The 51,128-nt window shown below is 30.1% G+C and overlaps 5 protein-coding genes and 1 pseudogene across 6 annotated transcripts; 3 read left to right on the forward strand and 3 right to left on the reverse strand.

Moving 5' to 3' along the window:
• Positions 1 to 4,767: 4,767 nt before the first annotated feature.
• On the reverse strand, positions 4,768 to 5,832 carry LOC107638139 (protein DMP8). Its single transcript, XM_016341308.3, has one exon. The coding sequence runs from the start codon at positions 5,652 to 5,654 to the stop codon at positions 4,791 to 4,793; it is 864 nt and encodes a 287-aa protein (XP_016196794.2). The 5' UTR covers positions 5,655 to 5,832; the 3' UTR covers positions 4,768 to 4,790.
• A 3,439-nt stretch (positions 5,833 to 9,271) lies between these two features.
• Positions 9,272 to 10,001, reverse strand: LOC107637296 (protein DMP9 pseudogene; annotated as a pseudogene).
• A 1,147-nt stretch (positions 10,002 to 11,148) lies between these two features.
• Positions 11,149 to 15,294, forward strand: LOC107635340 (granule-bound starch synthase 2, chloroplastic/amyloplastic). Its single transcript, XM_016338802.3, has 8 exons — positions 11,149 to 11,762; positions 12,003 to 12,423; positions 12,734 to 12,798; positions 12,940 to 13,017; positions 13,119 to 13,229; positions 13,306 to 13,350; positions 13,808 to 13,981; positions 14,060 to 15,294. The coding sequence occupies exons 1-8, from the start codon at positions 11,439 to 11,441 to the stop codon at positions 15,014 to 15,016; spliced, it is 2,175 nt and encodes a 724-aa protein (XP_016194288.1). The 5' UTR covers positions 11,149 to 11,438; the 3' UTR covers positions 15,017 to 15,294.
• Positions 15,295 to 15,458: 164 nt separating this feature from the next.
• Positions 15,459 to 19,473, reverse strand: AAR3 (defective in cullin neddylation protein (DUF298)). 2 transcript variants are annotated; one of them, XM_016338804.3, is made up of 9 exons: positions 19,301 to 19,473; positions 18,845 to 18,977; positions 18,024 to 18,075; positions 17,539 to 17,614; positions 17,351 to 17,433; positions 16,786 to 16,882; positions 16,483 to 16,528; positions 16,112 to 16,203; positions 15,459 to 16,034 (listed from the first exon to the last, which is right to left on the reverse strand). In XM_016338804.3, exons 1-9 carry the CDS (start codon positions 19,347 to 19,349, stop codon positions 15,715 to 15,717), a joined length of 948 nt encoding a protein of 315 aa, XP_016194290.1. In that variant the 5' UTR covers positions 19,350 to 19,473; the 3' UTR covers positions 15,459 to 15,714. The 2 variants fall into 2 exon arrangements, with proteins under 2 accessions (XP_016194290.1, XP_016194289.1); XM_016338803.3 differs by having other exon boundaries at positions 16,112 to 16,218; positions 19,301 to 19,466.
• A 5,791-nt stretch (positions 19,474 to 25,264) lies between these two features.
• On the forward strand, positions 25,265 to 28,714 carry CDF2 (cycling DOF factor 2). Its single transcript, XM_016338805.3, has 2 exons — positions 25,265 to 25,791; positions 26,945 to 28,714. Exons 1-2 carry the CDS (start codon positions 25,591 to 25,593, stop codon positions 28,250 to 28,252), a joined length of 1,509 nt encoding a protein of 502 aa, XP_016194291.1. The 5' UTR covers positions 25,265 to 25,590; the 3' UTR covers positions 28,253 to 28,714.
• An 8,357-nt stretch (positions 28,715 to 37,071) lies between these two features.
• LOC107638140 (uncharacterized) lies at positions 37,072 to 38,228 on the forward strand. Its single transcript, XM_016341309.3, has 3 exons — positions 37,072 to 37,319; positions 37,475 to 37,536; positions 37,887 to 38,228. Exons 1-3 carry the CDS (start codon positions 37,262 to 37,264, stop codon positions 38,055 to 38,057), a joined length of 291 nt encoding a protein of 96 aa, XP_016196795.1. The 5' UTR covers positions 37,072 to 37,261; the 3' UTR covers positions 38,058 to 38,228.
• The last annotated feature ends 12,900 nt before the right edge of the window (positions 38,229 to 51,128 follow it).

Consider the following 51,128-nt stretch of genomic DNA (forward strand, 5'->3'; position numbering starts at 1 on the left):
TAAAGTGTAAGCAATGAACTAGGGCACACATTCACTTCACGCAATACGCAAGCCTCATTGCCTTACAAGCCCTCATTGCCACAGTGCTATGCACCCTCAAAGCTCAGTCCCTTCTCAGCCCTTTCCCTCAGGCCCTGACGGCGCCGCCACCAGCCTTTCCGTCGCAGTCCTCTTTGTGCCTCTCACCATTCGTTGCACTCTTCCCGTTTCAACCCTCTCTCTGTCTCTCAGCAGCCACCATGACAGCGCCCGTCATCGCTCCCCAGCCTCAGAGTCACGACGGTGGTGCAATGTCTCTCGGCTCCCAGTGACAACATCCCTCGACGACGACGACAATTGCAAACGGCGACGGAACTTGTCTGACCCTCAAGGCCTGAATGACGACGACGACGACTGCTTCTGCCGTTGGTCGTCTTCTTCTTCTCTTCTCTAGTCCCTGCTCAAGTTCAAGTAAATAATTTTTGTTTTGAATTTCTGATTAGGGATTTGATTGTTGGGATTTTTTATTAGGGATTTGACTATTGAAATTAATGATTGGAGATTTTGATTATTGGAATTTATGATCAGGGTTTTGATTATTGGAATTTCTTATAAGAAATTTTGATTATTGAAATTTATGATTAGGTTCTGATTATTGAATTTGTTTATTAAAAATTTTAATTATTATTCTGACTAGGTGTTTATTATTCTTTCTTTTTCAGTATTTGATTATTGTTCTGATTAGGTGTTTATTATTCTAATCAGAATTTTGATTATTGTTTGGCTCTTGATTATTGAAACTTCTGATTAGGTGCAACTTTGTTCTTTCTGTTTCAGTATTTTGTTCTGATTTTATTCTAATATTTCGATTTCAACCGTCACTTTTGAATCATGCTTTAGCACTGATGGATGTGTGCTTGATGTCTTCCGCAGCTCTTTGTCATCATTAATGGCTGAAACTTTGATATGCACTTAAAGTTGGTTGTGCCTTTCTAAACAAGGAGTTGAAAAACAAGAGTTTGATCAATTTGATAGCAGTCAGAAGAGTATTGAAGGTACATTTATAATATTTTTATTATTTGTGACTTAATTATTTGAAATAATAATCTCTTATATGAAAATGAGTAATTTTTTATGTTTTGTAGCTAGGTTTTACTAATGCATCTATATTACAAGGAACAAGTTGACAATATTAATTGCAATTGATAGATGATGACTATTCTTCTTTGGTTAATGTTTTGTATTATAAAAATTATAAGTTAAAGTTCTATGTTTAGGAAGTACAAGATTTTAGACTAATGCATAATATTTTGTATTATTTGTATATAACTTGGTGCTATTAGACAATATTAGTATTGATTGTAGTTATACTTTAATTTTGGAGAATGATTGGCTCTTGTTATATTTTTTAAGTGAATTTTACCATGTGAATTATGAAATAATGGTTGGAGATTTTCACATGCTAAAAGTTCAATTTTTATTTGGTTTTCACTCAATTCGAAGGTGTGTAAGTTTTATCGAGTCTAGGATTGGGTTAGAGTCTAAAAAATAGACTCAGTATATATTTCAGGTCGAATCTAGATTAGGACAAACCCAATATGACCCGACATAACATTGAAAGATACTGTTTACAAACAATATACTTTGATATAAATGCAATCATATACTTAATTAACGTTTTATTTTATTTTTATTAATTTTTATTTATGTTAAAATTATCTTTAAATGTTAATTTTATCCAAAATATTAAAGATAAAATTAAAAATATTCAGCAATAACTTTGATATAAGAAAAATTCTTGAGAGCCAATAATTTTTAGTATTTTTAGTAATTATTTGATTAGTATAAATACTAAATTATCTTTAATAAATAAATTTTATTAATTTATGTGTGCAATCTCTAAAAAATGTAGGTGTAACTGTATTAATTTATGTGTATAAAATTCTAATAAATATACGTGCAAATTATATGTATCTACTATGCAAAATCCTTATAAATATGAATGCAAATTATTGCTAACTAAGTACTATTAAAAAATAATAATATTTATTGGTCATATAACATTGCTCTTGATATAAATAAAAAATATTAGAAATAAAATTAAATATTAAAAATATTTAAAAAAATTACAAATATTAAAAATAGAATTATACTTTATCATTACAAAAAAAATATGTCTATCAATAGCCTAATAGGTATATATGCCGCTTCTAATAGCTAGTCCTTCTAGGTGTGAATCAGCTTATATGTAGTAAATAAAATAAATAAAATAAACAATCTATATATGTTAAGTTATGAAAGAGCACAATGAAATTCTTTTATGATGCAAGAAAAAATTATGTATGTGAATAAATGATCATTGCTTCATGTTAATTAAAATGCCTGTTGTGAATGATTCTGCATGGGAATATAGTTTCTTTAATTAGCTTCTTGTACAGTTTTAATTAATATATAAGAGAGTATATTATATAAAAATTAAAGCAAACACAAATATTTTATAATGATAAAATAATAGTTGAGACTTGAGTCCCTTTAATAATAGTCTAGTCTTTTGTACTTCTCTTTGCTATAAGTCTTTATGTCTATCTCTTTTGAAAAGACATATATATAGTCAGGTTGAAAAATCATACGAAATAATAATGGTCTAATGTCTAATCCCAAATTGGTGGTAAACGTGTCATAAATGTATACTTAACTATCTGGATTTAGAAATTAATTTCTTATTAATTGTTTTCCCCTACACGTATATGTATAGTTATGGCATCACTGAGTCAAACACGGTAACAAATGACATTGGCGGTTGAATTTTCAAATGATCATATGACAATTGAAGTCAGTATTTGACTACAATCATTTCTCATCTAGCCCTTTTTTCATTGTTTCGGAGTTTGGTTAATTAATTAGTGGCTTAATTAAATGTTTTATTTGCAGAATAAAGTAATAGGATTGAGTCTCCAATAAGAGTTGTATGTCTACTCCGCACTTCTCTGATAGTGTACTACGTGCATAAAACGTTTATGTAACTTGGAGTTTTCCTTTTTTTTTTTTTTTTTAAGTAGTCTTCAAAACTTAGAAGTACTTGTATAATTATCATATAGTATATTTAAAACGTGTTTTATAAATTTCTTTTATTCAATCTTTAACTGTATTGGGTTCTTGCAAGTATTAGAAATTCAAATCTTAATTTGTGTATGTAATAATCTATCAATCAACGACAAATTTTTAAATAAAATTCAGACTACAATAAATTAGTCTTTAGTCGTCAATACTATATTAGAATTGAAAATGATGAATCTTATTCAATTCTAAAAACTAGTTTATAAGGCAAAAAATGTCTTGTACAGTATAAACTATCTAAAAATAATTTTATTTAAAAGTTTTATTTAAAAGATGTGATACTTATAATATCTAATTTTAAAAGAACGTCATAGCAATGATATTTTTTATTATTATTGTAAACAGAAAATGTTATAAATCAAACTCATCTTGATTAATTAAGGTCAAGGTCCTTATTACCAAAAATTAAACCCTACTGGTGAAGATTGCCATCTCTTATATCTCTCCACAAGAGTCGCATATATAGCATTTGGTCATTATCTTATCCTATCTACTCTTAGTTCTCCAATCTCCACACACTAAATCCTTTGTCTCTACTTCAAACAAGTTACATCATGCGTGGGACAGATATAAATTTATTAGGATTTTTTTTTTACTTTTTTATTTTCTACTTACATAGAATTCCTAGTACTATAAGTGATAAATAGTAATGTACGTACGTAGTACTAAATGCCTGGTGGGTGGACACCTACTTAAGTTTTGCTACGGTGACCTCTAATTCAGTAATTAACTAAAATCTTGTTTTAAATTTTTGAATTGGATTCATTAGCCATTAGGTGTTTGTCCCACTTTTAGTTACGTATCTAACACATATTATAAATTTAACATCTTGTTATTATTTTTGACATATACATAGTAAAATTAAACAATATCTAAAAATATATATGTATATTATTTATGCAATTTTAATTCAGTTTTGCATCAGAGGCGTCAAGTAATGATACATAGCCCTATGAGTTAAAGAAAGTTATATATTTTTTTATATTAATTATGTTAAATGTATACTAAAATCGATCACTAATATAAAATATATATTGAAATATAAAATATATATTAAAAATAAATTAAACTAAATAATATTTATACATAAATATATGTAATATAATACATAATAACTAATTTTTGTGATTAATTTTAATATATAAATAACATTTTTATTTTTATACAACAAAAATAAGAGTAGTACCTAGCTACGCAATATGATTATTGACCTAATAGTAATTCAGTTTTCCTATATTTACTTAGCTAATTACTCAGCTTTATTCATTATTGAATAAAGCATGAGAGCTAAAGAAACTAATCCTTAAATTTTCTTCAATGATAAACAAGAATGAATTTGTTAAATCATTTAACTGTTTTTAACTATTAACTTCAAATGAAAACAATTATACATGAATTTTTATCAAAAAATAATTTGAATAAATTATCATTTGTATCCATGAAAGATACAAACGCTGACAAATGTATATATAAGAATAAAACGACAATTGTATCTACGGAAGATAGTTTCTGTGTGCCAAGAATACCCTAACGGACCAATTGTATAACCAACATCCGGGTACTCTTGGCACACAGAAGCCTCTATGATTATAATTGTCGTTTTATTCTTATATGCGTACATTTATTAGCATCTATATCTTTTATGTATATAAATAGTAATTTATTCATCTTAAAAAATATTTCTTCAACGATAACTACACGTTTTTTTCCGCCGTTGCGGTGGTATTAGTATTGGTGTTGGTGGTGGCAGTGACGGCGCCAGTAGAGGTAGCATTAGCATTCTTTGGCAAGGATGGGACAAATCCGCGTCTATGGACAGGAAACAAAAGAAACAAACTTGAGCAAAGAAATCCAACAACAAGAACCAAGGTTCTCATCACTTGCTCCATATCATCCACATGTTTGGGAAACAAGCAATCGATGACTCTCTGATCGGAGAAAGCCATCGCCAAGAACACCACCATTGACAACACGGCGTGCAAGACGTCGGCAAACCCTAGCTTGTACCTCCTACCGCCGATATAGCCGCGGTGGTTGTGCACCCACAAACCCTTGGTGGTCACGAATCCGTAGTAGACCTTTGTCTTGTTGTTTCCCTTGCTATCTTTCGCAGGTTGCTCGACGCTGTCGGTGAAGCAGGAGAAGAAGCAGAAGAAGGAACAGAAGACTAAAGCGAAGATCATCATGGTTACACTAAGTGATGAACATTGCCCGGATTTGTAGATGGTTGGTATGAGTGCCCCAAAAACTAGGTTAGTCCCTGTTGGTAAGAAGTTCCCAAGATTTGAGGCGGTTTTGAAGGTTGTTTGGATGCCCTTTCCAAGGGTAGTGTCGTTTGTGTCCTCTAATGTAGGGTCTTCATCATCACCATTAGAATTAGGGCTATTAGGGTTACTAGTGGGATTACTGGGATTGGAGTTACCATTAGCAATGGGTTTTTTGGGGCTATTATTGTTGTTTTCTTGTGGCTTTGAAGTGGGTTCAGAATCAGAGGGTTTTGATGTTGGTGAATTTGAACCACTTTCTAGATCTGGTTGCAGCTGTTTATCACTATCCATTAATGTTATTATGGATATGGATTTATTATTCTAAGAAAGTATGTGATGATGATGAGAGATTAACAACTAAGTAATAAGGGTTAGTTCTTGAAATTATTGAACAATGATGGAGCGTGTAGGGTTTCCTATATATATGGAAATTATAGGAAGGGTGAGAAGAAAACTTTGAGATTGGGCAATGTATTAACAAAGAAATGGGAAGTGAAGGGGCTTTTATAGAAGTATTATAGTTTGAATATAATTTTTGTAGTCAAAATAGCTAGCTAGCCATAATTAAGAAGCAGATATATTAGATATATTGAGGAAGAATATAATTATTAAATAATGATTGGTTAGTTTTAACTGTATTAGTTATAATAATGAGTTTAATATATATATAAATTAATTTAGATTTTAATTTTAATTTTAATGTACCGAGAATATAAAAAAATTTATACAGATATTTAATTAAATAATAAATTTTAAAAATTAGTTTTTTTGTAATAATAATATATAATTAATTGTCTGTATAAAATTTTTTTATTCTGTATGAAAATTAATAAATTTATTAATTTATTTGGATATATATATATATATATATATATATATATATATTTTTTATTTATATATATTATCTATTTGTACCTGATATAGTTATATATGCTACTGATTAGTTTAACTAAGAAAATAAATAAATTTATTATACCTTAATGTTACTTAATATTCATTGATATATCTTATATAACACAGTTCTATCATGATATATCACTAAAAATGTAACTTATTAGTTTTTTATTTCAAAAATGTTATTTGTACACTAAAATTAGCTACTAAAATCAGTTACCAATATATTTATATATAAATACATGTGTGGTTTAATTTATTTTCAATGTGTATTTGTATTTTAATATGTATTTTATACTGGTGACTGAGTTTGATGGCTGATTTTAGTGTACACGTAACATAACTCTTTTTTTTATGGTATCTCACAACCCAACAAGTTAAGGATTAATTCGTCACGGTACTGATGAACTCCATTTAAAGGTTTGTCGCTCGCCAATAATTGCTACACAACGCGGAATTCGAGCTCTCTCACATTTGTTTAAGCAAACTACTAAATTAACTGTACCAACCCAATATGGTTGAATATAACTTATTAGTTAAATTCCAATTGTTATCATTAATGCCATCATATCTATAATCTAAATTAAGGCTGCGAAAATCTCTTCTCAACTTGAGTGGCTGTTTGAAATATTCCATCCTTATTGAGCATATGTATATTGCTGTGAAATGTTCCATCATTATCCATGGAGGCAGTTGAGTATTTATTGAGTGAGAAAATATAATATATATATATATATATATATATATATATATATATATATATATATATATATATATATATATATATATCAATTGAATTGTAATATAAGCTTATTAATTAATAATTTATATATGTCTTTAATTCAAAGTATCAATTTGTTTGAACTAAAATAACCTGGTATTATATGAATACAGTGTCTACCAATTACTTAGCTTGTTCCTGCTATCTTATACTATTTGTGAACACTTCTAATGAAATGTTGAATATCTCTACATATAATTATTCAGAAGTCAATAATATATAACACCAAAATTCATATATAATTAACTCCATGCCAGTACAAAATTAAACGTTGTGGTCCACATGCAACCATACAAATTTGAAGTTGGATAGTATTTAATGCCATTAAGACTGATGACTAGAGTCTTTCTTCGATATTTCAGAGGAAGAAAAATCTTTTGAATTGAAACAAATCCATATGCATGGCAATTTGTTTGAGCTGATGAATAACCGTTAGAATAATCAAAATATTTTACTTATTAATTCCAAAATTTAATGAAGATGCTTATTCAAAACACGAAATTAGCTAGTCAGACTCCAATGCGAGATTGAATGAAAAAACATGTTAAATTTCAGTTTAATTTTAAGATGTACTCTGTAAAGAGAGCAAAGAAGAGTAATAGAATGAAGGAAAAAATAATAATAATTAAAAAATAAATCCTCACTCCAATATGGACTTAGAAATTTTCTTTTGAACTAGTCAATATGTAAGGCTATGCCGTGGCACCTTGCACTCAACTTGTTTATTAGTGACACAATTGTACTTATTTCAAAAATTCATACTGCATGAAAATAATAAAGAAAAATAGAAAGATATATAAATCAACATCATTACTTGATAATCATGCAATTGACCGAATGTTGATACTTGATATTCCAGTTCTTTGTAGTTTTCAAGTACTCTATACGAAGCTTTCATTTTATTTATTTCACTAAAAAGCTTCCATTATTTTTTATGAATTTTAGATAATGAATTTTTTTAAAACTAATATTTGGGTTGAGTTTGGCTCATTTTGGGGCAGAGCTATTGAACTTGGTTTAGAGAAGGACCCAAGTTAAGATTATTAAGGGGATCAACAGTAACAATTAAAATTTACTTTTTCCTGTTTAATTATATATTAAGCATATATTATATACAACATTATACACACATATTGTTTAATACTTTTATTCTTTAGCGTTTCTTCCCATAATTCTTTAGAGCTTTGTATCCTTCAGAGCTTCCATTATTACCACTATTCTTATTAGAACTAATTACTTAAGTTTCTAATATGCCAATGTTTCAATTTTGTATAAATAAACTCTTTTATTTTGTGAGGGATCTTCTTTATGTTTTGAGAGATATGTAATAAAAATTAAATTAACTAATTATTAGATAGTTAAAAAAATCATTCTAGATCAAATTTAATCTCACACCATTTTTTTCCAGAAAAAAGACTTAATAAGAACTTATTAATAAAGCCTATATATTTTATCAATAACTATGCTATGTGTATATTAAAAATTATTTGCTAAATCAATTATCAATTAATTTAAAATATATGTTAAAATATAAAATATATATTAAAAATGAATTAAACAATATATGTTTTTATTTACAAATACATTGTGACAAATTTTTAGTTTGCATAGGTTATTTTTGTTTTACCAATTATATTACATGTATATCAAAAACCAACATTGCATATAAAAATATGTATTTAGCAATTTATAAAACAAAATTATTAAATAAATTTAATTATTCATTTATTACAAGTTTGATTACAGTGGTTATCAATTATTTAGTTGAAAAAATTGTAAATTAATATGTATAATTATACACATATTAACTAACTTGGTTAGTAGTTTAAAAGCTTAAATAAAACCAATTGCTGGTCTGCACTAAATTAACAAATTCATTCTAAGTAGTATACTAGTATTTAATGATTACACATCTTGATATATACATTGATATATAACATAACACAGACACATTGAATCTATAAGGCCATAAGGGTTGAAAGTTGCATAATGTTTCTGAATTATGATTAAGCAAAGGACATTCTCGTTCTAAATTAAATATTTATTAGGGATCAAATATCAATCCGCGAAATAAATTCAAAAACCAACCATAAAAAAAAAGAGCAATATTATTCTTGTTCTGTAGCCCTTAATTCATAACAAAAATATTAACATGAGTATGATGTAGATAAAATTAAAGAAATAACTACCAAATCCCAAACAAATTATTACTAACACAATAACAAGTTTCATATTACGCAGACATGCATCCAATTCCACGTCTGAAATTGGGAAACACAAGAAACAAACCGCTACAAATTACTCCCACCATTAACGGAAAACTCTCCATGACTTGATCCATGTCCTTTTCATGCCCGGGGAACAAGCAATTAGTAACCCTATGATCCGAGAAAGCAATTGCCACGAACACTAACACGGACATGAAAGCGTGCACAAAATCCGTGAAGGAAACCTTGTATTTCTCATCCTTTGGCACTTGAACCGGAATCCCCGGTTTGAACACGGACAGTCCTTTCGGAGTCACGAAACCATAATAAATGGTTCCGTCAGGGCCGGGAAAACTGTCTGTGAAGTGAAAGAAGAAGCATGAGAGTGAACATATGGTTAGGAGCACGTGGGTCATCATGCTGTGCACGTGACTGCATTGTCCGTTCTTGTAGATTGATGGAAGGACCATCTCGAATGTCAGGAGTGTTCCCGTTGGGAGGAAGTTTCCGAGTAATGAAGTCTTGTTGAGTGTCTTCTGGACACCCTTTGCCATGATGGCACGGCGATTCTTCCGGACAGCCTCTGGAGGCATCACCGGAAGAGTGATTGGGCCGGAAGAATTGCGTGTATCATCATGGGACGGTGCTGGAGTTGCATTGTAAACTTTGATTCCAACTTCCTGTTGGGTTGGTTCCATTTTTTGTGAGAATTAAGAATAGAGAAAGGAATTCTAAATTAAGAAGAGTTTAAATACAGTGGAATTTACAAATTGAGTTTAAAACAATTGGGCGGTTATTGGCGGTTATTTAAGTATATCATCTTTATTACTTGTTTATAGTTATTGATTTCTTCTCATCACTTGTAAGAAGGAAATAATGATTTATGAGAGTAGAGTGCTTTGTTAATTGTTGATTAGGCACATTAACCATTCAAACGTAAGGACAATGCAGCAAACTAAATAGAACGAGGTGATGATGATCAGGGATGATACGCGCTTGCTCTATAGTAATAAGAAAAATTGCTCATGCCACTAAGAAAGAAAGAAAGAAATAAAAAACAAAACCACAAAGATTATAGGTTTGATTGGGAACATGTGGTAATAAGTTAGGTTCTAGGAAATACTACAAAATTTTACATGCCAGAAACGTGATTTTGTCATTAATGAAAAAGACATGATTTCTTTGGATTTTCCAATCTACTACGCGGAAATTTTGCATCTACTTGACCATCGACATCTAAACCACTTAAAGTAATCTACTTGTGAAGAATTTATATTCAAATTTTGTTATTGCTACTGTTTAAAATCAATAACTAAAAAGAATTTAATTTTAATATCCTATGTGTAAAATGTTTTACACATTCGATCTATTACATTCGGTTTTTTAAATGATCATCTATGTGATCAATATAAAAGTAGTTATTTTTGTTGATATAGTATTACGTAATTAAATACACAGATAAAATTGCTTTGACATGTATCAAAATTAAATTCATATATTATTACCTAAAGAATAGAAATTTGATTTATGTTATCAACATCAGAATGAACTACTTTAATAATATGTAACCCTAATAAGATGGCCAATGTCAAACTAACCTTAAAAGAAGTTTCTTTTGGTTGAAATAGTATTATAGATGGTTGGTAAAATAAAATATAAAAAATTTAAAATGTATAAAATCATTCAAGATGATTCTATGAAGTAACTTTTTACAATTCAGACAACCGTGGAAGATAGAAGAACTTTTGTTCATTCAGTTCTACCAATGAATGGTGAATCACTGAATCTTTCATGCTGGTCCCCCTTTCTCATATCAATGAATTTCACGTTTGAAATTCTCTCTCTGCAATTTCTGGCTAAGATTCTCAATCACAACTCCAAAAATATTTGCTTCAACTCTTCTGTTCTAAAATGGTCAGCGATTTCCAACCTCAAACTTCATGAATGTTCCCATTCTCTTGGGTCCACTTTCCATATTCCACAATCCAATTAACCACTAGATTTTCATGCTTATTCTTCTTTTTATATATATTGGTTGATTCCTCCTCTGTTCCTTCACTTCCATGACAAAATTACAAAAGTCCTCATCTTTTGCAAAATCCCTATCTGGGTTTTTCCCATCACTCAGTTATAGTATTGTGCATGCACCATTTTCTCTCAAAAAGTTGTGTTGATTGATTACTTTTCTTTCTGATGATGGCATCATCAACATCATTGGGATCTTTGCCATTTGTATTGGAAACTAATGTTGAGTCTCTGGTGCTTCTTGACACAAGAAGCAGCTACCATTCTCCCCGGTTTCCGGTTTGTGGCATAAAGGGTTCATGTTTTGGGCATTCTGAAAGGTTGGGGTTGTGTTGGTGCAAGAGGGTGTTATGGAGGAGTAAGAAAGTAAGACCAATAGCTTGCAAGAGTTTTGGGAAAGATGAGTATGAAGATGGATCAAAGGATGTGGTGCATGCCACGATTGAAAAGAGGAAGAAGGTTCTTGCTTTGCAAAGGGACCTACTTCAACAGGTATATTCTGCTTTATCCTAAAGTAGTGTTGTATTTGGTATTTACTCTATCCGTTTCAAAATATCTGTCACTTTGAAAACCCAGTACACTCAGAATTCAATGTATCTAGATATATTTAGTATGGATGTACCAAGAGTACTATATATGCTTGTTTGTTCATCTAGAAGGCTAGTGTAACTATGCTTATGTTGTGCTTCATAGCAAATGTTTACATGGTCAATCTCAACTCATCAATTGCAGATTTCAGAAAGAAAGAAACTAATTTCTTCCATAGACAGTGACAATATTAGTAAACCAGAAGGGGGCAGTATTTCTTATGAACATGGCACCAATGGCAGAAGCCATTCTTTTGAGAACCAAAATGGTAACATTCTAGGCATTTATGGAGGCTTTGATGAATCTAACCAGGATGTTAGAGTCCCGCCTCCTGAACCGGCTTCGTTGAGGCTGGATTCACTACCAGCCTTCTTTACAAATGGAACTGAGAACTCAAGTCTGAAGGTTAAGAATCAGGATGGTGTTATTGAATCAAGTTTGGAGAATATAACTGATGAATCTAATGAGATTGGGAGTGAAGGTGAAATACCGCAACCTTTGGCTGGGACCAATGTGATGAATGTTATAGTAGTTGCAGCAGAATGTGCTCCCTGGTCAAAAACAGGTAACTAAACCTACCCACCTTATACCAATTTTGGTGACTTTTAATAAAAATATGTCTAAGGTGGAAACTCAGATAAAGTCGACTTCACGTGAAGTTGATACCTGAGAGCCGTTAGATGATTTGACTGATTTGACTAAATTTTCATCTAACGACTCTCAGGTATCAACTTTCATGTGAAGTCGACTTCACCTGAGTTTTCACCATTTTTTAAATATAAAATGTTCTATATGTTATATTGATAACTGCCTCAAGACCGAAAATAAAAAGATACGAAGGACATAAACTTATAGACTTTTATGTGAGTTAACAGGTGGACTTGGAGATGTTGTTGGTTCATTACCAAAGGCTTTAGCTAAGCGTGGACATAGGGTCATGGTAACATGTTATTCCCTTATTGAACTTTACTGAATAATTGAATATAACAAACTATTAGAAGAAAACTTAATCTTTGAATTTGTACCTTGCCCATTGCATAATATACCATGTTCTTCTTCTTCTTCTCTGTTTTCCTCTCAGGTTGTTGCGCCTCGGTATGGTAACTATATCGAACCCCAAGATACAGGAGTACGAAAAACATACAGAGTGGATGGTCATGTATGCAGCATCTGCTTTGTTCCTATTGATTGTTCTCTTTCAATGTGTTACATTGCTTCTACTTTGAGGGTGTTGTAACCTTCCAATTTTTCACTCTACAGGATATGGAAGTAAGATATTTCCAGGCTTACATTGATGGTGTAGACTTTGTTTTCATCGAAAGTCCAATGTTTCACAATCTGGAGCATAACATATATGCAGGAAGCAGATTGGTAATAATATATTTTTTCTTGACAGTCACTGTCAAGTATTTTACACATTTAACTCACCTTGTCTTTCATCTCACAGGATATTCTAAAGCGCATGATACTGTTTTGCAAGGCAGCTGTTGAGGTACATAAACTAAATGACTTCGTCACTTGGTCAATGTTTATTTATGGGATAATTCTAACAAATTGAAGTCTTCTAGCACATTAGAATACTGTATTATGATAATGTTTTGGTCTTTTAACTAGAGATTAGGATTTAATTAAGAGAAGGGGAAAGAAAAATTATTTCTAAGGCAGATCCCTAACCCTTCATGTGACCTTGGTCAGACTAGAGAATATTAGTCGAATTTCTGATAATGAGATTCAGGATGCTAGTGATTTGATAGAGATTTTGTTTCTTCTTTAAAATGAAGAAAAGAATACTAGATTGTGGTCTACAATCTGTTACAGCTTGAAATCATGTGTGTGAAAAGAAGATAAAATAGAAAATGACTAGTATTGATTTTGTTCTTGAAGTCTTCACTATAGCTCTGATGCATTTCTTTGAATATGAATAATAAATCAAACTGAAAAATTCACAGGTTCCGTGGCATGTTCCATGTGGTGGTGTTTGCTATGGAGATGGAAACTTGGCTTTCATAGCAAACGATTGGCATACTTCATTGCTGCCAGTGTATCTTAAGGCATACTATCGTGACCAGGGTTTGATGAAGTACACAAGATCAGTTCTCGTTATTCATAACATAGCTCACCAGGTTCAATCTCCATCTATATATGTCTATGTTAAGAAGATGTTTGACACATTAACACTAACACACTTTCTTTCCTTGTAGGGTCGGGGTCCTGTTGATGATTTCTTCTATGTTGATTTAGCTGAACACTACATAGACCTTTTTAAACTATATGACCCCATTGGAGGTGACCACTTCAACATTTTTGCAGCCGGTTTAAAGAGCGCAGACCGTGTTGTCACGGTTAGCCATGGGTATTCATGGGAGCTTAAAACTTCTGAAGGTGGTTGGGGTTTGCATGGGATCATCAATGACAATGGATGGAAACTGAGGGGAATCGTGAATGGAATTGATAACAAAGATTGGAACCCTAAGTTTGATGTTCACTTGAAATCGGATGGCTACACCAACTACTCCCTCGAGACACTGCATACTGGAAAGCCTCAATGTAAAGCCGCATTGCAAAAGGAGCTCGGTTTGCCTGTTCGCGAGGACATTCCGGTAATCGGTTTTATCGGAAGGTTGGATCCGCAGAAAGGCGTTGATCTCATAGCCGAAGCGGTTCCTTGGATGATGGGTCAGGATGTGCAACTAATCATGTTGGGATCTGGAAGACCGGATTTGGAACAAATGCTCCGGAATTTCGAGAATCAACACAATGACAAGATCCGCAGTTGGGTTGGTTTTTCCGTGAAGACTGCTCATAGAATAACTGCAGGAGCAGACATATTGCTCATGCCATCAAGATTTGAGCCATGTGGATTGAACCAACTCTATGCCATGGCTTATGGAACAGTTCCTGTTGTGCATGCTGTTGGAGGATTGAGGGACACAGTGAAGCCTTTTGATCCCTTCAATGAAACAGGACTTGGATGGACATTTGGAAGTGCAGAATCAGGCAAGTTGATACATGCATTAGGGAATTGCTTATTGACCTATAGAGAGTATAAGGAAAGCTGGGAAGGGCTTCAACGGCGAGGGATGACACAAGATCTTAGTTGGGATAACGCAGCCCAGCAGTATGAGGAGGTGCTTCTTGCTGCCAAGTACCAGTGGTAACTTTCTGGCATCTCTACTCTACCAGAAAGTTCTGATCAAAACGAAGATTATCCAAGTTGAATGGCTATCGTGTCTTAAATTGTTGGTTTTGGGAAGGAAAATGAGGAATTGTGTATACGATACAGTCAAAGTCATGATGGAATGGGTTAAGGTAAAAGTTTTAGTGTTCTAAGGATTTTATAACAGTAACACAACAATTTCATGCACTGTTTAAGTATCATACTAGTGTTTACAAGCTCAATTTAACTTGTGTGATAGCAAGCAAAGTTGATTTTCAAGGTACTATGTTAAGTTCTATACAAGTTCCCAAAAGCACTTATCTCTATTATATCACAAATATCAGTATTAATATCTAATTGCAATAATCCTAGCACTCTGTCTAGCCTAAAGCACATTACAAAATGTTAACAACTGCAATATCATTGGAAAATTAAGTCTGGTAAAATCAAAATCATCATAATCAGTTTACTGATTTATATTTATCATCAATATTCAATACATGAAACAATATAGAGAAATAAAACACAAGACATTTTATTGATTTTACCAAAGGCAATGGATCATCAATTAACACTCGCCAGCACAACTTACTAAGCCACACAACTACAGGAACAACCTTAAGTTAAATATTTCTATCCCGTGCAAACAACAGATAGCAATTAGCAAAAGATAAATTTATATACCTTTATAATGGTGCTTCATCTAAAAGAAGCCCTCCTTTCCCTACCAAACTGCACATAAGAACTAGCCGAAAATAGTCCTGCAAATCCCTTCGATAGACAACCTTCAACAGCACACGGGGACTTAGATGAGCACAAGGGACTGTTTTGTCTACTCGTTTCCATACAGTCCTCTGTTGTATTCCCTGGCCGATTGTCCTCCCAATCCACTGTATCATGAGCTCTACTTCTTTTACAGTTTGAAGAAACCAAGTCCTCAGACATATTTGAATACTCCATATTACTTTTCCCTGTGTCCTCAGGTAATTTCCGCTTCAGGCTGGAAATACTTCTTAGTTCTGACAGATTTATACACCAGTGAATGAGACTCCTATTACACATATAAGAGAATGACTGTAACTATAAATAAGCTCACCAGGAAGTGTGTCCTTGAAAACACATGGCTTGGATTCTGGATCACCACAGTTACAACGAAAGCTGGAATTATCATAGCATGATCCTGATATACTGCAGGGTAATATACTAAACAATGTTGGTTAGGAGATGCCGATATATATAACAATATACAATGCCTCTCTCTACTTTTAGAAATCAGAATTACAACTAGAAACTTTAATCGGTAGTAAGTATAAAAAATAAAAGGAGGGTATTAGAGAAGTAAATGGTATCATATATCAGAAAAATAAAAATGTAAAGGGTATCAGTTCATTCGAGGGGATATCTTAGAGAATCATCAAAATTCTCAAAAGATTTAAGATGCTTTGTTTGGATGTAAAGAAATCTAACCTGTACATATGCTCAACAAAATCATCTATTAAAACAGGCCAAGCACCTGCAAGAGGAGAAAAGGAAAATGATCATTGCATCAGAATCCAAGCATGATTGCTAATCCCCCACAATAAAATTCCTCTAGATGCAACTATCCAGATAAACTCCCATGCAGCATGAGAGAAGCAGAAACAAAATGTTTAAGTAGATAATTAGATACTGTTGTAACTAGGACTTAAAATTACATGACATGGGGACATGTATATGCATATTTATATTGGCATCTCTAGCTATTGTAACTAGCACACAATGAGATAGTACCTTCAGGATCATACCCGTCCAGATTATCGCGTGTACACCAGCTAAAAGCTAGAACCTGCTGCCAAGTATCCTCGGAGATGTTGTACCGTTGATTTTTCTAAATAAAATGTAATATATCAGCATCCAACAAAAGAAAAAATAACACAAAACTACTTCTTAATCAGGTCCAATCAATTTAACTCAGTAAACATGCCCAGGCTTTCATTTAAAATGGCCAAAAGTATGACAAACCCTGAGCCAAAGCCTATTTTCCCAAATCTACAACCAATTACAGATCATAAAATTGATCATTTTTAACAACACATCCTCATAGCTAACTGGTTGAGTTTTACGAAAGATTTTCCTATTTCAAGAACAGATGCAGTAAAGTTGCAGCCACATCATGCACTTTGGCCAAACTTAAATACAAGAGCCTTGCTTAATGCAACCATTAGCCAATAAGTATTTACAGTTTACACTACAGAATCATTTCACCAACACACCTTCTAAACTGAATCCTAACACTTCCCTCTGTCACTAAAGAAAGCACCACATAAGCTTCACAGTCGTCTAATAATTAGGGTACCTTAACAAAGTCACACCATTGATGAATCAGTGGAAAGCGCCCAGCAAGAACTAATTTCCAAGCAGTTACTGCCCTGCTTACAGCTGCAGAATATCAAAAAGAGAAGAATGTAAGGATTTTGCATACTGATTCACCACCATATGCAATTAATACAAGATTATGTCAAAGGAAATGACCGGGTTACTTACAAATATTCTTTTGACCATTCTCGCGACACATGAAGAAAACAAAATCATAGAACCGAGTGAATTCTGAAAAGTCTGCCTGGCGAGAGGAACAAATGAAGCACATGTTCCAATTGCAAGTATCAGATTAAAGATTAAAAATACAAGAAAACAAACAGAATTTGAGCGCTAGAATGCTTTGCATCAGGCTATATATCTGTTCCCCCCCCCCCCCTTCTGTCTCTCCCTATAACAAAATTACTTGAATTTCTATTATTTGCAGAAGTATCAGCACTGGATCCAGTCCAGTAATCGTAATAATATATTCTTTGGTGTCTTACGTATGTGCATCCTGCTACTATGTTTCTTAGAACATAAAATTCTTTTTTCCCCTTTAATTGGAAAAGAAATTGCTAAACCTATTTATGTAGTTGTAGACACAAAAGTATCATTGGATAAAAGAATACCAAATTGCATAACTGAATAATGTCAAAGAAATCAAAACTCACCACCAACTCCAACCGTGACATGAGGATTGAAAGTTCATCAAAAATTGTTGCCCTGAAAATTTTGGCACATTAAGAAAGTTAAAGATAGAAAAAGAGAGATGTCCACTTGTTGCAACTCTTGTGATTTTAGCTATACTTGGATTTCACTAACCTATACATGGTAAAGCAGTGACATCAATATTCACATGACATTTGATAAGCTGGAATGGAAAAACAACCATGCTCACTTGGAAGTAAAACTAAAATGCGGATTCAAAACCGCACAAGATCCATAGACAACAGCCATGATTAAATTAAAGCCTTCATTAATTTCATTATAATATAAACGGCAAATTCTAGAATTGTGAGCCTAGTTTTGCTTCAAATAGCTAGAATTGTCCGAGCTTATCACATGCCTAACTGATGTAGAACTTAACACGCCCTCTTCGCACGGAGAGTTTGGCATTTGGAGCGTAAAGTTTGCAGAAGCAGACATTTGCAAGTAATCCAACATAAAGCAAACAATAAGTTTTGTTACCAATTTAGAATTATGGACCTGACTCAACTCTAAAAGCAAGTTCACAGGAGAAGGCTATTTGGCCATATTCCTAGACGATATCGATATGGAACTTGTTAATTACAAAAGCAATCATCAAAAAAGGAAACATAAAAGCATATAAATTCACTCAATTGTTTAGAGCTTCACACATTTATCTGATGTTATCAATCCAAATATCATCATCACCTACACAACTGAATGAGCACTTCCAGGTTCCAACACCAATTAACATGAAAGCAATTCTCATAAGCTGCACACAAAAAAAAAAAAAAAAGATACTCACCCTGTACTAACTCTGGACTCAACCAACTTGGAGAGCTGTGTCAATGCCTCCCTTGAAAGCTTAGCTTTCTGAATGTCACTGTCCTGCCTGTACCCTTCATCTCCAACAACAAATCCATGTCCTGATTTTATATCTGTACACCATAACCAACATAAAAATAAAAACAATAATCAATCAGATAAATAACAGATTAAAAAGATTAAATCTTGTTTGCCTACAGAAAAACATAGCTTAATTCTCAAATTTCAGTTTTTTCCTTCCCATTTTCCAAGATAACCAAAATGAAAATAATAACAACAACTAACAATAACAATAACAACAAGAAGAAGCTCAGCAAAAAAAAAAAAAAAAAAAAACAGTTGCGTATCGTAGCTAAGAAGCACCACATCAATATACGGGGATAAAAAAAGTGAATCAAAATAAAGTGATAAGAAGAAGAGGAACAAAGAAAATTACCGGAGAATCTTCTATAAATCTCAAATATATCGATCCGAGATGCATCCATCGATAAACTTGCACTCGGAAGCTCTTCGAGCAAGCAGCAGAATGGGTGCGCAGCGCAGATGAGAGAGGAAAAAAACTCAGCAACAAAGGAAACAAAATTAAAAAACGCAGCTTCTTTTTTTCTTTTCGCTTTTTGGTCTAATTATGTTGGGTTGGCTACAAAAAACAAACAAACCCATGGACCAACCCGGTCCATTTTACTGGGGAAAGAGGGGAGAAAGTGAGAAACAGAGCTTGACCAAAAAAAAAAGTGAGAAACAGAGTGAAAATCCAATCCGGTTCATAAGACATCACCCTAATTTATGTCCTTCAAATTTATAAACCGTGTTATGTCCTACAGGAATGCACAACTCATTTATTAGTGATAGACTTTTAAATAGAATTCAAATTTATGACAGATTAATTTTTGACTTGTTGAGTTAATACCGTAAAAAATAAAAATAAAATTTGAATTGGTTTTTTAAAAAAATATTTATTTTTTATTTTTGTAAACAATATTTTTTAATAAACAAAAATTATTTTATATTTAGATAAGTTTTTAAACAAAAATTTAAGTATTAAAAATATCTTTTGTTTTTTTCTTTTTTTAAACAAAGTATTGTTAACTTTTAAAAAAATTATTTTTTAATAAAAATATTTTAAAAAAAATTTAAATAAATTTTAAATTAAATAAAAATACTTTATTTTTTTAAAAATATTTTTTCATTAAAAAAATCAATCCAAGCTAATACTTACACCTTATTAAAATGAGTTAAAGACTAATTTATCTTTTTTACCATCATCTTTACTCATATCTTTCTCTCTTAAATCGCTTTTTTGTAACACATCTAGCTGAAGGATTACCATGTATTCATAACATGCAGCGAAAGAAAATAAGGTAATTTTAAAGATCTATTTTGTATTTAAATTTTATTCTAGAAATAATACATAGATAAAATCTAAATACCTTTAGACATTTTAGTAAAAATCACTTTCTTTTTCGATGCGTATCCACACTGAGACCAATCTTTGCTATCAACTCCTTGACCAATGGACATCTGATCTAAATTGAGAAACCTCTTGCAACTCTTTGTACGCTATAAAATTCTTCTCCAAGAATCAGTCTCACATACGCTTATGTGTGTAGAGGTAAAGGAATAAAACTCTTATATTTTATTCTTATAATTTCTTTACTCTTGGCATATATATATATATATATAGTATGAGATTTGTTACTGATTTTAAATTTGAATCTCAATTCAAATTTAAATCATATCTTGTTATTTTAGATCTGAATCTTTTAAATTTATGAATCATATCATAACTCAATTGGAAACAGTTAGGATTTCATCCAAATTTAGAATTCAATTTTAAAAATAGAATAACTAATTATTCTCAAATCTCATTTACTATTCTCAATCATCGTACTATTATTATATTCTTGATACTAGCAAAGAATATAATAATAGAAAAAGTCTAGGGGCCAGCAACTTTTGTATTTTGTGGCTATCACTTAACCATCAAAAGAAAAGTGAGTGATCTCCCACCATTGGATATAATCTCACACCATTAAAAATACTATTGATGGTTAATTGATAGTTACAAAACACAAAAGTTGCTGGCTCCCTAACACTCCTCATAATAATATTCCATTTGAATAAATATAATTATTTATTTGATCAAATCAAAATAATAATTAAATAATTATACAGCAAAGATTAGAACACTTGTTAGTGTGTGACCCCATAGGTTCAATACTAAGCGGATAGTAAATTAGTCATACTAAATTTACTAATCAAGGTTGGTGTCTAGCAACACTCCTCAACGACCCGATAGTATGAACTATGAAGTAATATATTTTTACTAAGAACCTCAGAAGAACAAAATATAATTCCTTCCATCTTCCCAGCTCTTGGTTAACCCTTAGAGTATGATTTAATTGTCAAACTCTAACTTGTTACCATTATTATAATGAATTGTGAATGACCTAAGAAACTAATTTCTTCATTCATTCAATCCTCTTGGCCAATGTTTTATTCATCTCAGTCATTATAATCGTAGAACTCAAACTCTTTACCGAGAGTTGACGGATTCCTTATTGACTAATCATTAATTCTATAAGTGTTTAAATTATACCCAATATCCATTCAACTAGCACCCTAGAGTATTAGGTGTCCGGAATCAAAGTATAATAAATACATTGTTAATTACTGTAACAGTCGCAGATAAAAGGAAACTCTATTACTATGTTCATCTTGAGAATATTCTATTGACAAATATACGGTAATTATAACCATTAGGAATTCTCAAAGTAAGTCAGTTCAATAGTCATATCTCTATATACACCATATATATATATAATTTAATAAATGAGATCTATTAATTTTCATCAAATAAAGACCATTATATATATATATATATATTGATCTTTTCGGATTATTAATGTCTTTTTTAATAATCCTATGACCAAGAATAATTTAGATTAAATTATAAAATATTTATCTCTCAATATTATTATCACTATCAAAATGATAAATCTCTATATTTAATCAAAGATATTATTATATTAATATTTTAATATAATAACAATAACAAATTATTTCACACATGATTAATTGGATTGTGATCATATTCCTTATTCCCAACACTAACATTGTAAACAATTGTCTCAGCAGCTCAACTAATATTGCATTCAATTCAATTCTCTTTTTTGTTATCTTTAATTGGTAATATGCAACCCAATCATTTTAGAAGGAGAAAAAACATAGAGCTTCACATCAAGTGTAGAATTCAAAATTTCAAATAAACTTATGCTAAATTATCAAAATATTAAGATGTCAATTCACCAGAATCGTAAGTTACCGAAAAATCAAGTTACAAAATATAAATTTCTCTTAGAAAAAAGAAAGTTGAAGAAACATACCAGTTGCAAAGTGAATTTACTATATACTCTTCAAGTGGCAATAAATTATTTCTACAATGAAAAATATTGTCGCTAACCATGATCACCCAAAATCAAAAAACATTCTTTGAGGAAAAAAAACACATACACACAAAATAAATAATCACTTGGAATAAATCCTCATGAAAATTCAAAAGTCAATCACAAGTTATTTTTTCTCAAGAAAATCTAATAGAGAGAAAGAGAACTAAGAGAAAAAAAAAAAGAAAAAAAGTTAAAATAAAAGTGAAAAGAGATAAATTAATTCCGATCTTAATAATGGCTAATTCAGCACCTTAATTTTGATAACTATACATCTTTCATTACAAGCTAACGCTGAAAATAACAAATAAGGCGTATTTTTATTTTATGAAAATAGGATCATAAGTGTCTGAAATTTTTTTTTTTTGAAAAATCACTTTGTCTTTAGTAAAAATAGTCAAAAATCTTATTGGATTTTCATAGAACAAATTATATTAAATTTCATTATGCGTGTTCTCTTTAGTAGACACTATTTTAACATCGATAATTTTTAATAATTAACATATATTAATTTTATTTTTTTAATTAAAAAATAATTTAAATATATAAATTAACAATAATATTAATATTTTTATACATATCACATAAATTTGTGTATAAATAATATTATTAAATTATATTTATGTCATTTGAGATATATCTTTTACTATTGAGATTTTTTTATATATAATTAACAATTTTGTTCAAAAGTTTATACTCTTTAAAATTATTATATTTCTTTTTTCTCAAATGTCACTATATTTATTTTTAAAATTACCACAGTTTTTTAAATTATAAAATTTTAAAGTATTCTGCAAGTATACGAATAACATATAGTGTTTAATAGAATATCAACTACAACTACAAGTATGTATTGAAAATTATTGGTTTCTTTAATTTAAACATTATCCATATTAAATTATTAAGAAATAGATATTTAAAAGGTGGAAGTATTTTTAAATTTGTGAGTATAATTGAGAGAAAATTTAATTTTTTCTTATCTTTCTCAATCAAAGCCTTGTATTTTGATAGGACTGAATCGCAACTCTTTTTAATTTATAGTAAAAAAATTACAAAGACGACTTTGATATATTGAAAACCAAAATTCTAAAATTACTATTTATATTTAAATGTAGCACTCATTAAATTCTAAAACTCAAATAAAATAGTATTATTAGTTTTATTTTCATTTAATTTTAAATTAAAAATAATAATAAATTATTTAATTTAATATTTATAACAATAAATAAACTTACCATTATATCATCCGTAAAATAGTTTAATTTATTATTATAATTAATTAATATATATTGTCTATAAATAAATTAAAAAATAATAATTTTTTAACAACATTTTCATCCTTTTGATTTACAGATATTTTAAAGAAAATAAAAAAAAAGTTTTATAGGGTTTGATCTTGTTAGTCTGTTGTTTATTTTAAACTCATTAATTTTAAATATTTTAAGCTTTTCATTCACCTCTTCTTCCTCCCCTTTTAAAGCTTATTAGCATTTTCTTTCCTTCACAACTCAAGAATACACTTCTAAAAGTTCTAAGTTACTTGCATCTATCAAATCTCAGGTTCTGTACTACACTCTTTATGTATGGCAGCAAAACGACACCTTATACTTTTCTATAATCAAACTCAGAAGTTCATTTTATATCATGAATTTGATATTTTAAAATAAATTATTACGTAATAGAGTATGCGATGGCAAATTGAAACCACTTGACAAAACTAGAAACAACAGGTCAACAGCATATGCCCAAAGGATATTTAAAAATGAAATAATAAAAAAAAAAGCTTGAGATTAAGGTACCACTTGCGGGCCACATTTAAATGTCATCCACAAAATCGGCAAAAGAAAAAGTATATATCCAACATTCGTGAACAAAACTATAAAGTGAATAATAGTTTTTTGCAAACTGCGTGCATAGAATTTTTTACCGGGACTACTTTAATTTTAATGTGGTAAATAAATGTGTCTCAATTTTTTGTCAGTAAAAAATTGTGTATACAACAGTAAAAAATTTGTGTATATCGGAATAAGTCCACAGAGTTGATAAAGTTAGATGGTTTACGGTTAATTCTCAATTTCTCATCAAAATATTTAGGTATAGAGTTTGGATTTGGATTATTAGTTTTGGATTATTATGTTCAATTTAGTGCAAATTGATTTATGATTTATATAACTTAATTAAATCAAAATTAATAAAGACCAACTAAGTCATCTAAGTCAATTTCAAATACCATATTTATCTAGACACCGGAGAAAAAAAAAATTCATATTTATCTCAGTTAAGTGTTATTCACGTCAAGTAATGAGTCATAATGACATTTAACTGCCACTAAACTAAGAATTGTGAAACTAAATTTAAAAGTAATAATGCATTATAATTAACATTGGTACCCCAATATAAGGCAAAATTACATTTCTTATCTGTAGCCGATTCCAACCACACAGTATTAGGTTTGGTAAGGACTGAGGACCAATTTTGTTAGGAAATGAACTACCAAATTTCCTCATCTTTTAACATGTGAAATTTGAGTATTTCTAGATTTGGATATTAAAGTTTGCTTAAGGATTAATAAGAGTCATATTTTCTTACCTAAACTAAAAAATTGATTATTTTAAAATATTAATAACTAAATTAAATTATTTATCTAACTTCAAACATCAAAAAATTTAATTTAATTTAATGTATTGACATTATAATTTTTTTTATAATTATTTATACAATTAATATAAAAAAATTATTTTTTTATTATAATATTATATATATATATAATTATTTTATACCAATAATATATTAAAATTAAATTTATAAATTATGATAAATCAATGATATGTTGAATAATTGAATTAAAACGAATTTACCAAACACAGCCTTGCCCAGTTAGCACATGGGTTAATCCCATTAGCATAATGAATCAGCTAAACCTACAAAGAAAAGAAGTAATATAAAAGAAGAAAGATTTGGACTAAAGAAAGCAGACAAAAGCAAGAGGAGAGAAAAAGAGAAAGCAAAAAGGAAGAAAGAGAAAGATCTTTTTAAGGCCACAAGAGAGTGTTGTGGCTGAGAATTCATGTTAGCTTCTGATGTGGCAAAAACCCAACACCCTCCCTCCTTCACCGGATCTCCTTCAACCTCAACGTGTCACCCTTCTCTCTTTCTCTCTCTCTACGCTTTTTCAGTTTTCTCTCCTTTTTCTCCTTCTCTTCTCTCTCTCTTTCTCTCTCTTTCTACACAAAAACCAATAAATAAATAAAAGGAAAAGAAGAAAAAAAAAAACAGAGACATGTCGGAAGTTGCAAAGGACCCTGCGATCAAGCTCTTCGGGAAGACGATCCCGGTGCCGGAGATTCCTACCGGATCCGGCGACCTCACCGGAGCTCCGGAACTCTCGTCCGTTGATGACAGTGTTGATCAGAATAACGCCTCTTCCACGAACTCTACCAGCAGCAGCGATGCACATGAGCTAGAAGAAATTGATAACAAGGTCAGATTTTTCTCATTTTTGGGTGTCAAAGGTTTGATTTTGAGTTCCTCCCATTATTTCGAATGTAAAAATATTAAATGGGTTGGTGTTAATTTTTGGATTAAGCATTGAAGATTCTGTTTTGACTTGATTTCGTGGCGTGAATTGTATTGTGCATTTGCGTTGTTTATGCATTAGTTTCCAATCCTAATTGGGGATTTGTGATAAGTTTCAATCTAGAGGAACTAATAAATGTTTTTTTTTTAATCTTCTGTTGTTCATCTTTGACTTGTTACAAGTTCTTATTTGTATTTCGTGAAAAAGTTGCATTATTCTATGCAACACAGCATTTGAATTAATTCTTCAGTTGATTTTCTTAGTCTGTCAGGTTTTGAGGCTGCAGAATGGATTTAGAATTATCTAAGGAATTAAAGAAATAAAGTCTATCATATACTTCAAGTTCAGCTTCAAGGATTATTGTTGGAAAACCATGAACATATCTCTAATTTAATCTTCTTCTTGTTCCCTTCAAAAAGTAAAATCATGCTCTTTTTTCTTTTTTATTTACTATCTAATCACTGTGATAGTAAATCATTCACTGAACAGGGTTCACCCGGTTCATTTTTCTTGTATATGATAGTTTTCTTGTTGGGGAAGGGGAAAAAAGGTTTTTTCCTTTTTACTTCTGAGTTGCTGAGTTCTGTATGGCTTTTTTTCCGAATCTGGAAAGAAGAATTAAAAGCTGCCATAGTACTATATTGAGCCTTTCTAACTATTATGTTTTTTGTCCGTCTTTTGATTTTCCTTGCTTGTTGCACTTATGTTTATATCTATGCTTAGATATTTTCAGTTGTAATTGATGTTCTATTTTTAAGAGGAGAACAATGAGAGTTGTACTTCTTTCTCTTGTTTTAGCATAGACCTTAGTAAAATTTGAAACATGTTTGCAGATGGATATAATAGAAATGAAACTTTAGTTGTTTACTGCGTCATATATATTATATAGAATATATGGAATGATTACTGTTCTAGTGTTTAGTTTGTGTTGGAGAGATATCAGCAGTTGCAAACAGTATAAATAATTAAATATAAAACATTGGAGTATTTACTTTTCATAATTTTAATAGTGTTTATATCATAACAGCATTCTTAGTATCTGTTTTCATGAATCCAGGATACTTTGGTAAATAAACCGGATGAAAAGAAGGAAGAAGTAGTGCCCCTGCAATCATCAGAAATTGTCAATCCGGATACAACGTCTGCGGCAGGTGAAGAATCTGTTAGTCCGTCCACTGAGAAAGAAGCGATGCCCTTGAAAACTTCCAAGACTGAAGAAGAACAGTCTGAGACAAGTAATTCACAAGATAAGACCCTCAAAAAGCCAGACAAAATTCTGCCGTGCCCCCGCTGTAATAGCATGGACACCAAGTTCTGTTACTACAACAACTATAACGTCAACCAACCCCGCCACTTCTGCAAGAACTGTCAGAGATATTGGACTGCTGGCGGAACCATGAGGAACGTGCCTGTAGGTGCCGGTCGCAGAAAGAACAAGAACTCTGCTGTTCATTATCGTCAGATAAATGGCCCCGAAGGAGCAATGCAAAATAATAGGAAAGACTTGCCAAATGGGGTCCATCATCCTCCTTTGATGTGCAACGGCACGGTCCTTACATTTGGGTCTGATGCACCCTTGTGCGAATCAATGGCATCTGTTTTGAACCTTTCTGAAAAAACTGCACACAATTACATGAGGAATGGATTTGCTAAGCCTGAAGAGCTAAGAATTCGGGTTCCCGGTGCGGGTGGAGAAAAAGGAGACGATCAATCCAATAAATCGTCGGTTAGCTCTGCAAAACCGATGGGAGGTACAACCAATAGTAATTCCCAAGAACAATCCATTCAGAATGGTCATAGCTTCACACCACAAATTCCCTACTTTCCCGGTCCCCCTTGGACTTTCCCTTGGAATCCGGCTCAGTGGAACTCTTCGGTACCACCACCTGCTTTTTGCCCACCGGGATTTGCCATGCCTTTCTATCCTGCAACGGCTTATTGGGGTGTCTCAGGTGCATGGAACATGCCGTGGCTAGCACAACCATCATCGCCAAATGCTGCAGCCACAAACTCTGGGCCTAACTCCCCAACCTTGGGCAAACATTCAAGAGAAGAAAACATGTTTAAATCAAATGAGCCGGGTGGTGAGAATGAGGACAAACAAAGCAAAGAGAATCACAAAGAAAAGTGCCTTTGGGTTCCAAAAACACTAAGAATTGATGATCCAGAAGAAGCAGCAAAAAGTTCTATATGGACTACACTCGGAATCAAACATGATAAGGATGACTCTGTTCTTGGGGAAGGACTCTTCAAACCATTCCCTTCAAAGTACCACGAAAAGAGTCATCCGATGCAAGCCTCGCCTGTCTTGCAGGCCAATCCGGCAGCATTGTCTAGGTCACTAAACTTTCGCGAGACTTCATAATCATGTAGCTTATAATTTTATGTTGTGTTTGTGAGTGCAGCAAAACCCAATTCGGCATCGTTGATCGAACCATTCCAAACTTCGCCAGCCTTGTTTGTTAAGAGTTACTAGTTCTTGTTGTTAGCCAACTGAAGAAGAGCAGAGGAAGATTCTTCCTTCATTTCTTTCCATGGAATTTTCTTAGGTTATGTGTAGGCAGTTCTTACTCTCTCACCTTTTCATTCAGATGGTTTTTTCTTAGTTCTTTGTAAATATAAGTTCATAGATATGGCTTAGTGAGACATAGTGAGTTCATTTTGCTAGACCCTTCCCAAAGATGTTTGTATATAAATAAGAACAGGAGAGTTCAAGTTGAACTTCTTGTTCTGGTTTCTTTCAGATTGTAACTATGCTTTACATTGACTCAGCCAGTGTGCTTTGGTTTTTTTGTAGGTTTGTTAATGTAGAAACTACTTTCATTCATGCTTCCTACTTTGATTTATCATCTCAAGTCATGTAATAGTCTCCTTCAACATGGACATTTAAATTACATTGACTCATAATATTTATGTTATGTTGAATAAATTTGTACATTCATAAATTAGTGATCCAAGTTAGTTAAAGTGATATTTATTTGGAAACAAAGTAAGTAGGTAGTAATACTCATTAAGAAATAGAAATATTCTGTTGGTTAATTCATGTTCTATACAAAAATTAATTATTAAATTAGTTATTTATATAAAATATATGTTAATTTGTTAAATACAATATGTATATATACACAAATATTTAGTAATTAATTTAGTGACTGATCTAGTAGTTAATTTTTTGTGTATATTTAATATTTTTAAAGGGAAAATATCTGCATAGATTTGTGTTGAAGGAGAAAAAATGATTACTATGGTTGAAAGAAGGAAGAGAACTAACTGTGAGTACATGACAGAAGTGAACTCCAATGAGTAAAAGACAGTAATCTGAAAAGGGCATATGCCCTTGACCAAAGGGCTTCAATCCTAACCACACAAACAAGAAACAGTGCCCTTATTATTGAGGCCCAAAATGAGTTGTTCAACTTCTCCTTTTTATCTGTACCTAAAAGGATGGGGACATTTTGAAAACAAATGAAAAAGGTGGACACTTCATCATCATCGTCGTCTTCTCTCTCTCAAGTACTTATGTTATTTGACCGAATCTTTAAATTACACAAACTTTAACAAGAGTTTCGAGTATGACAGAAACACCAGTGTTTAAGTTGTTTTAACCATTGATCTGAATTATAAAAAAAATATATAATATATATTAATTAAAATCAACGGTTAAAATAATTAAAATACGGTGTTCTCTAATACACTTAAAATTTTTCTTAAACTTTAATCTCTCTAAGCTAAATTTTTGTAAACATATTTGATTAATATTTAGTTAGATATACTAAATATTATATATGTCGTCAGTTAATATTCTATATTACTAATTGATGATGAAAATTTTTAATAGAATGACAGAAAGACAGACATGATTAATTTCTAATCTTTAAAAGATTAATTTAATTGATAAATATTTTTAAAAATAAATTTAAAAAATAACTTATTTTTTAAAAATTAATTTAACTATCAATCCTATATATGTTATTTGTATTAATTTATTTTACAATAGTATAATCTTAACATTTTATATTTAGAAGCATTTTGAACAAGTTTGGATTCTATTAAATTGATTCAAGATATTCTTTTTTATTTTAAATTTTGATTAGTTTTATTGTAAACATACTAAGACAGAATTATTTTAGTATGATTATGTTATTGTAATTACGATATTTATAATATTTTAAAAAGTATTGTTAAAATTAAAATAATATTATTTATTATTAAACAACACTTTTTAAAAATTATTATAAAAAATATTACTAAAATTAAAAAAAAATTAACTATACTTATATATTCATTATAATTATCATAGCATAGACTTACCAAAATTTACCACTTAGATATGGGAAATTAATCACATTGGTCAAAGGGACATTAATATATAACTCAAGAGAATTTCAATTTGCCATTGGGGTAATGTCACGTTTCAGTAGATACAACATACAAGTCATAATTGTTTCTAGCTAGAGCAACTTCCTTTTGGTATATTTTTTCTATTTGAATTGAATTTGACACCGAATGCAATCTCGTTCACAAAAAGTGCATCTCATTATTTCGATGGGCCACAGTTAGTTACATAATACATACTGTATGTTTGGAAATTTTCGCTTCTAAATTCTCTAAGAACAAGTAAATGGTAATATGAAGTTTTTTTATTCAAATAAAAATATAACATATATTAATTTCTAAAATACACATCTTTAAAAATTACTCAATAAATGTGCACTTGTTGTTTCACTCTAGGGGTGGAAAAATGCCAGACGGTCTGTCAGGGCCGGTAGCCGTCTGTGTTTGGCCTGACCTGTTATAAAATAGGCACAAATTCAATCTCTTATAAAAGTCTTATTATGTTAATAGGTCAGATTCAGACTCATTAATTAGTCTTATTGACCTGTCAAGTCTGCCTGGGCCTGTTAATACATAATTACATATATAAATAATATTTTTATTATTAACAAAATTAGGAAATATTTTAAATTGATTATATTTAATTATAAATAGTTTTGTATATTTTAAATATTTTAAAACTTAAAATTTTTTATAATATTAAATATGACATATTACATATAAATATATTTATTAAAAAATAATTTTTTTTAAAATAATATTTTTATTTTTGTAAAAAAAAATTATCAAGCTTTTTAATAAGTTTTAGGTTAGATCAGGTTGAATAACAAGTCAATTTTAATACTTTAAAAAAAGTTTATAACAAATTACAGATTAAACTCAAACCAATTGACTACATCACAGGTCAGACCTGTTAAAAAAAAAATCTGACCTAAACTGATCTGTTTCCAATCCTAACTCTAGGCATCCGCAAAATGTTTATAATGCCATTTCACGTGCAGTTCACTTAGAATGCATGTAAAACGACCACTTCACTCTCAAATTCCACAAAATAGGTCTAATCTACTACTTTTAATGATTTGTATTTAGAATGAAGATTCGTATGTAATTATTTTTATGTAAAATTAATGGTTAAAATTTATTAAATGATAATTGTATTAAATTTATTAAATTATTTATTAATTTTTAAATATTAATTTCACATAAAAATAACTGTATATAAATTTTAATTTTATATTATATATATACAATTGTTTTCATATAAATTAAAAATTTAGTTTTAATATTTATAATATAATTTTAAATCCCTTGTTTCGTAGGCTCGTAGCCTAAATATATGTTATTTTTCACATAACTTTTTCACTATTATCTGTGTTTATAATTTGAAATAAAAAAAATCAAATCAGTTTTGTAATGATTGTACATAATTATATGACAGTTATTTTGATACCTTTTGAAAATTAGAGGATAATTTACTCTACGTATTTAATATATAAAATAAATCTTCCTATATATTTTATTTGGATATTAAGTATTGGCTAAAATACATAAAAGAATTATTGTATTCAATTTTATATGTTTATCTTGAACCCATTTTGGTTACATATATATCTTATTACTTAAATTGTTGTAATTTACAACGATTTAAAACAATTAAATAGTAATTGTTTCAACCAAAAATTTAATAATGTGTGTGAATACTACATAAATCATATTAAAAAGAGAGTTAATCTCTACTTTAATTTTTGAGATTGATAAATTGTATTGATTTAGTTTTTTATTTTTTAATTGTTATAATTTGATCCCTTAGATTTAAAAAGGTATATCAATATAGTTTTTCGTGTATTTTTTTGTCACCGGGAGTTTAACGCCGTTAGTGACATGGCTCAAATCTTGCCATGTTGAACATATTAAAACGGCGTCGTACATATTTTAACACTAAAAAAGATAATAAACAATGTCATTTTAAGATTTTAATAATACTAAAATGTTACATCTATTTCTTTTAATCACTTCGTCTTTTTTTTTTCACTGAACTTCAAACAAAAAAACGAAAATTCTTTTTCATAAGTGAAAAGAATTGAAAGCTATTAGAGAAAAAAGTGTTTGGAATTATCTTTTTGTTCTCACAAAGTGTGTATTAACGTTCATAGAGGTTGAAAAAGGGTTTAAGATTTTTGTGTTTGCCTACAGAAGTTAATAATGAAGAAATTTTGTTTTTGTGATTTTTGTTGGCATTGTATACATATTGTTAGATAATCATTGTCTGTTTTCAAGTTTTTTCTTCAAGGAATATTGGAATGTGGTGGGTCATGAGGTATGGCGTACTGTTTAGAAAGCATTTTTAGGGGAGACGTTAAGCTATTCTTTGTTGAAAACTTTGATTGTTCTTATCCTTAAGTGCGACCCTCCAACTAGATTGAAGGATTTTCGGCCAATAAGCCTTTGTAATGTAATTTATAAGCTAGTGACTAAAGTGCTGGTTAATAGATTACGACCATTTTTGGATGAGATTGTTAGCCCAACTCAGGGAGGGTTTATTCATGGTAGAGGAGCATCTGATAATATTATTGTCGCCCAAGAAGTTCTTCACTTTCTTAAGCGGACAAAGTCTAGAAAATGAGCTATGGCTTTTAAGATTGATTTAGAAAAGGCTTATGATAGAGTTGATTGGAATTTTCTTGAGCACATTCTTCAATCTTTTGGCTTTCCTTCTCTAATTATTCGGCTTGTAATGAATTGTGTTCAAGCCACAAATCTTTCCATCCTTTGGAATGGGAATAGATTGGACAGCTTCCAACCTCGCAGAGGGCTCAGGCAAGGAGATCCAATTTCTTCGTATTTATTTGTTTTGTGCATGGAGAGATTGGCGTGCTTCATTTCCAAACAAGTTGACGAGGGTATTTGGGATGGTGTGGCTGTTTCTAGAGGGGGACCTAGAGTTTCTCACTTGATGTTTGCAGATGATCTCCTCCTTTTTTGTAAAGCGAAGAAAAGTCAAGTTCAGAATGTTGTGCACACCTTGGAGTTGTTCTATAAAGCTTCAGGTATGAAGGTTAACATTGAAAAATCTAAAGCTATTTGTTCTAGAAATATCTCTAATAGAAGGAAGGAAATGTTGTCTGGTGTTTTTCATATTCATTTTACTAGTGACCTAGGCAAATACTTGGGGGTGAACCTTAATCATCCTCGAGCTGCTAGATCTATTTTTTCGGACTCTTTAGAGAAGATCAAGAATAGGCTGGCTAGTTGGAAAGGTTGGCTCCTTAACAGAGCAGGCAGGCTTTGCTTAATTAAATCTGTGGCTTCTTCTCTTCCTATTTATTAGATGCAAGTGACTCTTTTTCCTACTTCGGTTTGTCAAAAGATTGATTCTGTGCTTAGACAATTCTTGTGGAAGGGAAAGGTGGGGGAGCGTTGCTTAAATTTGGTCAAGTGGAGCAAAGTTGTCACTCCAAGAAAATATGGAGGATTGGGAATTAGAGATACTCAATGTGTAAATTTTGCTTTACTCGAAAAGCTTGTTTGGCAATTATTGCATAATAAAGATAAACTTTGGGTAAGAATTATGTTGGCAAAATATTTATCTGGGAGTTCTTGTTTTTCACCCAAATTTTCTAATAATATTTCAAGCACTTGGCGAGCGATTTATAAGACAATAGAAAAGCTTCGTGATGGTTTTGATTGGTGTACAGGCAGGATGTCTCAATCCTTTTAGTATCATGCTTGGCGACCATGTGGAACGCTAACTCCTTTGGTTCCTTTTGTGCACATTTCTGATTCTCATTTGAAGTTAGAAGATGTCTGGCACCATGGGCATTGGCGGTGGATATTCTTTGCACAATGATTCCGGAAGAAGTTAAACTTGATTTGATGCTCTTTGATCCTATCAAGCAGGCAGGAGATAAAACAGGTTGGTTTTGGACAAATTCAAATACTCTCACCTACTCGACTAAAAGCGGGTATGAATGGCTACTGAAGAAGAAATTTGGCTGGAATGATAATGAAAATTGGCTTTGGCTTTGGCGCTTGAGAATACCGGAGAAGATAAAGTGTCTGCTCTGGCTTTGTCTCAACAACGGAGTTTCCACAGCTAGTTGCCGATTTCAAAGAGGTATTTCTATTTCTGATTTTTGTCAGAGATGTTATCTTGCTCTAGATGATATTAACCACTGCTTTAGAACTTGCCAAAAAGCTCGTCAGATTTGGATTAGCTTAAATTTGGGAATGACCGCTGAGGACTCTAGTTTGGAATTTGTGTCTTGGATTCGTTCTAACCTCAACAAAAATGAGTTTCTCTTTGCAGCGGCCTTTTGGTGGATTTGGAGGGATAGGAACAATGACATCTTCCACCAAGATGATCCATGGAGTAAGGAGAAAATTGTTCACTTAGTTAAACATGCTGCTCGAGATTTCTCTAATGTTGTTATCAACCAAAAACATATTATTCATTCTTCTTTGAAATATAACTGGGAACCACCTCCAATGAATGTCTGTAAAGTGAACTGCGATGCAAGCGTTTTTTAAAATGAGCAATTAGCTGGCTTTGGATGTATTATTAGAGACAGCATGGGAATTTGGATAAAAGGTTGTTCTGCTAATATACCTCTTTCTAGTGTTCTCTGTTGTGAGCTTCATGCTATTTGGAGAGGGCTTGTTATGGCTTGGGATTGCGAGTGCAAAGAGGTCATATGTGAAACTGATAATCTTGATGCGTTTCTTCTTGTTTCGCGAGGCACAACCAGCATGATTAAGAATGACTCTGGTCTGCTTGACAAAATCAAAGAGATGCTCCAGCGCAATTGGATAGCTACTTTAGTGTTCATCCAGCGAACAACAAACAAAGCGGCTGATTTAATGGCTAAGACTGTTATTTTAAACAAGCAGGTGTATCTAGAGTGGTTACTGCCTCCTAATAATTTAGACATTATTATTAAAGAAGAGTACTACTCTTTTTTTAAGTCTTTTTTTTGTGTGTTATGTTCAGTCACAAAAAAAAAATCATTGCCTGTTTTGTTCAATGTGATTCTATTTTTTTTTATAACCTGATTCTTTGTTAGGGGTTGATTTGGTTCTTTTCTTTTTAGGTGGAAGAGTTTTTATTTATATGCTCTCTGTTTTTTATTCTTGATCAAGGGTATATTTTTTGGAAATTTTACGGGTGGCATAATGATCCATATAACTTTTATACTTGATTATTGTGAATATTTTAGGAATTATGCTAATAGTACTTATAAACTATCAATTATACAGATGGAGGTATTGAGAAATATAATATTTTATTATGAAAAATTTTTTCACACAGAAGAAAATGAATAGAGCAACAAAAAAGAAAAATGATAAAAAAGAAGAAGAACAAGATTGGATAGTTCAGATAATAGATGGGATAATTTTTTTGATTCTTAGGTCTGATTTCTTCTTGAACTAACATAATATGTAACTCATGTACATTCCATTTATTCTTCATGATATTATAATTTATTTGAAAAGGACTATACTCAAACAGTAACGAGTTTAAAATGAATTGCATAATAAAATGTTTATCTATTTCTATTTTTAATGACTTAAGTTTTGTTCTAATATTTGTCATTTCAATGATATGCTTATGCATAATACGAGAACCATCAAATTTTATGGTAGTCAAAATACTTATTAATGTCCCAACAAGAGATTTATTAGCAATTTGAGAGCGTTCTTCCACAAATTTCATAAATTCTTTAGTATTATTAGACTTTAGTATTATTAGACTTGAGAAGAACTAACTTGATGTGTTTGCTATGCTCATTCGCATGAATATAAGGCTAAGTCTGTTAAACTTTATAATGAGTCTTTTCTTCATTACTATTAAGAACAGTAATAGCAGCAAGTTTTTAAATTTGAAGTGCTAAATCAAGATCCAAGACACCAAGGTAAAATTGGACTTATTTAGATCAATAAAAAAACTTCAGCCCTTTAAACATTGGAATAGACGTAGCATGCAAATACAATGCAATAGGAAGAATGGCTAATTGGCTGCAATTACACATACTTAATATTAACACTTTGAGTCATAAGATAACACATTATTCAAATTTAAAGAATATTCATAAAACCATTCAAAGTATATTAATATTCTCTTTTAGATGATATATCAATATACAATAATATAATAATGCTAATAAACTTAACTTTATTTAGTAAAAATACACCCACCAATTAAAAATAACCATACCATTTTTTTATTTTATTATTTAATTAAATATTTATTAAATCAATAAAATAAAATACATTACACATAATACATCATATAATAATATAATTTCTTACATACTATTCTTTCAAGTAAAGTTGAAAACCAACCAAGAAGTAATAGGTCAAATGGCATAGTCTCTCCATACTCAATTAAAAAGTTTATTCATACACTTATTAATTTTAGTATCAGAATCTGTTGTAATATTTCAACCGTCATTTTGCGCATTACTCAGAGTTCCAAATCAATTCTATTTCAATTCCAATTACTTTCATGAGTCCAAGCTAATACCTCAAAATAAACAATTTATTCAAAACATATCAAACTATCTAAATATTCTTAATTATTCAAATATTTTGAGTTTTCACTATTTACTTATACACGTGCCAAATAAACTCTTTTACCAAATCGAATCCCTTGACAATAATTCTAAAATTCCCAAAAACTACATTAAAACTTAAAAGAAAAAAAAAAGATGGCATTGATAGACACATCATCATAGAAGCATGAAAGCGAGAGGAAGCAACTTGCATTGATGAATGAGTAGCGATAAATAAGAAGGACTTTCGTAATTTCCGCATTGGATCTATTCTCATCAAAGTATTAATAGCCAAATTAAAGTCAGTTTCCGAAAATCACTCTGCCGAACATCACACATCACACTTGTTCAATTCAAAACCCCTTCAAACTCTAACAACTCTCTTCTCTTATATTCTCTGTTTATATTTTTTGTTCCATCATTTCCACACTTTCTAAGCATAGATTCGCCAATTGATTCCACACCCATTTCTCAAAATCATCCAAAGAATAATGGGTCACTCTTGCCTTCTCCTGCTTCTCCTTTCATCTCTCCTCTTTGTTGGCCATGGTAATTAATTAACTAAGCTATAGCTAGCTACCTCACTCAACAGCAAACTACTATTCTTCATGTTTCTCTTGTTTTTGTTGTTTTAGTTTTTGTATGTCTCTTGTAATTTTGTTTGATTTCATTGTTGTTTTCGTTTTTTCTTTGTCAACTTTAAGGATTTGGTAGGGTGGGACTGATGGAGACTCATGAGCATACACATTCTACTCATTCAACACAGGTTGATTTAGTTTACTTTTTTTTTTTTTTTTTACTAAAGATATGAGATTCGAACTAGTAACCTCTTAATTGAGTATGGAAAGATTATGTCATTTGAGTTATAACTCATTAGCAGGTTGGTTTAGTTTACTTGTTTTCATATGAAGTCCTTAAAAAATAAACTATTATTATCTTCACATGAATACAACTAATTTTAAGTTTTCGTCTCAAGTAAATCACTCAATATAATTTTGTCACCAAAAAAAAATTAATTTTTTAGAATATAAATTAATGGTTTTTTTTTTTTCGCTCAACCCTTAAAATTTATGTATTATGGATTATATTTTTATTTATTTATTTATTTTACTTCAGGAATATGGTACACCAATGATGGCATCGTTTGAGGTTGAGGATTATGCCGACCCACAACCAAATACAAATCCCAAAAATGGTTATCTTTACAGTCCTCCTCCTCCTTCACCAGGTAGTCCAGCTCCTACTCCAACGACCCAAGAAGATGATCAAGACCAAGAACAAGATTAGAATCTTAATAAATTGGTTTATTGCTTTATGATCGGTTCTTATAATTATAAAGTGAAGTGTGTATCTTCAAATTTAGCTTGACATGTATGATCAAGAATCTAGCCAAACGTAACTAGGTTATTTTCTTTTGTTTTTTTTTTTTCCTTGGTTTGCTCTTTTAAGATTATTCTATATTAGTTACGGTTTTAAATTTGTTAATTTTTTGTTGTTGTGGAGTTTGTCTATATCGCAATAATAATTACAGCCATATTAATATACTATTTTCTTTCTCTTAAGAAAATGTTACAATTACACTAGTTGTTATGCAACTGCCGCCTATGGAACATTTTTAATGATTAGACTAAATTATTATTATTATTTTTTAATATTTAAAATATTTTATTTTTATTTTAAATATTTTATTTCATTTAATTTCAATTATTTGATTAAAATTAAAATCTTTTCTTTAACAATATTCATTTTGCTATTATCATATTCTTTAATTATTTCATATGAGAGTAAAAATTATCATAACTGTGGAACAAAATATTTAAGATAAAAATTAAATATTTTAAATATTAGAGATGAAATTAAAATTTAAGTTAAAATATATGATGGTGAAATTTAATTTGGCTAATAACTTAAGGTGTTCTTATGTATTACTAATACATATTACTATATATTCAGCTTGGTCTTTTGTTTAAATACATGAATTATTCCATATTTGATTTGTGTATTTATTGAAAAAGAAAGTATTGAAAACTATATTATCAAACTAATATTTAACATAAAAAATATTTAAAATTTTTAAAAATAAAAATATTCAAATTTTAATTAGATAACATATTTAAAATATAAACTCAACAAAAACATATCTTTAATAAATTTTATATTAAATTTAATATTAATTGAAATCTACAGCTATAATGTTAGGTCGTTCCTAACATTACTCTTATTGTAATATAAGAACCGACATATATATAATTTGATTCGCGAGTAAATGGAAGACATTATTATGTGTTGGATGCATATTCTTGCATTACATTGCATGGATCAATTAGTGGTGTGAGAGTTCTTCTTTCTTGCGTGCCTATAATAAAATTAAAAGGGACACATGCATCTCTTTCTTCCATGAATAATTATCATCTCAAGGAAAAAATTAAACCACGGATTATATTAATCTAATATTTGACTTACAAGTAAATTAAACTTGTCCTTATCGATGCACGATTGGCCAAGTTTTAATTAAGTAATTAAGTTCATAAATAATAAATGTTTTTAATTATGCTTCACGTGTAATCTTGACGGGGTACCATAAGCATGTATATCTCCAAGACACTGTTTGCCACATATTATAGTTTATAATTTAATTAGCTAACTAACCTTCTAAGAAGTGTTTAGGAAGGTTCTTAATAGTGATTTATTAATGGTGTTGTGGGTAGCATTAGCAAGCAATAACATCTACTATATGTTATCTTCATTGGTCAAATGGCACACTTTTGCCTAATAATACCCAACACCAATTGACCTGGAATTCCTAAATTATAGGCTATAAAAGCCTGGGATCGTTAATAAGAATAATGCGCCGATTATTTAGTCAACTAAATTTTATATTGTCATAGTATATTGACTAACCGCGGTGATATGGATGTTTATTTAATTTAACAGAAAAGTTTTATATTTATGTAATTTTTTCATTCAAGCTATTCAAGTAATTTCAATCAGACGCGCATTTTCAATATCTTTATGTATTTGTTATACATGCGCATCATATAACTTAAACCTTGTTTTTTTCTCGCGTTTTTGTTTTTCTTCTTCTTCTTCTTCTTCTTCTTCTTCTTCTTCAACCTAATAAAATTCGTCGTTCTCCTCTGTTCGTATTTTTCTTCTCTGCTCGCATTCTTCATTATTGATATGCATTGAATCCAACGTAATAAGCTATGTCGTTCTTCTTCTTCTTCGATCTACATTTCTAAATGGAAACAATGAATTATTCAACTTCAAATCAGTTGAATGAGGTTATTACGTTGAGACAGCTAGAGAATGATTGCTGCGTGCTATCACAATAATCTTAAACACTGAACAAAGTAAAAGGAGGCCACCGAACCGAACATCATCATTTGGTGAATCAAAATCACAAAGGCCACCGAACCGAACAATGTTCATGTAGTGAATAAATGGTGATCAACTTTCAATCAACAAGAATAGTATTTCTCCTCCTCTTCCTCCTCCTCCTTCTTCTTTCAAATTCGCGCACGACAACACCAACATTTTGCTCGGTTAAGTGGAGTTGCTCATTTTGATTCACTTGATTGTCAATGTATTCAGTTGAGTCCTTGTGCATGCAGAAATATTTTTTTTACTGATTGAATGTTTATCACGTTTTATTCAGCACATGATTGGTGTTCGGTTCAGTGGTGTTGGTCATTTCGGTTCACCTGATTGTTATGTGTTCAGTTGACTTCTTTTGCATGGAAAAATGTTATTCTTGATGATTGAATGTTTATGACGTTTTATTCAGCACATGAATGTTGCTCGGTTCAGTGGAGTTGCTCATTTTGATTTACTTGATTGTTAGTGTGTTCAATTGAGTCCTTGTGCATATATAAATATTTTTCTTGATGATTAAATGTTTATGACGTTTTATTCAGCACATGAATGATGTTCGGTTCAGTGGAGTTGGCCATTTTGGTTCATTTCTGTTCTGCACAATTTAAAACTCTTCCTCTTCACCTTCTACTGCTTCTTCACCAGGGAGAGAAAGAGAAAAAGATAAAAAAAAATATAGCAGCAATAACAACAAAAGAATGAAGATAATGAGGAAACACGTGAAGAAGAAGGAACGCGAAAAAGAATGAGGAGAATAAGGAGGGGGAGGAAGGCGAATCTCTGTTGCTGTATTTGTTCATTTGTTGTTGTTCCTTGCCAAATCTTCTCGCGATTCTTATCCAGTAGTGATTTTCGCAGAGAACGTGACTGAAGTTTGAGTGATTTTGAGAAAGATTCGAAGAGAAGGAGCGGTTTTATGTTGAGGAAGAAGTAACGTTTCTTCATAATGAGCGCGCGAAGGATTTTCGAGCGCGTATTTTCACTCATCATTAATGCGCGTGACTCTATTTGGACTTAGACCAACTTGGTTACATGGTTACATGGATGTGTAGTGCGCCCGTTAATTTAATAATATAAAATTAACGATATGTGACTTTCTTTTTATATGGATAGTTTAATTTTTTAAGAATAAAAGATTCAAATTATCAAGATGAATTAAATTTAATAAAGTTTAAAAAAATAAATTTTATGCGTATATAAATAAAAATATGGTTTGAGACAGAACACAAACAAAAAATTAACAAAATTACTTATCTTTATATATGTACATTCTAACATATGAAAGAGTGAATTATCAAAAAATATATAAATTATTTTTATTATATTGAGATAATAATAGTAGAGAATATTAATATTAAAGCTTTCTATTTACACTTCTCTATTTTATATTTATTTTTTTTATTTATTTATTTTACAACACGTTATCAGTATGAGACTCTTATCAAAATTTAAGAAGACATAAGTAACAAATTTTCATTATGTTAAAGCTATCTCATATTAAATTTAATACTCTTGATATATCTAAAAAAATTACTTATCATAGATATTAGATGTCGAAATTCATCTTGATTCAATAGATCTTGAAAATACTATTAAGGTTGAAAATAAAGTATCCCAAAAAGATAAAGTCAAATCCATGATCTTCTTTCGTTGTCATTTGTGAAAATATCATGCAGATTTGTAGAAGAACCTTGAAGAAAGGTATAAACATCAAAAGACAGTGATACTTTCTCAAACCCGATATGAGTGGACACACTTGCGTCTACAAGATTTTAAATCTATAAATGAATACAATTCAGCAATATTCCGAATTACCTCACGAATGAAATTATGTGGGAAAAGATAACTGATAATGACATGTTAGAAAAATATTTTTTCGACCTTCCATACCTCGAATATGCTCCTGTAGGAGCAGTATCAAGAAAAAGAATTTAAAAAATATTCTGAGCTAATTTCTTGTCTTTTTGCTGCTGAATGTAACAATAAATTGCTTTTAAGAAATCATGAAATCCGCCCAACTGGCACCACCTTATTTCCTGAAGCAAATTATAACCACATAAGAGGTAAATGGCAAGACTTTGATAACAAGAAAAATTATGAAAGAAAGAAAAATTATTTTCACAAGAAATGATCTCACAAAAAGTGGATAAAGAAAGAAATAATGGGCAAAATAAATTAACATAGGATAAATATTTTCGTTGTAGTATGTAGAAAGGGTCATTGATCACATACGTGTCCTATTCCAAGGCACTTAGTTGATCTTTATTAAGTATCCTTGGAAAAAGATAACAAAGAAAAAAAAGGTAAACTTTGTTTCAAAGAATGTTGTTGAAAATTACACTACTCATTATGAAGTATCTAATTTTTTTGAGAATCCTGAAGAAAATATTGGTCATTTAATCAATGATAAAAAAGTTTAATATTTGAGTTCATTAAGTACTCATGTCAATAAAAAATGTAAGAAATTTCTTATTAAGGTTTATCTCCTATGCATTTGAATTTTAAATATGATATATGTAAATAATGTTTAAAAAAATATTAATATTTATGTTTAAAAATTTCAAAATCACTAAATATGTCAAAGTTCTAAAATAATAATAATAATAATAATAATAATAATAATAATAATAAAATTTTTAGTATACGACACTATTCTCATATACGGTGCTATTTGGACAAACAATTTCAATAAAAAAAATACAATTTTCCTGTACATGTATCTTTAGTTATTTTATATTATAATTTTATTATTATTATTATTTGTCTTTGAAGAAAATGACAAGGACATATAATGAAAATATTTGTCTTACGAATAGTGCAGATTCGCATACCATTCACAAAAATAATATATATTTTACTCATCTTGTATCAAAAAAATAATGGATTAATATTATCATTGGCTCAGACAATGTGATAGAAAGCTATAGAAGAGCCATAATTTTATTTTCCAGAGGAACAAAATTTATAATAAATAATGTACTATTGTCTACTAAGTCTCTAAAAAACTTGTTAAGTTTTAAAGATATTCGTCAACATGAATATCATATTGAAATGATGAATGAGGAAAATTATGAGTATTTATATATCACAACTTATATTCAAATTAAAAGGTTATATTAGAAAAGTTACTCTCACTTTCTTCTGGGTTATATATACGAATCACATGCCATTGTAAACCAAAGTTAAATAGCCCAAATAAATTCATAATTTGGCATAATCAATTGAGGCATTCTGAAACAATCATGATGTGAAAAATTATTGAAAACTATCATGGGCATTCACTAAAGAGTCAGAGAGTTCTTCAATCTAGTGAATTCTATTGTGTTGCATGTTCTTAAGAAAAGTTTATTGTAAGGCCATCACCAGTAAAAATTATATTTGAGTCCCCTAAATTTTTAGAAAGAATTCAACGAGATATATATGGATCAATTCATCTATCATGTGGATCCTTTAGATACTTTATGGTCCTAAAAGACGCATTCTTGAGATGGTCACATGTGTGTGTATTGTCTTCTTGCAACCTGGTATTTGCGAGACTACTTGATCAAATTATTCAATTAAAAATACATTTTTCAGAAAATGCAATCAAAGCAATTCGCCTTGATAATGCTGGTGAATTCACTTTCCAAGTCTTTGATGCTTATTGTATGGCTGATAGAATAAGTGTTGAACATCCAGTAGTTCATATTCACACACAAAATGAGTTAACAGAATCACTTATTAAACGCCTCAAATTAATTGTTAGATCCTTACTTATAAGAATAAATCTTCCTATTTCTGTTTGAGGGCATACAATTTTACATGCCGCTACTATTAGTTCTCTCCCCTGTAATTAGCTTTTGGTCAACAGCCAAATATTTTTCATTTGAGAATATTTGGGTGTGCGATATATGTTTTAATTGCCTTACTTCTCGCACTAAAATGGGACTCCAAAGAAAATTAGAAATTTATGTGGGATATGATTCTCCTTCTATAGTGGAGTATCTTAAGCATAGTTATCAAAACCGACCCGTCAATCGACCCGGTCAGGTCACTGGGTCACTGGTTCAATCGGTGGGTTACAGGTTCAACCGATTAACCCGGTCATAATTAAATAAAAATATAAAATTATAAAAATAAAATTAAAATTATAAGTTAAATACATATTTTCAAAAAATATATTAATGACAATCAAATATCAATTCTTAGATATAATTTATAGTATAAAAATAGATAATAAATTAGTCACTAATGCAAAATACTTTCTCAATTTAAATGAACAAGAGAAAATAAAAAATAACACAATCAATATCAATATGTTTGTATATTATGTGTTATTACTTGTGTTAGTATCTATGTCAATCTATATTTAAAAGAATAAAAATAAATAAATAAAAATTCATTCAAAGTTTATTATATATTTAATTTTTGTTACCTATATTAATTAGAATCAAGATGGCACAGTGGTAAGAGGAGGTGCCATATCCTTACCCATCCAAATTTGAATATTTCTCGCTGCATTTTTGGAGTTGTGAACAGGGTGCTCCTACGATGGTTCAGCAGTACGCAGGTACACCGTGGACCCGCGCGGGTTTAATGCAGTCTGAGTGTGAATTGGTCGGTTTTCAACGGGTTTGACCACCGTTGACCGATTCAATTACAAGTCCGGTCCAATACACTAACCGAATCGGCCAAACCACCGGTTTACCAATTTTTTGGTCAAACTAGCCGGTCCGGTCCAGTTCTGATAACTATGATCTTAAGATACAAACAAGAGACATGTTTAAAGCCTAATTTATAGATTAATGAATCAATATTTTCAGCATTGGGAGGAGAGAATAAACCACTTGAAAAAGAACTTAATTGAAATGCATCATCGTTAATGCATTTAGACCCACGATCAGGACAATGTGAACTACAAGTTCAAAAGATTATACATTTGCAAAGAATAGCAAATGAATTGTCTGATATATTTTCTGATATAAACAGGATAATCAAATCCTACATACCAGCTGAAAATGTCGCAATTCAAATTGATGTTCTAGTTGGACAAATAGCTACTGAAACAAGTACACGCCAAAAGCGTGGTAGACCAATTGGTTCTAAAAACAAAAATTCTCGAAAAAGAAAAGAGGCATTTGATTTTACCGAGACAAATAGTATTTCTATTGAAAAAGATAAAGACATAAAAAGGACACCAGTAATTATCCAAAATTATGATATAATTTTGATACCAGAAGACGTTCAGGTACTTGAAAATTCTAAAAATAATGAGATCTCGATAAATTATGTCTTTATAGGAGAAAAATAGAACCAATATAAAATAATTTTTAATAAAATATTTGCATATAAGATGGCATTACATATCATGTATGGCATTACATATCATATATGAAAGTAAGGATCTTGAGCCAAGAATAGTCGAAAAATATCAACAAAAGAATTATTGGTCAAAATAGGAAGAAGTTATGAAGGATGAGTTAGACTCACTTACAAAATGTGAAATTTTTGGACTTGTAGTCTATACACCAGATGTTGTAAAACTTGTTGGATACTGATGAATATTTGTGAGAAAACAAAATGAGAAAAATGAAGTTATACGCTACAAAACTCAACTTGTGGCACAAGATTTTTCACAAAGATTCGGTATAGATTATGAAGAAACATATTCTCCTATAGTAGATGCAATAACATTACGTTGTTTGATCAGTTTATTGCATACCATAAACTACATATGCATCTAATGGATGTGGTGACAGCCTATTTATACGGATCATTAGATCATAATATCTATATAAAAATTCCTGAATGATTAAAGATATATAAACCATCCAATGAATATTCGCGGGGTTACACTCAATCAAATTGCAAAAAAAATTATATGGTCTAAAGCAATTTAGACGAATATGGTATAATCGTCTTACTAAATATCTGGAAAAAATTGAATTCAAGAATGTTGATATCTGCCCATATGTTTTCATAAAGAAATCTGCATCTAAATTTATTATAATTACTGTGCACGTTGATGATTTAAATATCATTGGAATTCCTAAATGGATTCCAACAATTATAAAAGCTCTAAAAGAAGAGTTTGAGATGAAAGATATTAGAAAGACTAAATTTCGTCTCGGTCTGCGGATCGAGCATACAAATAATGGGATATTTATTCATCAAATAGCATACACAGAAAATATTTTGAAGAGATTTTATATGGATAAGTCACATCCATTAAGTACCCCAATTATCGTAAGGTTTTTGGATGGGAAAAATGATCAATTTCATTTTAAAGAAGAAAATGAAGATATCTTTGGTCCTGAAGTACCATATCCTAGTGACATTGGAGCACTAATGTATCTTGCTAATAATACATGGCCTGACATATCATTTGCTGTGAAATTATTAGCAAGGTATAGTTCCTCTCCAACCAGAAGACATTGGAATGGAATCAAATAAATCTTTCGATATCTTCATGGAACAGTTGATATGGGATTGTTTTATCTTTATGAATCCAAGTCACAATTAGTTGGCTATGCAGATACATGATACTTGTTTGATCCATACAAAGGAAGATCTCAAACAGGATACCTATTCACATTTGTGATACTGCTATATCATGGAGGTCTACAAAATTAACGATAGCAGCAACATCCTCTAATCATGCTGAAATACTAGAGATACATGAAGCAAGTCGCGAGTGTTTTTAGCTCAAAAATTTAATCCAATATATTCTATTAGGGAAATGCTAGTTGTACAATACTAATCAGCCTTTAATCAGATTTAAATAATATTTAATTATTTTTTTAGTGTAACATGTTCCTATTTTGTAGATACATATCTATAATTAGATTTTAATTTAAATTTAAATTTTAAAACCCACCCACTTCATTGGTTGTTACGGTGATTTTGCTTTACTTTCGTAACTTCACGTAACAGATACAGTTTTTTAAATTCCTTATCCTATGGGACATTCACACACATTAGTGAATCCCAAACTAAAAAGAACGCTACCAGCTGAATTCTCCATCTCGTCTTCATTGGTGAAGACCATCACCACCTTCCAGCTGAAGTATTCTCTCATTTTGCATTGATGAAAGGTATCATTATTTTCTACACATGTGTTTATGTAATTTGTTAAGAAATATCATGTTCAACATTTTTAATTATATTTTAATTTAAACATAAAAACACTGCTGATTTAATTGGAACAAAGTTGATCTTATTTAATTTTATTAATAAAGTTGTTGCAAATAAAGTACTTTCTACGTAAGTAGTTTGAGCAAAGAAGCAAAAAAAAAATTTGGAGTTTAAGAGAGAAGATGTAGTTGATATGGTCATAAAAATTCTGTTGTTATTTATCAATTATAACACATGATAGTATGATATTTTATTCAAAATAGTTTTAAAACACATCCAAAATCAGGCTAACTTTAAATATTTAAATTTAAACGTTAATAATACAATTAATTTTTTGATTTTTTATTCTATCAAATGAATATAATATTTATTATTTAAATTATTGGTTAAATTTTTTTGGATACTTATTAGTTTTTAAAATTATTATAATCAACAATTAATTTAAAATTGTATTGTTATTTTTTCCATTATAACACATCTGATAGTATGATATTTTATATAAAATATTTTTAAAACACATCTAAAATCAGTCAACTTTAATAATACAATATAAATGTTAATAATACAATTATGAATGGTCGAATATAATTATATACATAAACTAAAATATTTTCAATTGTAGTTTCTTTTTCAATTGTAACACATCTAAAATATTAAGTTATACAAAAAATATTTTTAAAACACATCCAAAATCATAAATCTAAAATTTAAATTTAAACATTAAAAAACAATAGTAACACATCTAAAATTATGAAGTTATACAAAAAATATAAAATAATAAATGTAAAATCTAAATTTAAACATTAAAAAATAATTGTAACACATCTAAAATTATGAAGTTATACAGAAAATATTTTTAAAACACATCCAAAATCATAAATCTAAAATCTAAATTTAAACATTAAAAAGACAGCATTGTAAATGAGCGCCGAAAAGGAGGAAGGCAGCGTTGAGGATGAGCGCAGAAGAGGAAGGTGGCAGGGATGAACGACAGCGGAGGATGACTTCTCGATGTGCACCTCTGAGTTTTCCATGTGCGCCTCTGGATTTTCGACATGGCGCAAACGTGACTTCTCTGCTTCTTTGAGTGTTTTGTACGAGTTTAATTAATAATTTGATAGTTTAAGGTTTAGTTTATAATTTTAAAATCAAAATTTTGAATTTTGAATAATTTGATTTTTAGATATGTATTTAAATTATAATATATTAATAATTAAATATATTAAATCTGAAACAGAAATTTAAAATTTAAATTTTAAATTTCAATTTTTTTAGATTGTATTTTGAATGTGTATTTAATTTTAAAAAAACAATAAATCTATTCATAATTTTTAGTTGTGTTTGTTTTAATTTTTTTTTAATTATTGTAATAAAAGGCTGAATGTTGTACTATTTTTAAAGGATACCTAGTTGAACTGATTCTATTATCATGTGGACTGACTGATAAAAAAATAGCTCCAACTATTCTATTTGAAGATAATACAGCATGCATTGTTCAACTTAAAGGTAGATACATCAAATATGATAGAATAAAATATATTTTTCTCAAATTCTTTTTCACTCATGACTTTCAAATAATAATAATAAGAATTTAAATAATATCGCATATTAAATTTAAATATTTGATTTAACATATAAACATATATAAAAAATAGTATTGCATTTCTTATTTTTTCTTTTGAAATACTTTAGCGTGCATTTGCCTTTACTACAAAGGAACTTTTGCTCAAGTAGATGTAGTAACTACTGTTGTAATTAAGCCTACAACTTAATTATATTTCAATCTAAGTTCTCATTTCTTTTTTAATATTATGCATTTTTTTCCTTTTTTTTTTCCTCCTTCTTCTTTTATTTTTATTGCTATTTTTTTTTCTTTTTTCTTCTTCTACATTTTTTTTCTTCTTTCTATATCTCCTCCTCTTCTTTTTACTTCTTTCTTCTTTTCTTTCTTCCTCTACTCTTATCACATTTCTTTTTCCTTCTTTTTTCAAGTTCTATATTATTTGTATATAATCATATATTGTTTTGTTATAATTGTTTTCTTTTTTATTAAAAAAATATGTTTTAGTTTTTAAAACTTTTTATTTTGGGTTAATATTAAAAACAACATAGATGAAACATAATAACACTTTTAAGATTAGTTCAAGCATTGGTTTGAAACTTTTGAATGATTTTTTTGAGTGAATTTTTTTCTCAAAAATAAAATACTTTTGTTCAATTTGAAACCTATTTAGATAAACTTTTTAAAAAAAAAAATTATTAAAAAACAAAATATTTATTTTTTTTTAAATCAAGAATACCTTACTTTTAAAAAAGATAAAAATAAAAGACTTTTTAATATTTGAAAAATCTTTTTAAAAAACCTATTTAAATATGAGCTAATTATTTAAAAAATCTTTTGAAAAAATAAGAAAAAATAAATATTTTTTTAAAAACTAATCCAAAAACTGACCCAAATACTTAATTATAAATACTTTTTATTGGAGTTCCCAAATACTTAGGAGTAGTTAGCACTTAGGACAAAGGGATTAATGCCATAAAAATTAAAGTTCTCACATACACATATAGAGTTCACAAATATAATCCTTTTTAGATACACTTAGAAGATTTTTTGGGACTTATAAATTATATGATTTGATGATAATACAAATATAATCCTTCTATAATAAATCTAAAAAGAACTTTAATTTGGCAAAATAGACACCACAAGCTTTCTTCAAATTATCCATTTTTATTCGAATGAAGAAAATCTTTATCTATTTTACAGCTAGCTAGGATAGTGAACATCATATCTATTTTTGTTCTGGTCCCATATATATATAGTTCCCATGCTCTTTGGGCTCAACATGCATTCTATAAAAGATAATGGAAGGACCAGCTTAATTATTGCATTTGGTACATAATTTGATTATATGGTTGGAAAGGTGGATGATGAAATAACTAAGTGGTAATAGTTTGGCAATTGGCATCATTTGATTGGTTGAAAATATTAGGAGTTTGGGAAGCAAATGAATATGTCAGGTTAATTAGGTATATTTCCCTTTCAACCTTGTGCCATTTGAACACTGCAATGAGTGACTATATATTAATGGTAACCCCAAATAAGGTAATGGTATATATACTCCATGGTAATTGGTAAATATATTCATGAGATTTTTTTTTGGTCAGGAGATTATTCATTTCTTAAAATCATTTTCAATATACAGTTATACACAATCCGAGGCTAGACACAGTTTTTCCGCTTTTAGAAACCCAAATATATGTTGGGCCCAAATTATGTTAAGGTTCAACAGTGAAGTTGATCTTAAGCCCATTAAATCTGTCCACAAAAAGTTACGGCCCATAAAGCCCAACCAAAAATATACTGTTATCATTACAAAAACGAGCCCCCTTCCCCTCCCCCCAAAAAAATTAATTTGATTTTTAATATGTCATCATAATATTTTATTTTCATGTATATATAATTTTAAAATAGAGTAAAGTATTGTTTTTGTCCCAACGTTTGGGGTAAATCCTATTTATGTCCCTAACGTTTAAATCGTCCTATTTGTATTCCTAACGTTTGTAAAAGTGATTCAATGTTATCCTACTGTCAATTATATATCATGAGTGCTTTAGTTTGAGTTTTAAAACTCTCTTTTTGAAGTTAGAATACAAATGTCTGTGATAGAATAGATGATCTACTCCGAAAAATAGCTCATCAAATATTGAAACTAATTCCTACAACATTTACATAATTCACTTTTTTAGGGACATAATTGAATCTAAACACAAATAGTGGATACAATATTAAAATCGAACACATCTAAGTGAGACCTAATTGAGAATAATTGAAAAATATAATCTGATTTGTTAGTATAATTGATAGTA

This window comes from Arachis ipaensis, chromosome B4 (genome assembly GCF_059453495.1).
Source record: "Arachis ipaensis isolate K30076 ecotype BB chromosome B4, ASM5945349v1, whole genome shotgun sequence".
NCBI lineage: Eukaryota > Viridiplantae > Streptophyta > Magnoliopsida > Fabales > Fabaceae > Arachis > Arachis ipaensis.

Excerpts from the sequence above, each read along its gene's own strand:
- LOC107638139 (XM_016341308.3), bottom strand. The coding sequence starts at position 5,654 with ATGGATAGTGATAAACAGCTGCAACCAGATCTAGAAAGTGGTTCAAAT.
- LOC107635340 (XM_016338802.3), top strand. The coding sequence starts at position 11,439 with ATGATGGCATCATCAACATCATTGGGATCTTTGCCATTTGTATTGGAA. Across the intron at positions 12,799-12,939 it reads AGCGTGGACATAGGGTCATG|GTTGTTGCGCCTCGGTATGG; the intron begins GTAACATGTTAT and ends TTTTCCTCTCAG. Across the intron at positions 13,018-13,118 it reads CATACAGAGTGGATGGTCAT|GATATGGAAGTAAGATATTT; the intron begins GTATGCAGCATC and ends TTCACTCTACAG.
- AAR3 (XM_016338803.3), bottom strand. The coding sequence starts at position 19,349 with ATGGATGCATCTCGGATCGATATATTTGAGATTTATAGAAGATTCTCC. Across the intron at positions 18,978-19,300 it reads GATTTATAGAAGATTCTCCG|ATATAAAATCAGGACATGGA; the intron begins GTAATTTTCTTT and ends TATGGTGTACAG. Across the intron at positions 16,035-16,111 it reads TTTCAAGGACACACTTCCTG|AACTAAGAAGTATTTCCAGC; the intron begins GTGAGCTTATTT and ends TAAATCTGTCAG.
- CDF2 (XM_016338805.3), top strand. The coding sequence starts at position 25,591 with ATGTCGGAAGTTGCAAAGGACCCTGCGATCAAGCTCTTCGGGAAGACG. Across the intron at positions 25,792-26,944 it reads TAGAAGAAATTGATAACAAG|GATACTTTGGTAAATAAACC; the intron begins GTCAGATTTTTC and ends TCATGAATCCAG.
- LOC107638140 (XM_016341309.3), top strand. The coding sequence starts at position 37,262 with ATGGGTCACTCTTGCCTTCTCCTGCTTCTCCTTTCATCTCTCCTCTTT. Across the intron at positions 37,320-37,474 it reads TCTCCTCTTTGTTGGCCATG|GATTTGGTAGGGTGGGACTG; the intron begins GTAATTAATTAA and ends GTCAACTTTAAG. Across the intron at positions 37,537-37,886 it reads ATTCTACTCATTCAACACAG|GAATATGGTACACCAATGAT; the intron begins GTTGATTTAGTT and ends ATTTTACTTCAG.